Source organism: Chenopodium album, chromosome 8, assembly GCF_948465745.1.
Source record: "Chenopodium album chromosome 8, dcCheAlbu1.1, whole genome shotgun sequence".
In the NCBI taxonomy this organism is placed as follows: Eukaryota; Viridiplantae; Streptophyta; class Magnoliopsida; order Caryophyllales; family Amaranthaceae; genus Chenopodium; species Chenopodium album.
The window spans coordinates 64,896,178-64,968,266 of record NC_137841.1 but is presented as its reverse complement, the minus strand read 5'-3'; the positions used below and the strand labels follow the sequence as shown (position 1 = coordinate 64,968,266).

The 72,089-nt window shown below is 36.5% G+C and overlaps 4 protein-coding genes and 2 long non-coding RNA genes across 8 annotated transcripts; 4 read left to right on the top strand and 2 right to left on the bottom strand.

Moving 5' to 3' along the window:
* The first annotated feature begins 12,551 nt into the window (after positions 1 to 12,551).
* Positions 12,552 to 17,235, top strand: LOC145556266 (uncharacterized). Its single transcript, XM_081617917.1, has 8 exons — positions 12,552 to 12,608; positions 14,540 to 15,432; positions 15,504 to 15,662; positions 15,737 to 16,069; positions 16,145 to 16,288; positions 16,369 to 16,485; positions 16,560 to 16,723; positions 16,799 to 17,235. Exons 2-8 carry the CDS (start codon positions 15,271 to 15,273, stop codon positions 16,860 to 16,862), a joined length of 1,143 nt encoding a protein of 380 aa, XP_081474043.1. The 5' UTR covers positions 12,552 to 12,608; positions 14,540 to 15,270; the 3' UTR covers positions 16,863 to 17,235.
* A 19,321-nt stretch (positions 17,236 to 36,556) lies between these two features.
* Positions 36,557 to 42,303, top strand: LOC145643202 (U-box domain-containing protein 52-like). Its single transcript, XM_081694358.1, has 11 exons — positions 36,557 to 36,755; positions 37,038 to 37,105; positions 37,497 to 37,618; positions 37,973 to 38,163; positions 38,325 to 38,385; positions 38,543 to 38,870; positions 39,437 to 39,538; positions 40,300 to 40,728; positions 40,971 to 41,373; positions 41,772 to 42,127; positions 42,241 to 42,303. The coding sequence occupies exons 1-11, from the start codon at positions 36,557 to 36,559 to the stop codon at positions 42,301 to 42,303; spliced, it is 2,322 nt and encodes a 773-aa protein (XP_081550484.1).
* A 472-nt stretch (positions 42,304 to 42,775) lies between these two features.
* On the bottom strand, positions 42,776 to 52,331 carry LOC145641998 (uncharacterized). The gene is made up of 9 exons (XM_081693043.1): positions 52,003 to 52,331; positions 49,816 to 50,631; positions 49,254 to 49,735; positions 47,224 to 48,948; positions 46,043 to 46,154; positions 45,810 to 45,899; positions 44,064 to 44,129; positions 43,854 to 43,949; positions 42,776 to 43,434 (listed from the first exon to the last, which is right to left on the bottom strand). The coding sequence occupies exons 1-9, from the start codon at positions 52,087 to 52,089 to the stop codon at positions 43,306 to 43,308; spliced, it is 3,603 nt and encodes a 1,200-aa protein (XP_081549169.1). The 5' UTR covers positions 52,090 to 52,331; the 3' UTR covers positions 42,776 to 43,305.
* A 990-nt stretch (positions 52,332 to 53,321) lies between these two features.
* LOC145643201 (uncharacterized) lies at positions 53,322 to 54,530 on the top strand. The gene has a single exon (XM_081694355.1). The coding sequence runs from the start codon at positions 53,322 to 53,324 to the stop codon at positions 54,528 to 54,530; it is 1,209 nt and encodes a 402-aa protein (XP_081550481.1).
* Positions 54,531 to 64,291: 9,761 nt separating this feature from the next.
* On the top strand, positions 64,292 to 68,105 carry LOC145556265 (uncharacterized). Of its 2 annotated transcripts, none has more exons than XR_014091820.1 (3): positions 64,292 to 64,355; positions 66,016 to 66,821; positions 66,951 to 68,105. It is a non-coding gene; the product is annotated as an uncharacterized LOC145556265 (long non-coding RNA). The 2 variants fall into 2 exon arrangements; XR_014091821.1 differs by having other exon boundaries at positions 64,294 to 64,355; positions 66,063 to 66,821.
* A 227-nt stretch (positions 68,106 to 68,332) lies between these two features.
* On the bottom strand, positions 68,333 to 71,088 carry LOC145641997 (uncharacterized). 2 transcript variants are annotated; one of them, XR_014115608.1, is made up of 3 exons: positions 70,951 to 71,088; positions 68,788 to 69,015; positions 68,333 to 68,644 (listed from the first exon to the last, which is right to left on the bottom strand). It is a non-coding gene; the product is annotated as an uncharacterized LOC145641997 (long non-coding RNA). The 2 variants fall into 2 exon arrangements; XR_014115607.1 differs by having other exon boundaries at positions 68,788 to 68,982.
* Positions 71,089 to 72,089: the final 1,001 nt, after the last annotated feature.

Genomic DNA, 72,089 nt, shown 5'->3' with positions numbered 1-72,089 from the left:
ATTTTAATTTTAATTTCGATTTTTGTGGGTTTGCTTTCGGATTTTTGGGTGACAAATTATAATTTTCATTTTGATTTCGATTTTGTGGGTTTAATTTCGGATTTTTGGGTGAAAAATTTTAATTTCGATTTTGTGGGTTTGATGGGTTTGATTTCGACTTTCATGGGTTTGATTTCGGATGTTTGGGTGAAAATTTTTAATTTAAATTCTGATTTCGATTTTAATTTCTATTTTTCGTGGATTTGATTTCGGATTTTTGGGTGACAAATTATAATTTTCATTTTGATTTCGATTTTGTGGGTTTGATTTCGGATTTTTGGGTGAAAAATTTTAATTTTAGTTTTGATTTTGTGGGTTTGATTTAGGATTTTTGGGTGAAAATTTTGGGATTTTAATTTTAATTTGGGATTTTAATTTTAATTTCGGATTTTAATTTCGTTTTGTGGGTTTAATTTCGGATTTGTGGGTGATTGTGTGTCTATTGTGCGTGTTTCGAATAGATTTAAAATTTCAGATTTTTTTTAAAAACATAATTTCAGATCTCATTTTAATTCTATGTGCAGGTGGTTTAATCGATGGTGCGCGTCGGTGGTGGCTGCTGGTGGAACGAGAGCAGCAACAAGTTACGAGATGGCTGTTTTTTTTTAATAGTGTTAACTTTTTTTTATTATAATTATTTTTTTACTACTGTACTTTTTTTTTGATTGAAATGTAATATTATAACAATTAATTAATAAAAATATCACCATTTTTACATATGTTTGGTTTGTGTATCAATTAATATGAAAAAATTCAAAAAAAAAATATTTTTATAACCATAATGGGCAGCGGTTTGGCACCAAAACCGCTGCCCTTTCTTTAGTAATGGCAAGCGGTTTTGAACCGCTTGCCATTTAAATGGCTAATGGCAAGCCCCCTAAACCTATGCGGTTCAAAACCGCTTGCCATTAGGAGGTTTGAGCCGGTTGTCATTACGTATTTTCTACTAGTGTTCAAAACTTTGCGTTAGTCCCATGAGTAATAATATCATATAATAATCAAAGCTTTAAACAAATCATAAACTAATAGAAACTAGCATGATTCACTCTTCACTCATGCCCCGTCATGAATATGCTCCAATCACCTGAAAAGCTTCTCTCTACTTGTTTCCATTACTCTCCATAAAAAATGGGTCATCATAGGGCCAAGGTAAAGACAAAGCTAAAAATACACAAACACACACGATCAGCAAAGCTGAGTACATAAGCGTATTTAAACACTAACATGCTTTCACCTATCAACACACACTTAGCTCAATGCATCTGTTTACAAGCACACAACAATCATCGAAAACTTTCTCAACTAGACAACTAAATAATTTATTTAGTATTGATTACGCATTGAATGGGTTTCCCAATCAACCTCCCCCAAATAAATTGAGGTTACTAACACGGGAGCTAACCGTGCCACCATCAATAATCACACATAGGTGGCGGAATTCCTGCGCATAATAATAATAAAAGGAATGTACATCGTCCTGTACTCCAGTAGCAGTTATGATCAAATATAAAGTCACATAACTCCCCCCATATGTTCATACTCAAGGTGTATACGCTACAAGAGTTTTGGTGCGTAATCTATTTCACTTTACGTTATTTACAGATTATTAAACTTGATGATGAATCTCAAACCATAATCATACAATCAACAATAATTATTCAAACAATCAAATATACCAATTTAATTCTTGAATAATTAGTGACCACAAAATATTTAATGTTAAACCCTTTTTAAATCTACCTCGGTGTCATAGACACCTTAAACGTATAATGCGCCACAAATCCTATCCCTCGGTGTTGAAAACACCTTAAGTGCACTAAGGCACCAACATACAATTTATTCCTCGTGTACATAGACACTTATATAGCTCTTTCCTCATGGGAATGACAGGGTTGCAAAAGGCGCCTTAAATCATTGGTGTACCTTATGTTTGGTTTGACATATATTTTTTTTTTGAATAAGAAAGTCATGATCGAGATATAAAGGAATAATGCTCATATTATTGATGGAAATAGTGAATAAGCTAATAAAATTATCAAATTACAGAAAAGAAAATCTATGCTAGACTTAAATTGGGGAAAGCGAAAACTAATAAAAAAAAGAAATCATGAAATTTTCGCGCGAAGGGCTTGCGTACACCGTTTCTTCATTGCTGCTTGTCACTTCTTACCACCTGGAGGGACGGGTAGTTTGTTGGCACCTACTAAGTCTTGAATGGCATCCTTCAAATTCCAGCATTGTTCGGTAGAGTGACCCCTTCCTTGATGGTACTTGCAATGGGAATTGAGATTCCATTTGCCGCTCCTTTCTTCAGGTTTTGGATCTGAAAATGGTCCATTAGGTGTGATCAAGCCTTAACCGTAAAGGCGGTCAAAGGCCGCATCATAAGTCATTCCTAAAGGAGTGTAAGTTCTCCTTTCCTTGGGTAATGGAGCATCAAGGGCTAACACTTCATTGAGATTGACCTGACATACTTTGTTGGTAGTACTTTCGGGCTTAGAAGACAAAGAAGAAGGAAGGTCGTTCTTCTTGTTTTTCCAAATGTTATTATTGTTACTACCAGCAGTCTTTATTAACTCATCCTCGACATTGATGCCAATGTCATATACAACTTCGAAAGTGTTCAAAGGCATAAACCTAAGGTGTTGCTTGTACTTGTAAGTTAGGTTCTGGATAAAGAGGCGAACCATCTCTCTTTCTTTGGGAGGATCTACTAAGAGTGCAACTGTTTCCCTCCACCTGTTCAAATAAGCGGTGAAGTCTTCATTCTCTTTCTGTTTGAGAATGGAGAGTTCACGTTCAGAAGTTCTGGTTAGAATGTTACACTTGTAACGATTCATGAAACTGTCGATGATGTCTTGCCAAGTTGCATTATGTTTGGCATCTAGAGAATAAAACCATTGTTGGCAAGCATGATCTAAGGAGAGGGGGAACACTATAGGGAAGAGTGTTACGTCCAATCCCATGAGAGTCATGGTTGCAGAGAACGCATTCGAATGGAACATTGGGTTGTCAATTGGCTTGAACTTGGGGATGTCTGCAGTGGAGAACTTCTCAGGCTGTTTGTCCTTCATAACCAAAGGAGTGGGAGGTTGCTCCACATAGGTTAAGTCTTCAGAAATTTTGCTAATTTGTTCTTTGATCTTGTCCATTGCAGCCATAGTGACATTGTTTTGCTCTACGGTGGTGACCTTGGTAGTGAGAGTTTGCATCATGGCAAACAGTGCCTCGATGGATTTATTGATATTCTCAATATCTTCCTTGGTGGGCATTGGAACAAACTGAAAGTAGTTTGAAGGTGATAAGTGATGTGGAGATGGCGAAGTTTTCTTTGAACGCTCTTAGACCTAACAGGTTGCTGTGGTACTGACTCGAACCGTACCAATCTACCCCTATTCCTTGACCAAGTACTGTGAAATGAAATAAATTCACTTAATTTTTTTACTCATTGCTCAAGATAGGAAAGGAATGGAAAAAAAATTCATTAGAAAACAGGTGAGAAAAACTCCACTCATCTTATATTATGACTGAAACGGGGTGCATGAACATAGTATACGATCATAAACAACATGGTGTACGACTTAAGTTTAAAAATAAAGAAAGTGTGTGGACTATACTTGATTCGTGAGTGATTAAGTGATGTTATAAGACTCGTGGTATGATTGTATGGCTAGACATGAGAACAACAACCAAAATGATTGACGCAAGGACCAAAATAACACGGAAGACTAAAAAAAAGCTGATTGGACTTATTCCCTGGGCACCGTGACACGACGAACTGTACCGTGTCACGGTACAAGATGCCGTGACACGACACTAATTGGCGTGACGCGACATTAATTGCCGTGGCGCGGTGACCAGTTCCAGGTACTTTTGTGTGTGTGTGTGTGTGTGTTTAGTTTTATTTTATTTTAGTGTTTGCGCTAATTACTAAGTGAGTACGGTCCCGGGTTAAGGTTATGATCAAAACGATCAAATATACACACATAGGACACATAGGCACAATAATGCAAAGAAGAGTTTGCAACCTAAGGTCAAGTTCTATGTTCCACTATGGTCAGGATTTTTGGTGTCAAAGGGTATCATGGTTAAGAGTTTAGACGCGTTAGCAAGGCAGCCCCCCTTGAGGGTGTATCCGTGTATGCCAACGAGCGGCTCCGCGAGTTCGTGATGAAATCAAATTCGACTCCATGGTTTGGGTGTATTTAATAACTCGGATGAACCCTTATTGCCATGAGTGTTTTTGGGTTGATAGAGTTTAATCCTCCGGGGCTAAGACGTATGTAGTACACACACGTTTTTTCAGAAAAATCGAAGAAAGCCGATTGTGAAAAAGTAAATAAAGCCACTGGAAAGATTTTAGGACTGTCGTGACACGGCAGAATGTTGCATGTCATGGTGCTGGACACCGTATCAGAAGATCTGACTGGTGCCTTTTTTCCTTCGTTCGTAATTAGGTTATTCAATTTTTTCTACGGGACAGACCTGAATACGACGTTAAAAAGTCTATATTATGCAAAAATGCCAAATTAATCACAGGAGTATTGTAGACACCCATTTGTGTCTCCCCAAAACCAAACCCAGTGATGAGTACCTTTCACGTCGAATCATAATCGAATGAAATGAAAGTGTGGAAAGGTCTAGTGTTGCGGAAAGTTTTTATTTCTTTTCTATTCTCCCTGTTTTGGAAAACTTTATTTTAAGAAAACAGCCAATCCAGTTTGGTTGGTCCATGATATGGGTCCAGTAGTGGTGTAGTTGGATGGGGTTTGCAAAGACCTTTCCAACGATATATTATAAGCCCAATTCCGATGATCATTGAGGAAATTATGGCCAATTTACTAAACTGGGTCCGGTTTGAGCTTTATGTACGGCCCAATGATCTAGGGGAGGGCCTAATATAATTTATCATTCCTAATGCAATTAGGAATGGTTTTAGTCTTCTAGAACATTCTAGGAGGTTCTTTTCATTCCTAATTCAATTAGGACTCTTCAGAGTTTTAATCAAGATCAAATAGCATTTTCGATGGAATTATATTATTTTATCTTCCAGTACAGGAAATTTATCAGATTTTCGAAAACGCGTTGAAAATCAGTTTGGCGTCCAACCCCAGGCCTTGGCGCCAGGCGCTAGCCATTGGCGCCTGGCGCTAGCCACTGGTGCTGGCGCCAACTAGCCAGGGCTGGCGCCAATGTGGTTTTACGATCTTCAGACTTTGTTTTGTTAAATTATCTTTCTTGGCTGATTTTCTCTATAAATATCGTATCAAAAACTCCGTTTTTATTCACCAACATTCACGAATTACCAATTATCAATTACCATTCACCAATTCTCCATAATCAAGTATTCTCAAGCATTCTTTCTTTCTTGTTTTTAAATACAAAATTCCGCATTCACAAGATCTAGATACACCTAGCCATATTCAAAGTTGCCTTCGCCCTAGACGTGAAAGGTTTTAATTTCTGAGGGTTTGGTCCCAAATCTCTATTTCAATTATTTAATTTAATTGTTTTGATTATTATTTTTCCTTGAAGTTACTAACGCGTGTATTTTGTTATTAGAAAGAGGTACGAGGCATCCAAGTAAGTACTTTAATTGATTTATTGATATTATGATGTAGACATCATGTTTATATTGTTATTATGATTCCTAGTGTCATGTCTAGGGTAACAAATATATTAAATATGATTGCTATGATGCCTTTTATTCTCTTCCTAATATTTATTCATGTTAGTATCATGTTAGGGTTAAAGATTTGATTTTTATTGCTTAGTGACATGCTAGGATTTGTTATTAATCTTGTTAGTATCATGCCTAGGATCTTGCTATTATTATTATGCTTTAACATGATTCATGATTATTTTTATAATTGTTTTGTTATGATTATATTTATGGTTATCACGATTATAATTATTATTTTTATGATGATTATTATTTATTGTTGCTTGATATGCATATTATATTATTTTATTATTTTATTGCTTGATCACCTTTTATTGCATGTTTAAAGGGAATTTGGTACTTGCAACCACGCTTAATAAGATAATTAATAATCTTGTTAGGTTAATTGTGATTATAATTCAAGTGATCGCCAATAATAGTTTATTTGTGCATTAATATTCAACCAACATAGATTAAACAGGTTTAGGGTTAATCCTATTGATTGTATGTTAGTCAAAAAGCGCACATGAATACGAGCAGAATAAAGTAGAGGCCTATTATTAGGGCAGGTTCAATCTCTTTTAGGTTGGATTTGTACCTTCATCCCCGAACCCTTATTTGGTTCATGACCTTTTGGAGTTGACGATCTCTTGGATCGTTAAGGGGTGTAACCTTCACCTTGTGAACGGTTTACAAGTTCCTTAAAAACTTGTTAGCGACTCTTTTGCTCTATCTTCTTCCCTTTTGGACGCCACCGTACTTTAGTGTATGATCACAGTGGGGTTCAAGCTAGTGGGATTTTTAAGGCTTGAAACTATTCCCTACAAGTATGATTCAAGAATCAAGTCTCATCCACTCATCTTAATTAAATATTGATCACTCAAATCGATATATAACCAAGAATCCTCCCCAGTGGAGTCACCAAACTGTAGGCGCACTTTAAACGACGCCTACAGGTGGGATTATTATCAGCGAACCAGTTAAAAGTGAGATTATTAGAATCAATTTTTCCAAATTGAAATTTACCTAGATTCCACCATTGTTGAATACAGTAAAAAAAGAGAGAGGAAATTTACCTAAATTCCACCATTGTTGAATAAAGTAAACAAATTCAAAGTAAAAAATCGAAAATCGAAAAGACAAGTACCGAAGCAAAACATCGAAAATGTATGGAAACTTCTGGAAATTGTAGATTGGAAGCTAAGAGAGAGAGAGAGAAAGAAGAAAGGAAGAGATAGAAGAATGGAAAGATTATGTAAGAATTCACCAAACCATGGAAGTGAGTTTTTTCTAAAACTCGCGGTGTCCCATCCATACGCGCTAACCCTTCACGGTTAGGCTTCTGCGCGGTGCATCCGGACAATTAACCATGGACCCTATTTGACTAAACCATATCCCGAACTTCAGAGAACTAGAGCCATGGTTAGGTTGTGAACTCATTGCATCATATTGTGCCTACTTGACTAATTGTGCATTATTTGTTGTGCATATATATTTTATGTTCCTCTTAACCGTTTGTTGATTTGTGTTGAGACTAAAATTAATGACTTAAAGAACTTTGCCTAATTAATTAATTAATTAATTTGAGTCAATAAAGTCTTTTTTTTTTAATCGGAATTGACCTAGTACGACTTTAGGCATACCCCAGTTGACTAATAATACCGAAAACAGTCCCAGACCGAAGCTCCAATATTGGCGCCAAAGTCTGATCTGTAGCGCCACATTATAGTGTGTAGCGCCAGACATTAACTAAATTGTCTGGCGCCAACCACCATAGTGTGACGCCAGTCCTGTCGCTTGGCCGACAGTTCGGATTATTTGTCGAGTCATCACCTAGGGTCTAATTAACCAGTTTGCTAATTAATTCGGTTAATTTTCGCTGTTAATAACACCTTGTCAAGTCATTAATCGAGTCTTGATCACATAGTCTAGCCACATGGTCATGACACGAGTCTTAACATGTCATCTACACTCACTAGTCTTAGCACACACTTTGAGTATACATCACCATGGCCATGTCTTAGGTTCATGCATAAGTCGGTCTTTTCCGTCATTTGAGTTGGGGGGTACATTCTATTCCTAATTCTTCATATCCCTCCACCTAAATCTTTTTTCACATTCTATTCCAATTTTTCTTAACTTCCTCCATCCATTGCATATCGAATAAAGCTCGAGTCAAATAATTAATAATAAGTATCCTCAAATTCCTTTCCCACAGTACTTGGTCGAGGAGAGAAGGGCGATTAATCAAGGACAACACCTTTGTTCAAGTCTTACTTTTTGATAAACCGATTCGTCAAAAGAGAAAGGCTAAGAAGATAATGGAAACTCAAGAAGAAGTCAATGAGCTTAGGAACCAATTGGTTACCATGAGTGAAACACTGAAGCTACTCACCCTCAAGGTTGATGATCCCGTGAAGCAACAACAGATGAACCTCATGCAAGAGAGTCTAAGCAAACTATCTAGTGACTATAAATTTCAGGGCATGAGTTCACAAGGGGTCTCGCTGGACAAGGAACTTCTTCCGCATAAGTTCAACGCCACTGACATCCCTAAATTCAAGGCAACAGATAACCCTTACTTCCATCTAAGAGCTTTTGAAACTATAATGAGCATTAAGGGTATCGATAAGAAGGCTTTCCCCTCTCTGTTCCCACTATCTCTTGAAACCGTTTGCCAACAATGGTTCTTCTCCCTTGACAAGGAGAAAACCTCTACCTGGGAATCAATAGTGAACGCTTTCGTTGATAGGTACAAGTGCAATATCCAAGTTGAAACCGACCATAGACAACTTGAGATGCTAAGACAAAAAGAGAATGAAGGCTTTACTTCTTTCTTTAATAAGTGGAGGGAAACTTCCGCCAAGATGATTGAGGTCCCCACTGAAAAAGAATCCGTGAGGATGTTTATCAAGAATCTCCAAGAAAAGTATTCAAAGCACTTAAAATATCAACACAACTTGAATACTTTCAAGGCCGTCTATGACATAGGTATCGAGATCGAAGATGACCTCGCAAAGCAAAAAGCTACTAACAATAGTAACCACGGTGGCTGGAAAGGAAAGAAGAGCGACAGTCCTTCTTCTTCCGAAAACGCCCACTCTAGTAATAATGTTAGTACCTTTGACCATGATGATGTCTTAGCCATGGACAATCAAGGATCTAAAAGGAAACCCAGGCGAGAGTTCACACCCATTGGAATGACTTACGATGCTGCTTTCGATCGTCTCTATGATCGAGGATTAATCAAACCTATTGGCCCTACCGAGGATCCAACACCAGAAAATCGATCTTCGAGATGGAATCCAAATTCCTATTGCAAGTACCATCGAGGAAATGGTCATACCACCGATGAATGCTACAGGTTTCAAAATCTCATTCAAGACCTCATAGAAGCAAACAAGGTCCCATTGCCTCTAGCTAGCGAGAAGACTGGGTGATGATGAAGCAAATGACACAAGACAAGAGGCGAGCTGCAACGACAAGATTTCATGGCCTCTTTTTCTATTTCTTTTTTCATTTTTTTTTTCTTTCCCCAATAAGTCTAGCATAGGCTCCTTTTCCTTTCCTTAGATTAATTTTGTAGATTCTTTATTTTCTTTTAATAAAATGAGCATTTATTTCCTTGCATATGATCATCACATTGCATTGCAAAAAAAAAAAAAAAAATCCATGTCGAATTAAGCACAAGGTATACCAATGATTTGAGGCACCCCTTGTAGCCACATCATATCTCCTTTCGCCTTTCTAATTTACATCCTTTCTTCATAAACCACTTTGAGCCTCGTCTAACGATAGACCTTTCTTTTTTCAACCTACATCTATCTAACCTTGGGATGGGATGGTGCGCAACTTATGTAATTTTCAAAGAACAAAACTTGAGTGATTTCAGAAAATCAAAATAGCAAAAATAAGCAAAAAAAAAAATAATAAATAAAAGTGTACAAAAGGGCAAGTGTTCCAATGTCTTCGATATGAAAATATCTTTGATATGAGCACGTCTCAGATTGCGTCTTTTATCGAGTGCTCGGTACCGTGCCTGAGAAACATGAATGCCAAGTGAGTGATAGACCGCATGATCGAGATTGCTCACACTTATAAAAATAAAATAAATGCTAAAGCAAAAAGAGCTAAAAAGAGTAGAAACTCAAGCATAAAATTATAAAGATTCAAAAGCGAGGTTGCACACCTTGGGGGCTTATCTAGGGTCTTGAGCCCTTATCCCCTTCTTCTTCAGCCTTTAGCCTAACCACGTTACAACCCTTAAAAGACCTTTTTGAGGTATACACACACTTGTGCGAGGTTCAGCTAGAGCTACGTTCGGCCTGATTCCTAACGGATACGTAGGCAACCTCACATCGAGGTGCGGCCGTAATAAATATGCATTCATATTCACATTCACACACTTGCACCATGATCATATCAAGGGATCTACTATGCTCATCCCTTTTCACTTAAAGCTAGACTTGGGGGCTTGATCCCTACATCATTAGCTTACCTAGCCTAAGAGTCACCACCATTTGACTCTTTTAACAAATAATATCTTTCCACACACTTAGCTCTTGTGGCCTAGCTTTAGAATCACTTTCACACACCGCACAGATAAATGACCAAATACTTCCCCTAGGAACCCTTTGTCATGAAATCACAACGTTGAAGCATGCTTTGTCATATCAACATCACTCATCAACCATAATTGTCATTACATAGAAGTATGAAGTGCTTAGCCTCCGTGCCTAAGTTACCCAAATACTTTCATCACGGAGTCAACAGTTGAGATAGCCTAGGATGAATTAATCCTTGCACCTTAAGAGATAGTATCAAACAACATTTGACTAAGCTCATTCAACATGAATCTTCAAACTTTTGATTTTCTTTTTCACGTCTTTCTTTTTCGGGAGAAAGTCGGTACCCTCCACAAAAATGACGGAAAATTTTTGAATTTTTGCTTTTTTGCATTTTTCGAGTCGCACGATCACATTACAATGCACACACGAGTCATGTACACATTGAGTCATGTCGTGCCATATCACTTTGATTTAAGTCTAACACATGTGTCATTACACTTCGAGTCGAGTCAACCTCGAGTCAGTCAATCAGCGAGTCAAGTTTATACCTTGAGTCGTGTCAAGTCGATGAGTCAAGCTACATTAAGCCTTAGGTCAACCCTAAGATAATTAAAGAAATTGGCAAAGTTCTATAGTAAAAAATAAATACAGGTGCAGCAGAACAGGGAAGACCCTATCACAGCGTTCGGCGACAGAATCAATTCTTGGCGCCAGAAATATCTCAACAACAACAGAGCTCGAAGCCTCTCAGAAAGGTGATTTCGACTTCATACAGCAATTTTGGGTTCCTTGGTGCGCCAGTTAGCCCCTATAAGCAATTTGACATGATTAAGTAGTCAGTTTGATTACAATCACAATAAGGGGTCGACCTGATGAAAGATCGTCTCGCTTAGCTTAAAGCGCCTAAGATATGGCTCATTACGGAAACACCGACATACTGGTTTTAGCGAAAGCAAAGTTCAGGCGAGCTTTAGAGATCGAAAAACGTTGGTCTTCGGAAATTTTTCTTCAGAACATTATCGCAACAAACATTCAAGCATCAAAGCTCTTTTGTTCAGAGACGCGTGGACATTTCATTCAAGCTCTTTTGCTCCAGAGACGCGTGGACATTTCATTCAAGCTCTTTTGCTCTAGAGACGCGTGGACATTTCATTCAAGCTCTTTTGATCCAGAGACGCGTGGACATTTCCTATTTTCAAGCTCTTTTGCTCAGAGATGCGTGGGCATCCTATTATCAAGCTCTTCGTTCAGAGACGCGTGGACACATCATTCAGAAGATCATATCAAAAAGAAGCTCTTTGTTAAGAGACGAGTGAACATCGAAACAGCAAGGTGGCGTTCCCTGGATAAAGGAGAGTTGTCACAAATAGCTGAAGATTGTTTCAAGAGAAGTAATCTTCGATAGTATTCCCTTGGACGCGGAATATTATCAATGCGGATGAGGATTGTTTCAAGAGAAATAATCTTCGATAATGTTCCCTAGGATGTGGAATATTATCATTACGGAGAGGATAGTTTCAGGCGAAGCAATCTTCTAATTTGGAAGCAGTTACAGGCGTAGCAGTTTTCAAGCGGGATGGCATTCTCTAGCTTGCACGAGGTCATCAAAACAAATCGATTACTTTCAGAGACGTGTGCTCGACGGTGCAAGATACGCGTTTCTTAACTCTTTTATCTGTTTAACTAACGCTAGTTTTGCAGGTATCGGCGTTATAAGATTGATTTAGGATCGCAGAACGTTCTGAATCATTCTCCGTCCCTATCGATACTTTCACTTTCGTTTTCGAAACTTGCGTTTCTCCAAACTCAGTCAAAGTGGGGGCTTCTGTAGACACCCATTTGTGTCTCCCCAAAACCAAACCCAGTGATGAGTACCTTTCACGTCGAATCATAATCGAATGAAACGAAAGTGTGGAAAGGTCTAGTGTTGCGGAAAGTTTTTATTTCTTTTCTATTCCCCTGTTTTGGAAAACTTTATTTTAAGAAAGCAGCCAATCCAGTTTGGTTGGTCCATGATATGGGTCCAATAGTGGTGTAGTTGGATGGGGTTTGCAAAGACCTTTCCAACGATATATTATAAGCCCAATTCCGATGAACATTGAGAAAATTATGGCCAATTTACTAAACTGGGTCCGGTTTGAGCTTTATGTACGGCCCAATATATATATATATATATATATATATATATATATATATATATATATATATATATATATATATATATATATATATATATATATATATATATATATATATATATATATATATATATATATATGTACAGGTGACATAAATGACCTTGCAGTCACAGTGGGCAATGAAACCATAGAAGCAATCAGGTGCAATTCTACTTATTCTTTTGATTTTATGACATTCAAACTTGAAGTTAAATATAGGCGACTACTATGTTCCTTAGACTTGGTTACCCATGTTTGATAGTGACAGGGTATATGTCTGCAGGTGTCATGGGAATTGGCATATCTTAACATATGTGAATATGCTTGACAAATAATAGGAAGTGGTGAATTTGACAAATAAACTATATGGATAAGGATAAAGTAGGGAGTTGTCAACAAATCTTTTACGGAACTTGTGAACAATTCATGGATCATTTAAAATAACCACAAAAGGGACAATACAGAAGACAACAATAATTTAATATATGAATGTTGCACCTTTTTCACAGTCCATGTTATTGTTAAATCTATATTCTATATGGTCACGAAACACGAAAGGAGGAGTCGGGGATGATGATACAAAATTGTATAAATAAGATAGTTTCGTTCGTATTAGCCTCTACTTGATGCTTATTGCGACATATGCTAAGTGCGACCAAAAAAATACAAACAAAGATTCATTTACTCCAAAGTAGATTATGTTAAGTCGGTTGAATACTTAATGCACATACAAATTACTAATTAGTGATCACTGTGATTGAGCAACAAGATCAACATGACCTAACTTTGGCGTCCAAATTATCTTATTAGTCATGATTTGCAATTGCATATCTTGATTAACATATAATCAATTAGTGGGTATAAATGGGGAGGTTAGAGAATATGAAAATATTAAAATATAATATGAGGGGATCACTAGTGGGGAGAAAAATAATAAAATATTGTTAAACCTTTTTGAAAAAAAGGAAACATAGTGATTATTTAAATACAACCACAAAAGGAAAGTGAAGGAATTAATTAAATATGGCCGCAAACGACAAGTAGAGCAATTAATTAAATACGGAGGGAGTATGGTACTAACAAAATCAATACAACACCTAACATGATAAGTAGAGTAATAATTAAAAATACTAAGCAAGGAATACCACATGTAGAATAATTAATAATCTAACAAAAGAATAACTAGACTACTTACTTTGACTGCGTGACCATACAACTAGGGGTGAGCATAACGAGCCATCCTATTTGTGGAATCGGTTCCTCAAAATGGAAATTAAAAGCGAAATCTATAGATCAGGGTCCTAGAAATTGAATACAATGGAAATCAGAATCGAAACCTATTAATCAGGATCATAGAAATTATTAACCGGTTCTTGTTTAGGATACTCTGTTTTTTAATATACTTAATAATTTTTTGCTCGTCTCAAATCCATAACTTTTACAACTTGCAAATACAACAAACTAAAAGTTGTTTTGCAAATTTGTTTCGTGGCTTAAATTCTCTCTAATCTTCTACCTTGCTTCAAATTTTTAAAATTACACTCCACAATCCATGTAAGTATTTCGTGCTTAAATTATTCTTGAAATGGTTTGGTTTTGGCGGATAATTTAAATTGATTTGGTGAATAAATGAGTAATTTGCCAATTTTGAAGAAGTATGTTGTGTGTGAAGAATACTTTGGTGTTTTTTTTTTAATTTTTTTAATTTTTTTTATTTTGCCTCCTTTGCACTCGAAGTGATGATGATATTGGTGTTGTAGATCTTGTAAAAATTATTTTATGTGTGTAGATCTTGAAGTTTCATATAAGTTGAACATTACTCTATCTTTTACATGTGCTATATTGCTGGGATTGGGAAGAACATAATAATATAGTATCATGCGGCTAGGAAAATTGTATTATTAAATTATCATGAGAAAACATAATACTACTTACTTATTCCATATATTTAGCTAACTTTTACTATGAGAAACATAATACTTTAAGAGCTCCATTAGTTACATTATAGTGCTTAGAAATATTTATTACACTTTTAAAATTAATCTTATAATTAGTTGTTTAGAAATTGATTCTAATAACTATTTGGAAAATAGCATGCCTAAACGTATAAATCATGATGCTCAAGAAGGAGCCTATCGAGAGGACATTCCTACTGGAGCGATCCTCAGGGAGGAGCAGGCGTCTTGCAATTCACATCGTTCTTGTAGGAGAGTGTGGATTCCCTCGTCTTGGGAGCCACACCAGTTGGTGTGTTGCCCCGAGCAGCACATTTCTCATCAGCAAGTCATGGGGCGGGTTGATAATTTTGTACGGTTCCACGAATTTGGATCTGAGAGGCTTTTAGCTGGTTTATACGAGCGTGTCATAGTTGACAACGAGACTCACACTTTGTGGTTGTCGTGTGGCTTGAGCGACTTCTGGCGATCTGTCACCGGTTTTGCGAGTCCTCATGAGAGTGGACCCACAATAGTCCGAACTCTATTGGAGTATTTTTGGGACACTACCAACACTTTCCACTTTCCTTGGGGTGAGATGACGGTAACCCCCCTTGACTTTATGATGATCAGCGGGCTTCATTTCCGCCCGAAACCTTTGCAGCAGGATGTGAATATTAGATTGTCGTCTGCTTTGGTTTTGGACCTATTGGGTCCTATTGTTGAGATGTTGCGGGGCCGACAGGGTAACAATCGCAAGGGTACGAAGATGATTTCAGCGGCATCACTTGCAGAGGGTTTTGACCATCCTCAGGCCACTGCAGAGCAGAGGGTTCGGATCTTTGTGTTAGTTTTCTAGCATTCTTTCTCCTAATAGGGGGAGTCGTGTCATGCTCCAGTACTTACCATCTCTTGCTGTTCTTGCTGACGTGGGCTCTTACGACTGGGCTAGTCTTAGCTATGCGGACCTGTTCATGTCCCTAAGACAAGCCTGCCGCCAGGTCGATGACACGCCAAAGGTCACCGTGAGTGGCCTTTGGAGAATTGTAGAGGTATGATTTCTTCTTTTGTTTTTTCGTTTATATAAGTTATAATCAAAATCTTATGTTTTGCTTTGTTGCAGCTATGGTTCTATGAGTATTTTCCCTCGTTGGCCCCAATCCGGGCTACTGGGGTCACTAGTTCGTTTCCGATAGGGGCGAGTTGGCGACAACGAGGTGCATCTGCGATCACCTCCATGGCTGCTTTGAGAGGGATTTTACAGCGTGTTGGCTGTGCCGATGTGAGTATTCAACATTGTCTTTGTTTCTTAGTAATTTGTATCTGTTTGTGCTTACGACATATCTTTTCTTTCAGTCAAGGTTCAATGTATGGTATCGTCCCTGGGATAGTATGGGCGGTATTGAGGGCTATAAGTACACTTTTTATCTCTCAACCCATCGCACAATTTTTCTCGGGACTCGGTTCCCAACTTGGTACCTGGGTGAGAGGGTCACCAAGCAGCACAGCACTAACTATTTTGTTGTCCCTCTGGACCCACCAGCTTCTATGATGTGTCCCCATAGGATCTTCGCCGTTATTGATGGTGGAGGTCCTTCTCGAACCTCCTGGCATAAGCTGGTCTACATCAAACGTGACTACGTCACAGAGCTACTTCCGAGGTTGGCCTTAGCTCCCGGCTTCCAAAAGGTTTGTATTTTTTTCACGTGGGTTTGTTTGTAGCCCCATTATCATCAGATAACATGATTTTCCAATGATTTGTAGGCTCCTCGCCATGGTAAGACGTTCCATATTCCGAGTCAATCGATCCGGTATCAGGGACTATTCGGGGAGGCAGAAGAGCACCTCCCAGACGCCCCGGAGGGCTATCGGCAAGCCCAAGCTTCGCTGCCAGATGACCTGGAGTGGGTGAGTCTTATCTTTGTTGCATTGATGGTGTATTTGAAAGTTCAACTTTCTTTTCTGAATTAATTTCTTTTGATTCACAGGTATCCCGTGATGAGTTGATGAAGATACTGAAAGTCATTGACGCTCTCAAGTATAGCTTGATCAAGTTGCGGGGTCATCAAATGAAGTGTCACTGTGATTTAGAGGACAAGCAACGGGTATGATCTCTTAATTATTTTGTGTACTTTCGTTTGCTTTCATTTTTTGCTTACTAATGTCTTGTTCATTTCAGCCACGACATCGGTCTCGTTCTCGTCTGAGGCATGGTGAATCAGATGGAGCGGGAGTGAGTCATCGCCGGTCCTCTCCAGAGTTCCCGAGGCAGCCTCAGCTTCAGCCGTATCACAAGATTCTACCTCCTCAGCCGTTTCAGGCCGTTCTTTTGCCACCTCCAAGGTACAGTTAACAAATTGTACCCTAACAGTTGTTGCAGTCGTTGCAACCTCCTCATGAGCTCATGTCAATCTCCAGTGGGCCATTATCGTGGATGGCTACTCCTTGCAATAGGCCTCAGATCAGGCTTCAGACTTCGTAGGGGATGCCGATGGAGATACAACTTTGTCCATCGTAGTTCTAGGAGTGTAGAGGCTCTGGCTCACAGTACACTATGTGGAGCGGGCCGATGATTAGGACTTCAGGCCATACTGGTGCAGATGTCGGTTGAGATCTCACTCCGCGTGCACAATGATGGTGATCATCTTCGGCCCTGCCTTTAGGTGTCAACTTGAGCGTCTACGAATAGTTTGAGAGTTACTCCAAGACTGCATGCTGAGGGATTTTTGACTTTGTACAAACTTGATTTTACTTATGTCATTGTACTTGACTCATGTGCATTACTACATTTTATACATTTGTATTACTTAGCTATTTTTATTGACTTGACAAATTAGTTTTGCTAGTCAGTGAGTGGATGCAAAAACGAATTCCTTTATTTTTATCACAAATGAAGGGTATTCGACTTTATCTTGAAAAATTAAATATCTTAAAGACAGCAAAATATCTATGTTAATCTTTGAAGGGAACAACTTTTTTGGTTGGGAATTTTCTCTTTCCAAAAATACCCTTTACAAAAATCCTTATTCACTACAAAAATATAATCATTAAAAAAAATAAAAAACAGAAGAAAAAAACTGCCAAGAATTGTAAACGTGGGATTAGGATTAGGGGGGAAAAAACAGTAAAAAAAGAATGGAAAAAAAATGTAAACGTGGGATTAAAAAAAAACAACCTACCAAAAACAAATTATACTACATAAGCTAAGCGACACATGAAAATTCATTTTTTTTCCCTCAGATGGAAGGTTTTTTTTTTCTTTTCACATGGTAGTTTTTTTTTATAGGTGGTAGTTTTTTTTTAGATGGTAGTTTTTTTTTTTTTTTTTTTTTTTTTTTTTTTTTTGAGGGGATTTTTAGATGGTAGTTTGTTTTTTGGTGTTCTACCCGGTTCACCCTTTGGGCTAATCCGGATTCGGGGATCAGTTTTGGGTGGTTAGATTCCAGTCCCCTCCCAATTGTTGTTACGGGGGATCGAACACAGGTTCTCCCTACCAAGTGTAGTCCCAATCACCACTACACCAACACCCAATTGGTTAGATGGTAGTTTGTTTGTTTGTTTGTTTGTTTGTTTGTTTTTTTTTAAAGAATTGTACCTTTTTAATTTTTTTTAAATTAAAAAAAAAAACAAAATTGAGAGGGGTATTTTGGGAAAGTGAAATTTATCACCCAAAACCCCATTTCACTTTTTAGGAAAATTTGCAAATTGCTGCCATTTAAAGTTCGTATTTTGCAAATTGCAGCCATTTAAAAAAAAATTGCAAATTGCAGCCCAAAAGTTCATATAAATTGTAAATTGCAGCACAATTCAACTTTTTCATCGGTTTACAAGTTGAAAAATCTTCGATTAAGGTTTTAGGGGCCATTTTAGTTCTTAGGGGTCCGAATTGAGCTCGGAATTAGCGAAAAAATAACGCAAGTATCTCGTTTTGCGTAACAAAAGTGTATCGATTTGTGGGAAACTGTAAATATGAGACACGTTATTTTTTTGCTAATTCCGAAGATTTGCAATTTACAATTTATACGAATTTTTGGGCTGCAATTTGCAAAAAAAAAAAAATTTAAATGGCTGCAATTTGCAAAATACGAACTTTAAATGGCTGCAATTTGCAAATTTTCCCACTTTTTATATAGGATAGGATAAGCATAACTACCAAAAAGTTTGATAAAATTTTATCTTAATCGTTTTTCTCATACACAATCAAAACTGTTTAGGGTAATTTTACCCCGTCACGTGGTCCAATCAGAAGATGACACGTGTCAGCCCCAGGATGGGCCAAGGTGGACCTATCCCTGCTTGACACGTGTCACTCCAGAAACTTGGGGGAAATGACGGCCTTCAAGCCCAAATCCCGAGAAAGCCGCAAAGCGGCGCAGCCCACCAATGATTAGGGTTCAGTGACCTAATTAGGGGCACAAATCCCAAAGACCCTATAAATAGGGAGATGTCCCTCTTTTTGAGGGTACGTTTTACCATTTATTACACTTGCATTCTCTCACATCAGAGAAAGACCTGAGCTTGGAATCCGAGCAGATACCCACCTAAATTTCCGTCCTCTTTATTCCTTTTCAAGTTACTAACTTGACCGTCGGAGGCGGAGCTCCAAACACCCGGAGTCTCCGTTATTTTGCAGGTACAGCTCAGCCGGATCAGACTTCGTGTTGTAACTCTCCCAAGGGACAAAAACACCAAAAACATTTGGCACCGTCTGTGGGGAGAGTACCTCGAAGATGGTTCAAGAGTCTGTACCACCCCCTAACCGTCTGGGTGAAGACCCAGAAGTCTTTACAGACCATGAGGATGAAGATCCTCAAGTCGAAACCTTTACAGCCGAAGACGGCTCTCTTAGAATCAAGCGCATCCGGCCTAGAGACACTCTGGAGCGGGGTGCCTCCCAGGCGGGTACAAGCCGACCCTCTGGGCAGCCGAAAGGGGAAACCCAAACGGCCGCAGGATCAGCCCCTGTCACCCGAGACGAACTCATGAGATTCATGACAAGTTTTAAGGGGGAAATTAAAGAGCTTATCACCCAAAGCCGAGCTGGCCCAAGTAAAGGTCAATCGGCGAAGAAGACTCCTCCAGAGAAGGGGAAGTCAGTCAGAGACCGGCAGCCCACTCCTCATCCAAAGGAGAAGGCAGCCGGGACCATTGATTGGTAAAAAATTCTCCTTCCTAAGAGGAACAACAACAACACCCGCCGGACTCAGCAGCCGGTGGGAAGCAAAAAATCAATTCTCGATGCCCGGGAGATCATCAACCGGAAGAGAAACCAATCGCTGTCTGAGTCGGCTTCAACGTCGAACTTTCCAGACAGTTTCAACAACATTTCTGCAGGGAGTGCACCCTCCTTGCATGAGAGCCAGACATGAGGTAATACCGTCCCTTTCGGCCCTCACATGATTGGAGCTGTACCGTATGTGCCTACTCAGGCTTACGGACAGTATCCCCCTCACTTCATGCAGCCGACCCTCTTTGGAGGTCAGGTGGCATATCCAAATGTCCAGCCATTGGACTGGCAGCTTCGTCTGCTGCGCCTGGGTGAACAGCCTTCTGCGTTCACCCGGGAGATAACCGAGGCGGCCCAGCCGGCCAAGGTTACGAATGTATTGGTTGGTACCTATGATGGTACCACCAATCCGGAAGACCACCTCATGGCTTACACCAACCTCATGTATCTGCAGGGGTTGGATGATGCCACTTGGTGTCGGTGCTTCCCGGCTACATTGAAGGGCATTGCCCAACAATGGTTTGGTAATCTGCTAGCCGGGTCCATCGATAGTTTCAGGAAGCTCGCCTTCCTGTTTGCTTCCAACTTCTCAATGAACATCCCTGCTAAGAAAACAAGCCTTGATTTGAGCATTGTTAAGCAGGGAGAGAGAGAAGGGTTGCGCTCATATGTCAGGCGGTTCAATCTGATCAGAATTCAGATTCAGGGACTGTCTGATGAGGTAGTTTTTACAGACTTTTTCAAGGGTTTGAGAGACGGGTCGACCTTTAAGTTCGACCTAGTCAGAAAAGGGGCTTTCACTTTACAGGTGGCCCTGAGGGAGGCGGAAAGCTACATTCAAGCTACCGACCTCTGCTCGCCTGGTAACCAGTCGGACTCCAAGAAGTCCGACAAACAGAAAGACAGCCGGTCTGCTCAGCCGACCAAAAATAAAGAAGAGAGAAAGAAAAGAAAAGAAACCTGGGCGGTTAATGATTCTGAACAGCCGTCCCAGAAGAAAAAGAAAGAGTTTAAACCGTACGTTCTCAAGTACGAGTTTAATAAAGACTGCAACTCCATCCTCATGGAGGTAAAGGACCGGCTGTCCATTGAGAAGCCGAATCCTATGAAGAGTTCTGTCCAGTCACGGAACAAAAATAAATTCTGTCAGTTCCATGAGGAGGTCGGCCATGATACCAACGACTGCTTCAGTCTTCAGCGGGCGTTGGACCGTCTGGCTGACAAAGGGCTGTTGAATTCCTACATTTCTAAGTCCCCAGCCGGGGCAAAAAAGAAAAACAAGGGTCAGTCCTCCAAGACTAACCCCCAGCCTGCTAGTAGCTCGGATACCGACAAGGAGCCGGTCTACACAATAGCAGGCGGGTTCTCCTGTGGTGGTCCTACCATCCGGGGCACCAAGAGCCATCTTCGAAAGATGGACAAGGATGATGATGAGCAGGCGTCTGCAAGCACCTCCTTCCCAGACGTCTTGATCACTGAGAAGGATAGGGGCAGCGTCCGTCGTCCGCATGATGACTCGGTTGTCATTTAATGTAAGGTTGCCAACCAAATGGTTGGAAGAATCCTTATTGACACCGGCAGCTCATCAAACATCATCAGCCTCCGGTGCTTGCAAAAGCTGAAATACAACGTCAGCAGCATGCATCCGGTCACCCACCCCTTGGTTGGTTTTGGGGGTGGGATGGTCTACCCAGCCGGAAGAATTGACTTACCCATCCAGATAGGAGAGAAGGGCCAAGGACGACATATTGTCGTCAGATTCTTGGTCGTTGAGGAGTTGACCGCCTACAACATTATCCTTGGTCGGCCGACCCTCAACGTAGCCAAGGCAGTAATCATCCCGTCTCTCATGCTCATCAAGTATGAGAGGGATGACGGCACTGTTGGTTCCCTGAATGGGGATCAGAAGACGGCCCGAGAGTGTTATCTCTCAGCCGTCAGAGACACTGTGGCCCCAGACGGCCACGAACCAATAGACCTTGACAATGTCAAGGATGCCGACCCAGCGCCCGTCCCACCAGCAGCCGGGAAGTAAAGAAAGGCACCTCTGCTGGTGGAGGTGAAGAAAGAGAAAAAATATCAATCACTGACCGGTGAACGGTCAGATGAGCTCCGCCCCCAACTGGCTGGTGAAAACATTGATCTCGTTCTGGATGACAGCTGTCCAGAACGTACTGTAAAGGTGGGGACGGTTGCTCATGCTACCTTGGGTGCAAGCTTACACCTTTTGCTGAAGGAATTCAAAGACATTTTTGCCTTTGAAGTGGAAGAGATGCCGGGCGTTAGCCCGGATATCGCTGTCCACAAACTCGCCGTGGACCCCAAAAAGAAGCCCATCCGGCAAAAGAAAAGAAGCCACGGTGAGGAAAGAAGTCAGGCGGTAGCTGCCGAAGTCAAAAAGCTGCTAGACGCCAGGTTCATTCGGCCCTGCAACTTTCCCGACTGGGTGGCCAATGTGGTCCTGGTTAAGAAACCGAATGGGACCTGGCGCATGTGTGTTGATTACACAGACCTCAACAAGGCGTGTCCAAAGGACAGTTACCCGCTTCCAAAGATCGACAGTCTGGTCGATTCTACAGCCGGTAACGCCTTGATGAGCTTTATGGATGCCTACTCCGGCTTCCATCAGAAACCCCTGTGGAAAAAGGATCAAGAGAAGACGGCCTTAGTCACTAATCAGGGGTTATTTTGTTATACTGTGATGCCGTTTGGTTTGAAAAATGCGCCTGCCACTTTCCAACGGATGATTAATACGGTCTTCATTAATCAAATTGGGAGGAATGTGGAGGCGTACATTGATGACATGATAGTCAAATCCAAGCTATAGACGGATCACCTTTCTGTCTCCGAGAAACATTCACCACCCTCAGGTGGCATAAGGTCATGTTAAATCCAAAGAAATGCGTCTTTGGTGTTGAGTCTGGGAAGTTTCTCGTATTCCTGATTGATCAAAGGGGGATAGAGGCTAACCCTAAAAAGATACAGGCGGTGATAGACATGAAGTCACCCGTTCTGTCAAGGAAGTTCAGAGACTCACCGGCTGTCTGGCCGCCTTGGGAAGGTTCCTCAGCCGGTCAGGCGACAAGTGCCTCTACTTCTTCCAAGCAATCAGGAAGAAGACCATATTTGAATGGGGGGAGGATGCTGAGGCGGCATTCCAGAGGTTGAAAGAGCATTTACATTCTCTACCTAGGTTGGTTAGTCCTTTGCCTAGGGAGACGTTGTACATGTATTTAGCCGTCTCAGATCATGCCCTCAGTTCCGTTCTCCTTGCTAAGCGAGACGGCGTGCAGCTCCCGGTTTACTTCATTAGCCATGTTCTTAAAAATGCTGAACTCATCTCATTAGCCATGCCTTCAACAAACTCATCTCAGACGCCATTAAGAAGAAAATAGAAAGAGCCGATGGCTTATGGGGAGAAGAGTTAATCCATGTCCTATGGGCCATCCGGACAACAGCAAAAGGGGCAACCAGTGAAACCCCATTTCTCATGGTTTACGGTGCTGAAGCCGTCTTGTCCATCGAACATTACGAGCCGACTCTCAGAGTCATGCTATATGATGAAGAGGCAAACTGGGAAGCAATGCGCTTGGCATTGGATTCACTCCCAGAACGCAGGGGCAATGCCGCCTTGCGTCATGAGATTTACCGTCTGAGAATGACTAGAGCCTACAACAAGAAAGTACACAAGCGTCCTTTGAAATTTGACGACTTAGTGTTACGAAAAATGGAGGCAACCGGTAGGGCAAATGAGCTGGGAAAGCTAACTCTAAATTGGGAAGGCCCCTACCGGATCTATGAGGAAGTGAGAGATGGCACCTACCGCCTGGAAACTCCAGACGGCAGGCGCCTGCCTAGAACTTGGAATGTAGACAATTTGAAAAAGTACTACTTCTGAGAATGTAAGTTTTTTGTAAACAGTCAGTCAATTAATAAAGATTCAGACTTTGTTTGCAAAATTGTTTTGTTGCTTTTTGATTATCCGCCTGGGTAATACTCAAGCGGATTCTTCACTTACCTAACTAAGTTTGATACTTAGTAAAGGTTACATTTACTTGACCGCCTGGGTAATACTCAGATGGATCCTTTGTTTATTTACTTAAGTTTGATACTTGGTATGATTTAATAATTGCCCGTCCGACTGGGTAATACCCAGACAAGCTTTTTGGTTTAACCAACTAAGTTCGACACTTAGTGTAAATTCACCGATTAAAAACTAAGTACAAAAACGCTTAGTGGCTATACAACCGGTCCTAAACAAGACCAAAGGCTAAAATGGCCGGACGGTTGCTCATTTTATAAAATCGCCTGTCCCAACATGGACAAAGGCGTCCGGCGACACCCCTCCGGGTGCAATCGTCGCAGAGAACAGACTATTTGTCGGTTCTACGTACCTATGCAGACGGCAAAAATTGAATGACCGAATCGGTCAACTCATAGCCCTCTGACCAGAATGATTTGTGAAGAACGATCAAGTTACCGGATACCGGATGCCCTGGGGCATCAGTCGGTCACCGGCTGAAGTTCTCACTTAGGTTATTTATTCCAAAATTGCACTCTCTATCCCAATTGGGGCAAAAGAGTTGTTCAATGGCTATGAAATCTCTACCAAGACGGACAAACGCCGTCTGAGTAGTGACTGGAACGTCTGTTGATGTACGGCTGTGCACTTGGTTTGGGGCAATCACTAATGTGATTGATTGACTTACAAACGCATCATGCTCTTTGCAGCATCAGACGTTACCAAGTCAATCAACCAACTCCACTTGAAACCAATCACACAGCCGTCCAGGGGCAAGGACAGCCAGGCTTTTGATAAGTTAGACAACAAATCGCCGCATGCTTTTGATAAGTTAGGCAAAAATGAAAAATTAAAATATTCGCAAAAATTGAAATGCAAATTCAAAATGATCAAAACCGACTGAGTCGGTGCATTTCATTAAAGTCCACCCAACCAAACGGTTGTGATGGATCGAATGTTAACCGGACCCCGTCCGGGAGAAAGAGAAATTGTTAATTAACCCGGCTCCTTAGTCGGTAAATACAAATATACTCGGCACGTAGGCCGGAAAAACAAGTTTTGGCATACTGCCGCTGAATAAATAAAAGAAAAGATAAAAAACAGAGATTGACATACTGCCGCTGAAAGGTCACTTCTTTCCTGCAGAAGGTGCCTCCTGGTCCTCCTCCTCATCATCTGAGGGTATCTCTTGTGCTTCACCCGGACCAGGTAGCTGAGGCACGGGGGGCTCATTGTTGGCGTTAACCCAGGCGTCGAAGGACTCAGGCTCTGGCTCACCCTTCTCTCTCAAGTACACCACGTCCTCGGCGTACTTGTGAGCCAGTGCCCAGACGCCATAATCCGCGTCTGGGTACAAGGCAGCCCAGGCGATCTTCATTCGGGCATCATTGTCAGCGTCACTCTCAGCAACTAGACGGTTTTGCTCCGCCTCCAGGGTTGCTGCAAAGTTTATCTGAGCCTGAGCAGCCTCCTTCTCCAGCTTCTCAACCTTGGTCTTCAGGTTGGTGTTCTCTTCAGAAACACCCTGAAGTGTGCCAAGGTCCGCCTGAGCCTTCTTGAGCTCCTCATTAGCCTTCTTGGCGCTCTCATCCGCCTTTTTTTGGGCTTCCTCCGCCTTCTTCTGGGCCGTCTCAGCATCGCCCGCCCGCAGGTTGGCCGTCTTCAGATCCGCCTCCAGCTGCTGGATTCTAGACGCCTGTGTCATTATGATTGCTTTAGTTTCAAGTTTATTTACGATAGTGGAGTGTAAAGCAATATTATCAGCGTCTGTGGCGGACTTCTTGGCCCTTTTTACCTCTTCCCGTTTGCGGGAATAAGGACGTTTGAGCCCGTCCACCCGCAGCATAGCCTGCAAAAAAGCAAGCGGTGTGAGTATTGCAGGCGGGATAAAACACTTGGAAAAAATAAATTGAATTGACAAGTTTCTTACCTCAGCCAGAAGGGATAGAATGCGTTCCAAATTGAACGTCTCTATCCTAGGGATATTGTCTTTATCCCTCTTCCGGACGGCGTCAAGCATGGCCTTGGCATGCTTCTGGACGTTTGGCCAGCGGGGAGATTGATCTGCACCACAATCAATACGTGATGAGTGCGAAACTAAGGCCGCACCTATTTGTTGCCGACCGTCTGAAGATGACGTCTGTTGAGAGTGGGATTTCACCCGCAAAGGCCACCCCAGCTCAAGCGGGGATTCAAAAAGGTTCTTACCTTCAGATCCAGCCAAGCAGGAACCGCTCGCAGGCGTGGTGAACCCCCCGGTCGCTGTTATGGGGTTAACGAGGTCGAGGCCCAGGCTGCCGCCTACCCTCTCGATTCGCCCCGCTATCCGTAATTGTTGATTCCCAGCTGAGGCGCCAGGAGTTGAGGCGGAGGTGGATTTCTTCGATTTGTTGAGAACGGAGGGGGTCTCCTCCCTAGCCCGTTTGAGTTGCTTCTCAAATGTCTTTCCAACCTCTCCCCCCTGCAAAAATAACCAAGTTAAGAAAGGGTCAGGCGTTAATTACCCTGGCCTTGACCTCAGCCGCAGCTTTTTCCGCAAGCTGTTTGCGGATGAGTGCACAGGATCGCTGGGGAGTCTTCTCTGTTGGCAACATGTTTAAAGCTTCTTCTGTAAAAAAGAAAGAAACCGATTAGTATCATAAATCAAATCTGGTACAAAAGCACTACAGACGGATATAAACTCAGGCGCATACGTTTGGTAAACATGTGCCCTAGCCCGCAGGCGGCTAGGAAGCACTCATCCCTGAACCAGGCGCTTTTGGGGATCCAGTTCTTGGGAACTTTTATTGTTTCCCCGGTTGACAAGGTCGCGTCTGTGAGGCCGAAAAAGTCCGCCTCAGTTATCTTGTCAAAATCCTCCTCAGGGATCCGGGGAAGAGCGCACTTCCGGCCCATCAGGTTGGGTTTCTTATTATATTGGCGGAATTCATAATTCTCCCGCCTGCTGGGAGCCGACATCAGGTAGAACCTGTGCTTCCAGGCGTCAAATTTGGAGACCTTGTCCAAGGTCATCATGTATTGAGGATGCGTGGTTAGAGTGTACCACGCCCTCCAGCCGCCTGGGCTTCGGCTGAGATAGTGCATACTGGCAAAAGCCTCCCAGCCGGGGTTGAGCCCCTGAAATTCGCAGGCGGCAACGTACCCCAAAATATTTGTCCAAGAGTTGGGGGTAAGTTGCCAGACCCCGAGGCCGTATCCTCTCAATATTGCCTTCACCGCTTGGTGAAGGGGAAAGCGGACACCAGCCTTGAACGCCGCCTCATAACAGCCAAAGTAGTTGTTGGCGTTCTCTTGATCATCCTCCCAGGCGATGGTGCCACTCTCAGGCGGCACCCTTATTCTATACCCGTCTCCTAACGGGTGCATTTGTGTGAAGTTTTTTAAATTCTCCTCCATTTGGAGCCGGTCTTTAGCGGAGACGTGGATGTTGAAGGGGTCGTCCTTCTCTTTCCATTTCTTCCTCTCCTCCTCCTCGCTGTCCTCAAGCGGGGGCAGGTCATCGCTGCTTTCAGAGGTGGAGGCGGAGCTGCCGCTCTCCGTCTCCTCCTCATCCTGGGCCAAAGGAGCTGAGACGGCCTCATCGCCGCCTTGGTCGCATTCTTCTAAGAAGGAATCTGCGGGAGTCGAAGGGGCGCGCGGAGGGGATCTCTCCAGAGCCGTCTGGTCTCCCTGACCAGACGTTTCTCCCTCAGGCGTTTGGCCACCTGAGCCTTCGCTTCTGTAATTTAGATCAGTTGTCGTCTGCATTGTCCGAGCCATTGTGTCCTGCACAGACACATAACTGGTCAGAATCCAAGGCAAAGGGTGGTCCCAACACCCCGAGACGACACTCCCAGTCCTAGACTCAGCCGTCCCTGGTGACCGGCTGGACTCTAACCTAGGCTGTGCCGTGTGTGTTGGTGATGCATCCATTTATTGCAAAAAATATGTACAAGCGGTGAAAAAAGAAAAAGAGCTGAGAGAGGCAGAGACGGTACCTTTTGATGTAATATCTGGAACTAGGCGGGTCCGGCTGGGTCGATGGAAAATGAGCTTTCTTGCTTGCGCCTGACTCAAACGGATGACTTCTGCTCTCAAAGTTTTCTCTCTAGAAAATTTTTGTAAACGTACAAAATTATGAGGGTAAAACGGCTATATATAGAGGGTAAATACGGGGGCATTTCCGTAATTTACTCGGAAGGTGAACGGTTACTTCTTTATGGTAAAATTACCACCAACCGGAGCGTGACACATGTCACAGATGCCACGTGGCGTGCCACGTCACATCTGTGAGGGGCAAATGTTTAGGGTAATTTTACCCCGCCACGTGGTCCAATCATAAGATGACATGTGTCAGCCCCAGGATGGGCCAAGGTGGACCTATCCTTGCTTGACACGTGTCACTCCAGAAACTTGGGAGAAATGACGGCCTTCAGGCCCAAATCCCGAGAAAGCAGCAAAGCGGCGCAGCCCACCAATGATTAGGGTTCAGTGACCTAATCAGGGGCACAAATCCCAAAGACCCTATAAATAGGGAGATGTCCCTCTTTTTTAGGGTACGTTTTACCATTTATTACACTTGCATTCTCTCACATCAGAGAAAGACCTGAGCTTGGAATCCGAGCAGATACCCACCTAAATTTCTGTCCTCTTTATTCCTTTTCAAGTTACTAACTTGACCGTCGGAGGCGGAGCTCCAAACACCCGGAGACTCCGTTATTTTGCAGGTACAGCTCAGCCGGATCAGACTTCGTGTTGTAACTCTCCCAAGGGACAAAAACACCCAAAACAAAAACCGTCATACTAAACAAAAAAAAATGTTCACAATTGCATCAAATTTGGGTGACTCAATTTTTCCTGTATCAAGTATCAATTACTTTTTTGACGAGAGAAAAAATATTTCATCAATGAAAGATAGCGAAATGACACTTACAAACAATTCCTAGAAAATCTAAAATTCCAACACAAGTACAAATCACTATAGAACTAGTTACATCGCAGAGTCGATCAACGATCGCCTTAATAAAAAACTTTATCTGAAGCAATACAATCTGTGAGTTAGCACTAATTTGGCTTGACATCCACGGATGAGTAGTTGTTTGGGTGAAAAAACACATATGATCTTCTAGATACTTTCGGAGACTATGAAACCTTAAATTTTCAAACTTTAGCACACGAACAAACAAAGAAAATATTCCTAATTGAATAAACACCATCATAAAGATGGGATCCATTTATTGAAAGCAATTAAAAAGTTTTTTGTAGGGCTCACCACCGGTAAAAACACCGGTGGAAGCTCCTACAAAAATTTACAATTGAGATCAGAAGAAAAGAGATGAAAGAGAATGAGAGAAAAGGAAAAGAGTGAAGGAAAATCATCAAAAAAAAAAAAAAAGAAGGAATAATCTAGCAATGGAGGCTAGGAAAACCCTCCCTAGAGGGAACAAAAAAACCCTCCCAAAGAGAAAACCTAAGTATCAATTTACATATAAGGTAAATTTATATCTGTATATATCCGGAAAATAACAATGCAAGTCTAAAATCATTTCAATTTCTTTTTTTAATGAAACGCTTAATGATGATGATTCTTCCAAAAAAAAAAATGGTTAATGATGATTATTTTTATTCAAGTTTCCATCTACATGGAATTTATGTTCTTTGTTTATTTTATTTTTTTTCCACTCCCTTTTGGTGTGTTTGGTTATGATTTTTTTCCCTCTTATTTTATTGAATATTTTTTTTTTTGAAACATATTGAATATTTACAAACAATGAGCTTTTACTAAAGTTTTAACTTCGACAATTGTTGCATCTGATTGTGGGTAGTGTATGTTATCAATCATTCTTAAATACGGGTGCTTAATTAATTTTTAGTTTTTGGTGTATGATTAGTGTTATTTCTTAACTTTATTATGAGCACTTAATTTCAATAATATATACTTTGTTCCTTTCAAAAAAAAAAAATCCTTATTCACTACAAAAATATAATCATTTAAAAAAAATGAAAAATAGAAGAAAAAATTGCCAAGAATTGTAAATGTGGGATTAGAAGAAAAAAAAAACTGTAAGAGTGGGATTAAAAAAAAAAAAAAACCTATGAAAAACAAATTATACTACACAAGCTAAGCGACACACGAAAATTCATGTGTGTGATTATATCAGGCTCGATTCTCCGGGTTTTTTTTTCCAAATGGAAGGTTTTTTTTTCTTTAAAAAAAAGACAAAATTGAGAGGGGTATTTTGGGAAAGTGAAATTTATCACCCCAAAACCTCCTTTAACTTTTTATATAGGATAGGATAAGCATAGCTAACAAAAAGTTTGATAAAAATATCCTTTAATTTTATCTTAATCGTTTTTCTCGTACACAATCAAAACAGTCGTACTAAACCAAAAAAAAAAAAAAAAAAAAAAAAAAAAATTCACAATTTTATCAAATTTGGGTGATGCAATTTCTTCTGTATCAAGTATCAATTACTTATAAGGTAAATTTACATCTCTATATATCCGGAAAATAACAATGCAAATCTAAAATCAATTCAATTTCTTTTTTAATGAAATGCTTAATGATGATGGTTCTTCCCAAAAAAAAAGAAATAAAAAAAAAAAAAAAAAAAAAAAAACTTAATGATGATTATTTTTATTCAAGTTTCCATCTACATGGAATTGATGTTCTTTGTTTATTTTTTTTCACTCCCTTTTGGTGTGTTTGGTTATGATTTTTTTCCTCTTATTTTATTGAATATTTACAAACAATGAGCTTTTACTAAAGTTTTGACTTCGACAATTGTTGCATTTGATTGTGGGTAGTGTATGTTTTCAACATTCTTAAATATGGTGCTTAATTAATTTTTAGTTTTTGGTGTATAAATAATTCTTAGTGTTTTTTCTTAACTTGATTATGAGCACTGACATAATTTCAATAATATATACTTTGTTCCTTTCAAAAAAAAAAAAAAAAAAGTTGCATTGTTTAATCTATATAATTATTTAATATTGACTATTGTTTTTCTATATATCTATTACTATATGTGTTCTTATCTCTTAATTTATGAGATACAGGTTTAAATTATATGATCACTAATGACATCTATTCGCTCATTGGTATTTGTTGGTGGATTTACATGCAATGTAAACAACAAACTTTTATTAATTAGATGAGTTTCCATTTTATTTTATTATGACTATAGATCTATTCCTTTGTAAATTTGCAATGAGATCATATTAATTGTTTAAGAATATTTTTAGTGATTCTACTAATCATGTCTAATATTGGTTGGTAGGTCAATGAATTGTTACCCGGTTAACTCATTGCTTATTTGAAGGAATTAGTGCCTTGGGATTATGTAGTGACTTTTCTGTTTTGCATAAATAATTACTAACTACAAAATATTTATATGGAGAGAATGGAGTATATATTGCCACAAACCTTAATGTTAATTGATAAGATTAAATTATTAGATTTGTTTTGTAATGTATGATACTTTTTAAAGCTGTACTATGATTAAACTTTTGTAGATAAAAATTACTACCCAAAATGGTGTTACAAGCTCAATAATTATACTTTAGCCCCTTTTTTAGGAGTAATTATACTTTTTATCTTGAATGACAACATTTCTTTTATTTCAATACCGAGTTTAAAATTTAATCCCTAATATTCTAATAATTATTGAGTATTACTCCATATATACTATGTCATTTCAAGTTTAAATTAGGGCCTGTTCACATTTACTTAATATCAGTTCAATTTAGTTCAGTTCAGCTCTAATCAGTTCAGATCTGCTCAACTCCTAATTTCCCTCTCTCATAAAATATTCATTTCAGCTTCAATTAGTTCAATTCAGTTCAGCTTCAACCAGTTCAATTCAGTTCAGTTCAGTAAATGTGAACAAGCCCTTAGTATCTTGGGATTATGTTGTGACTTTAATTAGGCAGGATGACCCATGGGGATCTTTGACTTAATCTCAACATTTCTACCTTTTTATGCATAATATACTTAGTATGTTGAAAATACTGAATTAGACTCCAACAAATTGTAAATTATACTCCATAGTATGAATTTGCCACCTTGAAAATTGTATGTGCACGCATTACGTGCGCTTCTGAGCTTGTTTTTTTTTTTTTTTTTAATCGCAACACTTTTTATAAGTGACAAATCGTTTATAATTGCAACACTTTCTTAAATGTTTTTGTAAGTTATAACAATTATAAACCCACTATTACCCCACTTACACTGTCTTGCAATTATAAATAATTAATTTAGGTCCCGTGCCGTGCACGGTAATTTTTTTTAAAAATTTAAAAAACTAAAAAAAAATCAATAAATATACACACTACTTTGATGTGAAATCTAATCAATAAATGAACAACTACTTTTATTAGGGAAAAAATATGAATACTTCTTTGAAGTACATTAAAATATGTCGTAAATTATGTTAATACTAGATGTAAGCCCGTGCGATGCACGGTTTTTAAATATTTCATTTTGTATATTTTTTTGTAATTTCTTAATATTTTTTTTTGTTTTTATTTGCTATTCTATTATTTTAACGTTAATTTAAGGTAAAATATTTTGTTAAGTTTTAAATTATTCTTATTCAAATTTAACGTATATAGAACTTGAATTTATAAATTGAAATAAATATTATCTCATTCATCGGATAGTTAGATAAAATCATTAAATCAAAATATATATTTTTTAATTTCTAATTATTTGTAAAAATAATATAAATCCTATTATCCTAATGTAAAAGATAATATAAAAGATAATTTTTGTTTTTTTTTCATAATTTAAATCTTAAATTACTATTTTTTGTTTTCAATTCTCAAATTTCATTTGTTAATTTTTTCTTAAATGGCAACTGAAAATTAAAATTCAAAATTAATATATAAATCTAATTTTTCATTGGTCGAAATATTACTTTTGCTTATGTGACGTGCGATGCACAAATTTTTATATACGTTTTGTATATAAATATTTTTTTTGTGATATCTTAATTTTTTTCTTGCATTATAAGTTTTAAAATTTTGTATGATAGTATCATATCATCAGATATTTACATAAAACCATTAACATCAAATGATAATTTATATTTTTTAAATATCAAAATATAATTTTAAGTTTTTTAAATAATATAAATCCTAATATCTAAAGATATTTTTTAGTTTTGTAACAAATAAAAATGATAAAATTTAGTGTTCTTAAATAATTAAAATCCTAATAAATTACTATTCGTCGTTTTAACCTACGTGGCAAAAATTTAAAATTTCATTCGTCACTTTTGTTTAGGTGGCAAGTGATTTTTTTAATTCTAAAATAAAATAGAATTCTAATTTTTAATTGGTCGAAAATATACCTTTTCTTATGTGGCGCTCTCAATGCTCTCCAAAAATTCCTACTTTATTTATATATATTAGATTGTCTATAATAGTCATAGATGTTTGTGTGGAAAGATATATCAAATCTTTTTTATTTAAAGTAATTATCTTTTTTAACTTGTATAAGTTATTAAATAATTATTAAAAAAAAAAAAAAAAAAAAAGCTAAGGACACACCAGGAGATGATACTTGTCATTGCTGGTGTGTCTTTTAGTATATAACTAGTTTAAATACACGGTTTTTACTTAATCAAATTATGAATTAGTGAATTATAATGTTAATACAACAATAATTTTATTTTTTTAAAAAAAAAATAATATTTTTAATTGAAACAAATACTTGAATTACTTTTCAAAAAAAAAAAAAAAACTTGAATTAATATTATATTGTTATCAAAAGTTATTGATTATTAAACATTAAAAAAAACAAAATTTTAATGATTATAGTGTTTTATATGAGAATGCAATTTATAATTATAACCCATGCAATGTAGTTATATACCCATATGTCCCTATTTTGTTGGCATGTTTTGACCGACACAATATTTTATAGTATACTATAACTGGCACAATGTTTTACAAATTTAATTGACTAATATTTATGAAAATTAATAATCATGATTTTTTAATTTTGTTTTATATTTATGTTTATAGTTATTGAATTGTAATGTTATTACTTCGTATAATAGCTAAAGTATCAAATCCTGGTTAGAGCAAAAAAACTTTCAAAGAAAAAATACGTTGTAGAATGATACAAAGTACGGGAGTAGTGGTTTCAAAAAAAAAAAAAAAAAAAAAGTACGGGAGTAGTACATTTTATTATTCTAATATATTACCTTATTATGTGTTTGTTTATTATAGAAAAATATCTATTATAAAAAATATAAAAGATATGCATATAGAATATATTTCGTATATAGTTGCCAAATTGAAAGTTAAATATAATAGGATATATAAAATAATATTAATGAAGATTTTGTACAAAAAAGAAAAAAAAAATAGAAAGAAAAAAGTGGCAGGAAAATTTTTAATCGAAACATGACAAGTGTCATGTCAGATTCGCTTTTAGTATTATGTAATTGATTGATTGATTATTGATAATTAACACTTTTTACAACTATTATTATCTAGTACTCCCTTTATTTTTTAAGTGACCCATAGTGGCATGTCAAAGTATTACTATAAAATACGAAAGAGTATGTCATTATTATCATGTACTCTATTTTTTTAGTGCCCTGAGTGACATGACATGCATGTCGATATAAAATTTTGACCAATAATATCTTAAATTATTAATTAATAACTATAAATTAGAATAATTGAATATTAATTCACAAACATTGGTTAAAATAAGGAGGAAGTATATGCCACTACATAGTATAGGTGCAGTAATGAGCAATTTCCCATAATAATGCTAGAATAAAAATAAATTTCCATTGTGCGTCGATTTGGAAACTTAGGGTCTGTTCTCATTGACTGAATTCGGCTGAACTGAACTAAACTGAACTGAGCTGAATTGAACTGAACTGAACTGAAATGAATATTTTATCAGAGAAGGAAATTAGGAGCTGAACTGAACTGAACTGAACTGGACTTAGCTGAACTGAACTGAGCTGAATAGAACTGAACTAAACTAAATTGAATTTCAACGTAAGAGAACATGCCCTAATTCCCTAGATAGATACCATCCATGTAGGATCAGTGTTGGGTGTGATTTTTTATTTTTATTTTTTTCACCTTAAAACCGCTTATGACAATAGAGGTTATAGCTTTAAAACCGCTACTGTTATTAGCGGTTTCAGAAAAGAGACCGCCTATTTCAATAACAGGTCTCTTTTCTTCCTTAACCTTTATTTTTAAAAAAAGTAAGGAGGCAAAGAGACTTGTCAATAAAAAATGAGGTCTCTTTTCTGAAAGCATGTCTTAGCCAATAACAGGAAAGAGAACGCCCACATTATTACTGTTAAGTTCAAAGAGACCTGATTTTATTAATAACAGATCTCTTTGCTTTTTTTTTTTAAAAAAAAAAAAACCGCTAATATTGCTAGCGGTTTTAATCCAAACCAAATACCAATCCTACATGGAATCACTATATATATCTGACCATTATTATCTAATTTCTAATAATTAGTTTATTTTTGTATGATTGGACTCACGTGAGTCCGTTCTACATAATATTTTTCCATACTCTAAATGGGGTTAAGTGTTGTTATGAGTATAATCAAGTGGGCCATGTGCTTTAAATAAAGGTAATAGTACAATTTCCACCATAAAAACCTTATAGTGTGTTGCAACTATTGTGATATTTACATTCTAGGAAAGTGTTGCAAGTATAAAAAAAAATGGAGAAAGTATTATTATTATACATTCGATTGCGGTGGTGTAGTAAGGACGGTATAGTAACCCAGGGACATTGTACTTGATGAAGACAAAGATGGTGATGGTGATTTTCTCTCTCCTCTCACTCAAAGGTTTTCAAATTGGTTTTCCGATGAAAATTCCGGTCAAAATACAAACTAAACTTTGAGATCTACAAATTACAAAGGGAAAGAGGAGAGAATGTCAAAAAAAAAAAAAAAAAAAAAAAGAAAAAGATTTTTGGCGAGAATTCCGGTGGAGATAGAGGGGAGAGAGGGGAAAGAGGAAATAGATTATTTTTTTACACCTTGATAACAAAATAAAATACTATCTAAATATTTGCATAAAAAATTAAAAATACATTTTTTCCCTTAGGTATGGACTCTAGAAGCTCATATCTGGTAGTGATCCATCACTCCTCCAAAGTAAGTTTTATGAGTAGTGCTAAAAGTCTCAATGGGGCACTTATAAAAAAAAAAAAAAAAAGGTGGGGGGGGTATTGTTATATGTAGCCCTAGGGCTATATATAAGCATTAAATACACTCTTGGAAATTGTATAAAATTAGAAATTTATGACAAAAACACGCATAAATCAGTGTAATTAGTATTTATATTTTTATGATTTCTTAACTTTTTACGATTTTTAAGTATAAATTTAATGCTTGTATGTAGCCTAAGGGTTATGCATAACATTAAAAAAAAAAAAAAAAAAAGTCTCAATGGGCACTTATAAAAGTCTCTCGTGTAATCATTTGCTTCAGTTAATGATGAGGTCATGGGTGCTTGTTGAATGTGAAATGATCTAGGTGTATTATCAAGGGACGTAAGTATATCAGATAAAAGGGAGATATAAAAGAAAGAAGATATAAATATTTATGAGAAGAAACATTTATATATATATGTGTGTGGAAAAAAAAAAAAATTTATGTGTCATACTTGTGGGTATGAACAAAACTAGGCTAGTTTTAAGGGGAGATTAGTGAATTAACAAAGAAAAGAGAGATTGTCCCACTAAAACAATAATTAGTGGGTGATCGTGAAAGTCAAAATATCAATTCCCATTAAAATGAATAAAATAAGGGAATATAATAAACTTTTTTTTTTTTTTGGTTTAACATAATTTATAGGACAACACCTTAAAAAAGGGGGGGATGATTACATATGGTGTAGAATACAAAATAATTAAGGATTTGAGTTTGTAAAGATTAATCAAAGAATGTGGCTTTCAAAAGAAAATTCAGACAAGAGAAATACATCAAATCAATTGGTTGCAGTTGCAATAGACAGGGATAAAGGAAGTCAACATGCTCTTAAATGGGCAATTGATAATCTTCTTCAAAGAGGCCAAACTGTTGTTCTTGTTCATGTTAAAGTTAGACCTTCTTATGGCTCTTCTCCCCATATTGTTATCCATGGTAAGTGTAACATTTTCGAAAATCAATGCATAATTTTGACCATGACTACTAGTAGTTTGCGAAGTTAATCACTACCTGATTCTAATAATTTAGTTCTTTATTATCGATTGATATGAAATGCCAACGTTCTGAATATATTTTTATTATGTACTATATTTGTCTATTGATAAAAATTGAATTGTACGGTCCACATTTTAAATATATATATTGATAATTTGAAAACATTTTGTATAAATCATCGTTTTGTATATATGGTCTTTATATATTTCTACACTTGTGTAGGTAGACAATGGGATCAACAAACAAAGGATTTGTTCCTCCCCTTCCGTTGTTTTTGCACGAGGAAAGATGTAGGTACTTGCGCTCCATTCTTGCAATTAAACAACTAATAAGTAAAAAATGAAAAATCAATTCAAGATTTAGATGAAATTTATTTTTTTAGCGCGCATATGTAGGATCATCATATAAAATTTACACACTCCTACTATATTCATTTCACCTTAAGTACTCGTGTCATACTCATTATCGAATGCGTATATGACACTCAATACATTTCATTTTTGAACTAAGAATATCATATATGCATAAGATGATTGTGTTTGACAATGCTGCTCAAACTTGATTCACAAACAAGCTTACAACTTAGGTGTTAATTTTATATATTTATTTTAATTTATTTGTAAAATAATTTTTATATTAGCTTTTTTTTCCCCTTAAATTTATTGAAAATTTTATGGATAGATACAATGTCGGGACATCGTGCTCGAAGATTCAGATGTTCAAAAGGCATTGATAGAGTTTGTCACTCAATCCGCAGTTGAAGTTTTGATCATGGGTGCTTCTTCTAGAAATTCGATCTTGAGGTTTGTATCGACCATTTTTAAAATAAAGAGTTTGAGATTAGTAAAGAACCTTTAAAACATTACCGATTAATCAAGAAAAATGATATACACAACCGTGATGGTTATAATAATTAAGGATCTAAAAAGAAAATGTTATGCACAGTCAAACATTAATAGTGATTGACATATAATTTTATCATACATTATTAAATTACTAGCATTAGAATATGAATGTTTTCATGCCGTATTAACAATTTTGTACAATATTAAAATGATAAATTGTTAAATTGTTTTGAAATTTCATCAGTATTTTTTTTCTTGGACTAACATTTATGTTTTCTAACATATATACATGAATTCTTAATGCTCATATAGCAAATTCACCAAGACAGATACTCCTACGGCAGTATCAAAAGGAGTACCAGAATTTTGTAGCGTTTATGTAATTTCAAAAGTAGGAAAAATCTCAAACACGCGATCCGCTTCCCGTCCTCCCCCAATTGTTTCCCCTCTTCGAAATCAAATTATGAATCAGCCAACAAGTGCCCCGGTTACTCCTCCTCGCGGTAAAATAAAAAGTTTCTTTTGACCTAAATTACGTAGTACTTTTACTTCCTCCGTTCTTTAAAAAATTTAGAAAACTTTTCTATATAATAATTTACAAAATGGAGAGAGTACTTTTATTGCAAATATACGTGCACTCACCAATATCGTTATCATTGACCAGGGTCTGAAAAAACAACACCATCCGGGTCGCCATTTAACGGATTTGAAGACATGGATTTTAAGTAAGTGCAACGTCTAGCTAAAATTTCATATGACAAATTAAATTTAGCACACATTGCCCTAGGTTTTTGTACACAATATGACCTTGTTTTATTATATTAAAAATCCGTTCAATTTGAGAGAAGACTTTCCTAACAGTTATAAGATATTTTTCTACAGATCGGCCTTCACTCGAGGGGGTAGACATCCACATGTTAGATCTTACGGTGACATCCTATCGGACAACGATATCTCATTCGTAAGCTCGGGAAGGGCTAGTGTTGATCGCACGCTTCCTTCGACCTATGATGTTTTTGAAGAAAGGAGGAGCACTAGTACTAATAGACTATCATCAAGTTCCGAAAATGATTATATAAATGAAACACCCCAACGAAGGTCCTTTGCGGACACTACTCCTTTGTCTAGCCCTCCTCCTAATTTTTCTAATTACTCTTTTCATGACAACTCTAACTCGAATTGGTCATCGAACACGCAATCCCAATCAATGGTAAGTAGTTTAAAACCTATCATTTTTTCTAATTAAGTTCGGTGAAAATTCTATCGTAGTCGTTTGAAATATGACTATCATAATAATTTAATAATTGTATAGTTCATAGTTATTAACGTTTTTTTTATCCCAGTAATTAATTATATTACTCTATTTTTGCTATAAAATATTATCAACATTTTTTAATTTATCAAATATTTAGTTTTATTTATGTAATTTTTACTCTTATTTTATAGCTTCTCAACAAATATTTATTTTCTCTTGGATTAAAATTTTCAAAAATTATATTTGCATTGTAGAATTAGAATACTAATTGTGTCCAATTTATAGTGTGAAAAAATAGATCGCTCATATTATTTATCATTAAAATAATAAGGTATTCATATTTCAAACGACCGCTGAGGAAGTATGTAATTTGTACACGGGATTTAAAATGCATGCTTTGATTTAATATTTGTAACAAGTTAGATGAGTAATTTTAGTGTTCAAATTTCACTAATGCATACATTCTAAAAAAATTATTAAGAAACAATCCATAATTAATGATTCTTCTTTTCAAATTATAGGATGATGTAGAAGCTCAAATGAGAAAGCTAAAGATGGAGTTAGCGCAAACAATGAATATGTACAGCAGTGTTTGCAAAGAAGCACTTACAGCAAAACAAAAGGTTTTCCTCTTTTCCTATATCTATATCCTAAATGAATATCTCAAAGATTAGCACTCAAAATCCCCAACATTTCACTTTTTTTTTAAACACTACGTGCTAACATTTCACTTTGTTTTACGCGTATTATTTTTTGGTGCGTAGTATAATATATGTCATGCATTAGTACGTGTAGAGAATAAATTCAAGCGTTAAACCCCTAGCTTGAACCCCACTGTGATCATACACTAAAGTACGGTGGCGTCCAAAGGGAAAGAAGATAGAGCAAAAGAGTCGCGCCAACAAGTTTACATCTTTGAGATATTACGCGTACTTTTTCCGTTTCATAATACTTACAACACAATTTCATCTAAAAAATGTACTTGTACATAGTAGTAGGTGATTAGAAAAGATGAATGAACAATTTTTATCAAAATAATTATTAACGTCGACAGCAGGGAAGGGCGGTTAATTAGTTATCAAACCTTTTCTTCATTGTATGTGTCATAAAGGTGTGTTACGAGTAAAAGAAAACTAAGGATATATATAGGAACTTGAACCCTGATTTGACCAAATATTTGTGTCATGCAACTTTTTGTCGCCTTTTCTTAACTTTTGGCTATTTTTAACACTTTTGATAAAAACAAGTTCTATAAGAATTTGGTTTATAGATTAGTGCCTTAGTTGAAGTATGTAAAAATAATATCAAAATCAAAATCTTTGATATATGATTGCTTGAAATTATTAAAAACATTTTAAATGAAGGAACTCTTCTTCACTTATAGGCCCTTGAGCTCCAACGATGGAAAGTAGAAGAAGAGCGTAGAATGGATGAAGCTCAAGATTCGGAAGAATCGACACAAACATCATTCATAGAGAAGAATAAAGCTAAATCAAAGGCATCCATTGAGGCATCGGAAGCACATAAAAGACTACTCGAACTCGAGGCACAAAAAAGGATCAGTGCCGAAATGAAAGCACTTAAGGAAGTAGATGAAAAGAACAAGGATGTGGATCGTATAACCACAGCTATAAGGTATAGGAAGTATACAATAGAAGAGATAGAAGTAGCTACCGAATACTTCGCCGAAGCACGAAAGATTGGTGAAGGGGGATATGGCCCGGTGTTTCGATGTCACTTAGATCACACAGTAGTTGCTGTTAAAGTGTTACGTCCTGATGCTGCTCAAGGAAGATCTCAATTTCAACAAGAGGTTTACTACTAAACCCTAATTTTTACAAATTATTTAGCGAACTTTTTCATTTTTTTGTCTCACAGGCTCTGATGCTATGTTAAATGACCAATACAACTAAAAAACAGAAAATTGGTTTATATACTTTATATCAAGTCGAGTGGAATAAAATTTATGATTTTTTTTTTGCTGACATACTTTTAATTTATTAATAGATTATTACTTCATCATATTAATTTTGTTTGTGACAATTTTTTTTGTAGGTTGAAGTTCTTAGCTGCATAAGACACCCTAACATGGTTCTTCTACTGGGGGCTTGCCCAGAGTATGGATGTTTAGTTTATGAATATATGCACAATGGGAGCCTCGAGGATCGTCTATTCCGTCGAGGTCAGACCATGGCACTCAGTTGGCAACATAGGTTTCGTATTGCAGCAGAAATTGCCACAGGCCTCTTATTCCTACACCAAACAAAGCCAGAGCCATTGGTGCATCGAGACTTGAAACCGGCCAATATCCTCCTAGATCGCAACTTAGTTGCCAAGATTAGTGATGTAGGCTTAGCTAGGCTAGTTCCCCCAAGTGTAGCCGACGAGGTTACACAATATAGGATGACCTCCACAGCTGGTACTTTTTGCTACATTGACCCTGAATATCAACAAACAGGTATGCTTGGTTTTAATCCTTAGAAACTGTCACTTTTTTTTTTATCCTATAGAGAATTTCTTATTAGGCGCTCTTTATTTCACTTATTTTTTGAAAAACGGGTTTAAATAAGTTCAGTTAAGATATTTAGACATGTTTAGGAAAAATAAGTTCTGATACAATTTATAAGAGTTACAGTTCAATTTAAAACTAAAATAAGCTCGCTAAGGTCTAATATGTATTGATAAATTTAGATTAGATAAGACAAGTTCATGTAAGTAAAAAGCAGGTGAATTAAGCACACCATTAGCAGGGGATTGCAACATGAAATCATATTAGATATCGATTGATAGACCTTCTCTAGGAATTACAATTTTGTTGGAATTGATTTTAGTGTGATTGTATTGTTATTGTTATAGGTATGCTTGGTGTGAAATCAGATGTGTACTCCCTAGGCATAATGCTATTACAACTGATAACGGCGAAATCACCAATGGGCTTAACACACCATGTTGAGAGAGCAATTGAGAAAGGAACATTCAAGGATATTTTGGACAAAGAAGTTACAGATTGGCCTATTGAAGAGGCTTTAAAATTTGCTAAACTATCACTTCAATGTGCTGAGCTAAGGAGGAGAGATAGGCCTGACCTTGGAACGATTGTGTTGCCTCAACTTTGCTTCTTAAGAAATATGGCAGAGGAGAGTTTGGATGCTATGACATTTCGCGACACATATGGATCTTACAATCCTAAATCATCTAATAGCCAAGTCTCTGTAAGTCCACGTTTTTAGACTCTTGCTTGTTTGAATTTTTAGAAGTTATGATGAAAGTCAAAGCGTGTCATCAGTGCCTTGAATCTTTTGACAATTGTGTTTTAAATGTGCAGGATTCATTGAGTAGTGCACCTTCTCATGAAAGTTGGAAGAGCTCGACTTTTAGTGGAGAGTAACAAATACATGTTTTATAGCATGATTATGAGGGGGGGAACGAAAATTTTAGGCTCTATTCCAAACTAGCTTTTGAAGTAGAGATTAGTGTTTTGACGAGATCAAATCTCTAGTTGGAAAAAAAAAAAAATTAATAGATTTATGTTTTGATAAAGAAAACCTAATCTTCATAGTTGGAAACAATAATAAGTGGGTAAATGGCAAAGATGATCCACATACAAATCCAAGTGGTGCATAATTTTGTACAACAAATTATGAAATTGTAATTATTAATTAGGAAAATTTTCAATCAATACATAATTATACAAGTTTGTAAGCACAATTAAACTTGTATTTTTGTACAAGAGGTAAACTCTTGTTGTATAGACAGTTTCTTTTTGATCAATTAAAAAAAAAAAAGAGTTTTTTAAAATTTAATTCTGTAAACTTTAACATGTGTTAACACATAGTAACACATAGTTTTATTAGAGGAAGTTGTTCGATTATTCTTTGCGATTATCTTCAAATTCAAAGCACTCTTAAAAACAAAAGGATTTTAATTTGATCTTATTACATAAATAAAACAATTTACTCGTAAAAGCCTATAATGTAGGAATAAAATTGACAACTATATTAATCAATTATCAAGGAATTGGAACTTCTTTTGATTATAACCCTAAAGATACACTCTACTTTATAGACTAAAACTATGGACAAACAAATAAAACATGCCCGTGATCGGAAGCCAAAAATAGGGACGGGCGACTAATGATGATTAAAAAGAATCGGAACCATCTAACACTAATTTGCTCAACATAGCACATGACTACAGCCCCTCGCAATGCTGCTTTGATTGTACATCTTACTGCGCAGCTTAACATACTATATCCGGGCTGTTATGTAAGTGTATCAGCTCTTTGAAGCCGATGATTGCTGCTGAATTGCCTGAAAGCTAAATACTAATCAAAAAGTATCAAGCTTTTAGAAGGTATGTCTGTATAGTAGCATGTTGCCCCGGCAACATCCTAAATGTCATCGACAGCTTCTTCTTCTTCCAAGCGCTTTTTACCCTTTGGTCGACCAGATCTTTTAACATCCGGTCCATTAAGTAACAACAAAGCTTTCTCCATATCAATATCATTAGCGATCACACTCTGCATTAATGAAGGAAAGCAGACTGATCCATCAGCCACTAAAGCAATGAGCCAACAAGGAGACTAATTTTTTCTGTATTATTATTCTGTATTGTTTCTTAGATAATCAAAGTCTGAGATTTGCTTCAGCCAATGAAATTCATTATTATTAATCTTAGGTACCAAGTAAAAAGACCCTCAACACCACCAACAGCACCAACAATAACAATAAACACATTATGGTGAACAGAAAAGGCTCGTATCTATATGCTTCATACCCAAGAGGAAGATCTTCTAAAATGTCAAATGGTATCACATGAACTAGTTGACTAATGTCTTATAATAATCCATGATAGCAAGAAACATTTCAGAACATGCATCTAAAGCAGGATAACCAGTTACTGTAGTATTTGGTAAAAAAATTAGGATCAAAGACAAACCTTTGGCACAGGAGCTATGTTACGTCGATGCCTTATGGTAAATCCTGTTTTTGAGATCTTTATTTGTATTGGCAGGCCATCTACAGGATGATTTCCCTGGAAGCAATATTCACAAAATACACAGTTTAAGGGGCTAAAAAAGGTAAAGGTCAAAGTGCATGTATAAAAAATTAAAAGTATTAAAATATAAGTAAATGAATAGAGATATACCAGTGTAATAGGGTAACGAAGCAAATCGATAGCATGTTCCAGCGTTATCGAGCCCAAATCCTTGATCTGAAAGGATCCCAAATTAAAAGCAGTCTAGGAACTTTTTAAAAAAAAAAAATATTTCTGAATAATATCAAATACACAAACTATAGCATGCTGAATACTCAATCACCATCGTAGTAAATCAAGAAATTGCATAGCTAATAAACAAGAAAAGGAATTCTATTGATTGGGAAAAAAGAGCTTTACAGCAAACGGGAAGGAATTTGATTGTCCTCCGTCTAAGAAGCAAAATACAGAGCACACAAGTCACGGCAAGTGATTATTGCACTAAAAATAGCACATGATTAACAGTTATTCGGGACAGTCCTCACAAAGTCACAAGTATCCAACTCAGCTATTTTATGAACTAGAGCATATCCATGCTAAAGGACAGGGTATATTAATTGTATACACTGTCCTCCCACGACTTCTGTTGAAATCATTATTATCCCAACACTCCCCCTTCATTACCGATGCATCCTCTGATAGAAGCCTCACATGCCCTAACTAAGTAGCCAATTCTCCTTCTCTTATTACCCTTAACATCCAGAACTCCAAATTTCCTCCAAATTTCTACATTCAGAGATTATCCATCTCTACATTCATCTTCTCTATGCTCCAACCTAAATGCCCAACATTCTGATCTGTATTGTAATGCCAGTCTAATGGAAGCACTGCTATAAAGTCAATGGAGAATAAAGTCGCCTCAGGCTGTTTTAATGTATCCACTCATCATACAAAGTTAGAAAGCAAGAGGAAAAATAGGAGGTGATTGCAAAAATTATGCAGGTCATAATCTCTTCTTGAACAGCATATTTCTCCTTCTCACAATTACACAAATAGAGGAGGGAAAAGGGCTCAATTCTAGTTCAGCCTTCATGTATTTCTTCTCGTTAATTCTTATTACTTCAGATACTTTAATTATGGCCCTTTGCAGCAAATGCAAGTTTCAGTGGAAATTCTTTTGGGGGCAGACATGATCAAAAAAAATTGTAAGCCAAATTCAAGATGAAATAAAACCATTCAACCTGACTACCAGATGATTGTCAGAGGCGCTCGCCAAAGTCACTGTACTAGATTAGATCAATGAGTTTGGAATGAAAAATATAAAATAAATCATATTTAAACAGGAACAGTAACATTCAACTGATTCTGATAAAAATTCAAACAATCACACTGATTGGATCTTGTCAATTTCATTTTGTTTCAAAAGAAGAGGAAAAAAAAAAAAGAAAAGAAGAAGAAGAGGCTTATCTTGTTTATACCATAATAAACATCTACTCTTGATACTCATTAAAGCTTAATGTTATTGCCAGAAATTATTAGATCCCAATACTATCCAGCGGTTAGCCAATCTTTTTCTTTTTTCACCCCTATTTTCATACTTCTCAATTTCTCCTCTGCCTTCCCCTAACATTGACCTCATTGTCATGAGATTATTTTGAATAACAAGCATAGTAAGGAAAGTAACTCAGCCACATAGATTAACCTGAGGCCTACAGCCTATGCGGGATTAAATTCTATGGTCAATAGTAAAGTCTCCTTTGGTATAATATCAATGCTGACTTAGAGCCTAATTTTCTTAACTAACTGAAATAATGTGTTGTATACATGTGCCCATTCCATTCCAAAGTCATTATTACACATGGAATAATAACATAGCATTGGACATATCTCATAAGAAAAGGCATTAAATGAACTAACCAGAGATACAGATGCTCGTTTGGGCAGATATCCTTTTCTATCTTCACCAAGCTGCACATAAGACCCATAAGGGCCTCCCTTCAAAAGGACCTGCAAAAACAAATACCATATTTGAATAAATTAATAAATAATGACAATTCACGTGGTGGCAGCTGGGGGGGGGGGGGGGGAGGGAGAAAGAAGCTAGCCCAACTACAGTATTATTGAATAGACCACATTTTCCTGATTAATACCTTCTCACCAGAAACAGGATGAAGACCCAGCAACTTTGGCTCTTCAACTGCCAAGTTGTTCTGAGGAGCTTCATCATCTTCTTCTTCCCCGTACAAAGTCTTCGCTATAAACCTACACCAAGATAAATGACGATCTTCTTCAGGAAATCAAAATATGCATCGGTTTCAGCAAAGTTTTCCTTCAATGTAGCTCCAAAAGACATTATCAAAGACTATAAGAGAAAATAATTCATGACACTTAAAAAGTTCAAAGTTAACAAAAAAAAAAAAAGAGGGAAGGGGTATGATCACTATCCCTAAACAGTGTATTTAACAGTGAATACTGTGCTCTTTATGTTAGCAAATATACCAATGTTCACCTTTCATTCTTTCAACATAAAAGGTTGACCACTAATGCTGTCATTATTCTACAAAGTTCAAGTCCATTTATGAAACACAAGATTGTGTATCTTCTTATGTAGTTAAAATTCAAAAGACAAAGGGATTTTGTTGCAAGGGTGGACATTTGTGACAGAGCTGCATAACAGTTACTTAAGCTACACCATAGCCAATTTTTGAAATTGATATCCACATAACTTTATTATTATAGTTTTTTTATATTCATGAATACAAGTTAATGCCTATAACAATTCACCAAAAAAAAAAAGTCACTAAGGGACAACATAAAGTATTTGCACTTTATCTTTCAGTGAAATTCTGCTTGACAAAATTTACTATTAACTCATGCAATATTTTCTTTGAGTTCTTAAAAAGGCCAGAAGAAGATAAAATCCACTGCCAATAGAACTGGAGCTAGCTAATATATTTCAGATTTCAGAGACAATTCAGATGAGACAAAAGAGAATGTTTAGCAGACTGAGTATTATTTAAGCCCTTAAAAAGTGTAATTGTATGAGCATAATTATAAGCTTTGGTTCCAAAGGCAGATGCATAAGTCTGTCACAACTATTTGACTAAGAATTCAGTGGCTCTCAAGCTATTAAAATTTACAATTTACAATATTATATTATGATTATTATCAACCTTCCTTTGAGCCTTTGATGAAAACTTATACGAAAGACAACAGAGACCAATTTTAGTTAGAAATATAGCATAGTGAAGACTAAATTGATTTAATGAAGTTGCAATTACACTGAATTCTCTATAGACAAAAAGATGTGATTGGATTTGTAATTACTTACTTGCACTTAGGGTGTTGATCACAGCCTATAAAATAGCCTGCACCATATCTGCTAACTTTGAAGATCAGAGTACCTTCCATACAACTGGGGCACGATCGACTTTCTTCGGGAAGTGAGGAGAAAAGGAAGTTATCATAAGTTCTCTCCAGCATCTTCTCCACCTGATGGATGTGAACTTTGCCAGCACGTTCACAGTAAGTACTGAACCTGCCCCAATAATCCTTAAGGAGACCTTTCCATTCAGTGGATCCAGCAGAAACATTGTCAAGCTCAGTTTCCATGTCAGCGGTAAAGCTATAATCTGTCACCTCATTAAAATAATGAGAGAGAAAGGCTGAGACCATACGACCACGGAATTCAGGGGTTAGCACTCGGCTTTTTGCTGTTACATATTTCCTATCTTGTAAAACTCTAAGTATGCTTGCATATGTTGAAGGTCTTCCAATTCCAAGCTCCTCCATCTTCTTCACCAATGATGCCTCAGAGTAGCGAGGTGGAGGCTGAGTATGGTGTTGTCTTGTTTCCAAATTTCCAAGACACAAAGGATCCCCTTGTTTAAGATTACTGAGGATCTTGTAAATTTCAACACGATCAGAGGGTTCATTGTCAATGTCTCTTATAGCCCGAGTCTCTACATCTTCATAAACTGACCTGAACCCAGGAAACTCAACTGCAGTACAAGCAGCTCGAAAGGAAATGGACCCATCACTATTACCAATATCAAGCTGTATCTGATCAACTCTTGCAGCTTCCATTTGGCAGGCCATTGTACGAGCCCAGATCAAAGTGTACAACTTTAAGGAATCTTCATCAAGAGCTCCAACAAGCATTGATGGTAATCTTCGAATATCTGTGGGTCTTATGGCTTCATGTGCTTCTTGGGCATTCTTCACCTTTTTGAAAAATTTGCGTGGACTACTTGCAGCAAACTTCGAACCATAACGTTCTCCAATTAAGGAACATATTTCCTTTACAGCTTCATCAGATATATGTAAACCATCAGTCCTCATGTATGATATCAATCCAGCCGCCTTGCCATCTGCAAACTGAACTCCCTCATACAACTTCTGTGCCAGCTTCATTGTATAAGAAGCAGAAAAACTTAACTTATTGGCAGCATCTTGCTGAAGGGTCGATGTTATATATGGAGTGGGAGGGTTTTTGTTTACTTTGGTTTTCTTAGCAGCAGTGACCTTAAAATTCGACGAGCTCACAACCTGCTCAATAACCTTTGCCTCGGTCTCTGAACCAATTGAAAACTGATTCAACCTTTTAGAATCAAAATGAGTCAAATATGACCGAAGAGAAGACTTATTTGATGCCACATTTGAAGCATTGAAGGTGGCTTCTACACTCCAATATTCCTGTGGTTTAAATTCCTCAATTTCTATTTCTCTGTCGCATATAAGAGAAAGAGCAGCTGATTGTACTCGTCCAGCAGACTGACAACCAGGTAGCTTTCTCCATAAAAGAGGGGAAATGTTGAATCCAATCAAATAATCGAGTGCACGGCGAGCAAGATAAGCATGGACCAAGTTAACATCAATATCCCTTGGACTCTGCAAAGCACTTTTTATTGCAGATTCTGTTACTTCTTGAAAGACAACCCTGGCAATAGTCATATTATCACGTAATGCATTCTGTTGCTGCAACATCTCAATAATATGCCAAGCAATAGCCTCTCCTTCTCGATCAGGATCTGATGCAAGAATAAGATTATCTGCTCTGAAAGAGAGTAAAACAACACGAGTATAAGTGTAGAACCTCTTGCAATTAAGATAAAAGAATTGCTCAGATAAGAAACTCGCTACACCTGTCAAAAGAAATTGAAAAAGAAAAGCAATATCTCAAATACAACAACAAATGACTGAACCAGAAGAGAGAAAGTCTGTAGAAATGTTTGGGTTTTGCAATAAGAGGAAAAACTTCCATAAGGTAAAAAGATACTCTGTGTAATTAGTTGGTCAAAGAAAAATACAAATAGTACTAACTCCTATAAGGCACAAATGTCAAAGAGAAAAACAACATACCCACTGATTGCCACCTTCATACTCTTCAGATGAGTCCAAGCAGAGGATGGAACCTCCCACACCATACTGAAGTCGTCGTCAGGACGTACAGACCCTGACCTAGCAGCCAAGTCCCTTACATGGCCATAACTTGGTATAACTTCATACATGTCACCAAGGTAATGCTGAATAACCTTAGCCTTAGTGAGGGACTCCACGACCAAAACAGATTTTCCAGTAGGAGGGTACAATGGCTTTAACTTAATTGACTTGATGCCATTAACAGTCGGTGGTTTTGGTTTCTGAGGTGCCTTGCGGGCAGAAGGTTCCTCCTCCACCACCTTCACAGGTTCATGCAAAGCACCATTGATTTTTTCCTCTAAGTTCACTTGTTTCAGAGATTTTCCCTTCTTCCTAGGCTTTGAGGCTTTTTTCTTAGGCACAGCTTGAGGTGATTCAGAAAGGTCAACCTCTTCCTTAGGTATACTAACAGATGAACTATTCTGCGAAACTACAGTGTTAGTCAAAAAGATTGGCCTGGCTAACAATATTTTTCTCAGCCAAAAGAACAAAGAAATCATACCTCAGCAGTTGACAGACCATTTGGCCTTTTAGTTCTTCTAGCCCCTTTTGAGGGAACAGCATCAGAAGAAGACAGTGTATCAACAGATGGCTCATCTTTTTTCTTCTTGTTTCGTGATCTTTGCTTTGGTTTTGTTTCACTCTTTGGCTCTGCTTTACTGTCAACGGAACTTGGAGCAGAGAGAGGCTGTACAGACTCTGCTTTCTCAAGCCCATCTATTGCCAGCACTTCAGTTGAATTTACAGAGTTGACATTTTTACTGGCAGACACTCGACGATCAGGGAAATTCTTCCTAACCATCTGGCTAGGAAAAGTTTTCAGTGAATTACCTTCAGTACTCCCATGAGAGGCAAATGTTTTTACCCGCCTTTGTTGTTTATCGGAAACAATGGGTTTTGGTATACTCCTACCACTTTTTCCATCCTTTACAAACGTGGACTCACATGTACTTGTATCACCAAGACCTGATTTTGGCATTGCCTTTGTGGAGAGCATCTTCTTAGCAAAAGCAACATATGTAGGTCTTATGCTCTTACTTGAAATCCTAAATCTTGAAGTAGAAGGCAAAGGATGACTTGCAAAACCAAGTAATGACAGAGAACAAATTATACTTCCCTTCTTTGATTCATCAACAAGTTCTCTGGTACTATTAGACCCCAAACACCTGATAGATCGTGATTGCTGAGCCATCATCTTACAGGCTCCTCTAACCTTTTTAAACTGTATCAATGATCCTTTCGTATGTACAAGACAACCACTCACAGATGTGCATGGGAAATAGGTGGCTGCATAACTCTGTAATGTGCTATATCGTGTCTGAAACAAATGATTCCACAGAAATATATCAACAAACATATATATGAAAGAGAAGGGAATGTTATAATAGCGTGACATATGCCAATTTATAGGTAGCAGCACTATATGCTTATACATTCTAGTCCAACCGTCAGCCACATGTCCAACTACAGTAATTTATCTTGGTCAAATTTCACAGTATAACCCAAATGAGAAGTGAGGAAGGGAGGAACAGAACTATTACAAGGTATAACTTCATAAAATTATATTACCTCCTTTTTTTTTTTTAGTTGACGCGTATTCCTTTTTGGGAATTTTTTTAAGTTGACCCCACTACAAACTTCATTAAATAAGCTAAGCACATTAACATTCTCTCTCCGCTCCTTAAAGTGTGAGCCTCAATAGAACGCGTCATCTAAAAAGAAACGGAGGAAGTACTAATTCTCAATATGATGGGTTTGGAAAATTTAATAAAATGAGTATTGAGTAAAGGGCACTAGGGCAGATACATAGTTTCTACATTTTCATTAATATGATTTATATGATTGCCTCCCCAAATGATAAAATTGTTCATAAGCACTTACCATGTCTTCTGGGCATTATATTATGATCCCTCAAATATATATAATTAGGGAAAACTTACACCTAGAAATAAGCATCCGAAGAGAAGGTCCAAGGACACAAAGAAATGTATGGACTCTATACAAGTTCCCGATATCTCAAGGATCAATTTCCATTTTTCCCCAAACTCCCCTAGTTGCACAATCAAAATCAAAATCAAATAGCAGCTCGGACCAAGAAGCCAGTGTCAAGAGGATGGAAATGACATTAATCCATCTATACTAAACCAAGAATAATTACAATATATACTATAATGGTAAAAACAACAATTTGATATGTTCTTCACATCAATCATCTCACATATATGACAACAGTCCCTCTTCCAACATAAGGGTATCAAGCAAAACAAACAAACAAAAGATGTTTACAATCTCATTTCAATAACATTTGAACAGCAAATTAAATTAAAAACAATCCTCAACCTCAGTAATAAAATCCCATATCATCCAAATTGAAGTAGAATTATTGAATTATCACTAAAAGATGTTCTACACAGAGCTAGAAACGGCAATGATATAAACTAAATCGATCCCATGTTAGAAATTTACATATCTTAAGTTAAACCCAACAATTCATTATATCAATTACAAATTTTATAAATCCCAATGCTCCTACCAATTAACCAATACCCTACAATCTAATGCCACTGAATTTAAAATAAACAAATTGAATGAATTTAACAACAATCACTTAAAACAAAAAGAACCCATATATTCTATAATTAATAAGTACAATTAAAAAGATGAAATAAGCAAGAAATGGGAGATTTACCTTAGTCAAGAAAGAGGGTCCAAAAATGGAGGAAGCAGGATTGGAAGAAGAAGCCATTAAACTCAGATGAAGTCGGTTTAACACCATTACACTTAATTAATTGAGAATAAAGATTGGAACTTTAATTAGAGAGTGAAGAGTATAGCATCGGAAAAGTTAGAATGTTACTTAAAAGGAAGACATGGGTGTTTGAGAGAGAAGGGAGAACCGCCTACTTGTTGCAGGCGTTGGAGTGGAGAGAAAGAGAAGAAGAGAGATTAGGTGTTTTGAAGGGTTCAGGGTTTTAGACTTTGGATTAAGGAAAATCTACATATTACAACTTACAAGTGTTTGCCAAATAAAAATAAAAATAAAAAATAATAATAATAATAATAATAATAATATATATATATATATATATATATATATATATATATATATATATATATATATATATATATATATATACTCCCTCCGTTTCTTATTTCTTACAACAAAAGGGGGTTGCACATTTCTCAAGTCAAAAGTTTTAAGGGAATAAAGCATGAGTTAATAGTATGTGATTAAGTTTAAAAAAAGAGGGAAGTAAAAGAGACCACCCTTTTTTTTTTACTTTCACATGGGCTGATTTTGGGAAGGTGTACTTTCACCTCCCAAATTTTCACCAAATTTTAAAAATTCAGTTTTCCACCATCAAATATTTTCCTCCACTTACTTTTTCCCCAAGCAAGAAGGGTATAAATAGTTCTCAGCAAAAACAACAATACACATAAATTCATTACACCACCATTTTCATTTACCACCTAATGAATACATGTCATCATTAAAATCAACAAAAGTTAGCACTAAACAAGTTCAAAAACTACCATAAATACACCCAGCCTACATCCTAACATCTAATTAGTGCTAAATTAGGGCAGCGGCTTCATTTTGAAATCTTCAAAAACCAGGTTCCGTTTGAGTTGTCCAAAAAGTTGCATCCTCCACTTCATCACCATCGCCAGACCTGGTTCAGAACAAGGTAGTATCTGTTAATGGATATGGATATGGAAGAATTTTTTTTCAATAGAACAGTTTCTAGGAGAAGAATAAGAAGCTTTATCGAGTGACTCATCACTGTCCAGTACATATTCAGAGGATGAGTATGCTACAGAATGGGCATACTCTCAGATTTTATAGAAACAGCAGACAACCCAACAAGGAGAGAAGAGGAGAGACCTTACCATTGAACAGAAAAGGCAAATAGTGAATGTCATTCTGTTAAAAATGCAAGGAGGTGATCTGCCAAGGAGTTTTTTTTATCACAACAAGCAAGATAGCATAACATTCATAGATCAACAATGTCAAGATTGTATGCAGACATTAAGAAGCAAATGGCTCAGGGGAATGTCATTGATGTCAGATCCAAAAAATTGGGAAGGACTGGTCCAAAACCCAAAGAGTACTCTGATGAATGGTTGCAATCTGTCCCATTATACAAAAGAACAACAGAGAGAAGCTATGCAGGTGCACTGAATGTTTCACATTCAACAATTCACAGATTAAGGAAGAAAGGAAGACTGAGGACACACACAAGCAGCTACCATCCTGCATTGACATCCAATCATAAGGTGGCAAGGTTGAAGTGGGTATTAAGTCACATAAACCCTATTCCAACTCAAGGGGACCCAAAGTTTGTTGACATGCAAGAAGTAATTCACATAGATGAAAAATGGTTCTACTTGAACCCTGAAACCAGAAAATTCTATCTCCTTCCAAAAGAGGAAGATCCTTACAGGTGTCAATTGTCAAAGAGGTTTAAGATCAAGGCCATGTTCATGGCAATGATAGGCAAACCTATTTATGCAAGAAATGGGACTCTACTGCATGATGGAAAGTATGGTATATTTCCATTTGTCAAAAAACAGATAGCAAAGAAAAAGAGCAAAAACAGAGAAGCTGGTACATTGGAAACTAAGGCTGTACAGAATGTCAACAAAGATGCTATAAGAGAAATGCTAATGGAACACATCATCCCAGCAATACACCAACAATGGCCAGAGAGTGTCCCAAAAAATGTCAAAATACAATGGAACAATGCAAGGCCTCATCAAATTCCAAAAGATGAAGAATTCATTGCTGCATGTCATGCTAATGGTTTTAATATAGAAATGGTGTATCAACCATCTCAATCTCCTGACTTGAATGTCTTAGACCTAGGGTTGTTCAAAGTCATTCAGTCCCTACAATATCAACCCTTCCCCACAACTTTGGATGACTTAATCAAAAAGATGATCAATGCATACAATGCTTTTGAGGCTAAGGCCAACAAGTATATATGGCTTACATTACAGTCAGTCATGATAAAGGTCCTGGAAAAACAGGGAGGAAACAATTTCTCACCACCTCATATGAAGAAGAAGAAGCTTGACAAGTTAGGTGTACTTTCTAAACATCTACATGTTCCTAGGCAGTTGATACATCAAGCTGTGAATTATCTAGACACCATGTTCATCCCAACAACAAATGCAGCAGATGAAGACCAACAAATGGAAGTTGATGCTGATTGAAGACAGAGAAATGCAAAGACCCTTACAAGTATGTATGACTGCCACACATAACCTTCATAGTATTTTGCTGACTAGGTAAGAATTAGTGTTTGTTATTAAAATGTTACAATGTTTTTTAGGTAATGCTTAGGTTATGTGTATTTTGATCAACTAAATGCAACACATGTAAGGCAATCATGTAAAGTTAGGGCATTTTTATTTTGAAAACATGGGTGTAATTGGTAAGCTGTTGGTTATTATGATATGAATGCATCTTTTGAACAAAAAAATGATTGATTTACCATCAGCAAGGGTATGTATATATCAAGCAGTTGAGCTAGGGTTGTTACCTCAACACCAGGGCCATATGGCCATTGATGGAGCAATGCTACCACTAGCAACTATTATTCAAATGAGTCCCTTCATCACATGGCTCAATCTACTAAGGCTTAGTCACACAAAACCTAGGATGGGACTAACCCAAACATACATAGGATGGGACTCTTCACAACAAAACATCATAAGGCAACAGAATAGCATGGCAATTAAAATCAGTGGGTAGTCAAAACACCATCAGTCATAAAGGGGGGTTGCTGAAACACAGAGAAACATAGATTGATATCCCATAAGGCAGTCATTGTGCATAAGAGTGGGACTCTTAATAGCATATAGTCACAAAGAACACACTTTCACCAACAATATAACATAAGACTTCATTATTCATCAACATAACAATCCCTTGGCCATTATCAAACCAACATTCAAGCCATCACAGAACAACCAAGACAGAGACTACTAACAAACCAAATACCATAACAGAGAATAAAAACATCATCAAAATGATAAACCAACCAACACAGAGATTACCACAAGCCATATTAAGACAACAATGATATAGGGACTCAAAAGGCAAGTAAAGCAGCGACAATAAAACAAATGGAGAACAAAATAAACATGAATTGAGGAGAAGAAAGGTTATACGCTGCAGGGTTAATTGTTAGAGAACCACTCAGGGTGCATATCCCTCAGAAAATCCATGTAATCCTCATCACAAAGAAGCTCCTGATCAACAAGCAGCCCAGATCTCACCCTTTTCATCCCTGAGAGGGACCCTTTCTTCTACTGTTTGGCAGTGACGGACTCACCGCCTTCGATCACCGCCTTAGAACGGGACTCTTTCAGCACCCCTTTAGAAGACCCAGCAGCTTCCCCATTCACAGATCCCTCGCCTTCAGTCTCCCCTTCCAGATCTGTCACCTCAATAGGGTTCTTTAGGGTTTTTCCGGCCAATTCAGACTGGACCTCACTCTCATCATCAGAAGGTACATCAAGTTTCGCACCACGGCGAACCCTACAGGAGAGCGACCTCATCCTAGCGCGCCACAAGGGTTTGATCTTCCCATATCCCCTCTCACAGAAGTATCGAGTCGCACCTGGAGGGAGGTCATCCTTGGGTGTTTCAGGGGGAAGATTCTCAAAGAAAAACAACGAAGCATCGTTTTTTTTTCCAGAGGAACTCATATTGTGACTCAGGAAAAACGATAGATCTAGAAGGGGAGTAAGGTGGAAAGTTAGAAAGAGGGAGAAAGCGGCGATTCACAGCAAATGAACTAGGGTTCCAAAAAAACAGGAGAGAGAAACTTTCGATTTTAAAGGGAGAGGAGAGAGACGAGGAAGCCATGGAGTAAATGCAGTTTGGTGAAAAAACTGGAGATGAATTGAATGAAGTGGTTGGGAAGATGAACAATTTTGTTCAAGAATCAGTTGGATAAAAATAGAGGGGAGATAAAATAAAGGGTGATGATTTTTTTGGTGGGAATGATTATCAGTTGATGATAATTTAACAATGTAATTACAAATAGGTTAGGGTCATTTATCAAATTAATGATACATAAGCAAGGGTAATATGGTAAATTTACCTTTAAAAATTTACTACATAAGGAAAAAAAATATTTGTTGCAAGAAATGTGAACCATCCAAAAATGGCAAATGTTGCAAGAAATAAGAATGAAACAGAGGGAGTATATATATTACAAGCCTATCATCATTTTTCATAATATTTGTTAAATAAAGTTCGGATTTTTTAATAAATTGAAATTATTTTAACTAAATTAGAATTTAGCTTATTAAACCAAAATTATTTTTACTAAGTTTAAATTATTTTTATTGATTAAAACTTAGATTGAAATTATATTTTCGTAATCATCGCTTTTATAAAATTTGTTAAATAAAGTTCATAACTTTTTAAATGAATTGAAATTATTTTTACTATATTAAAATTTAGTTCAGTGATTGATCTTAAATTATTTTTACTAAATTTAAATTATTTTTACTGAATCAAAATTTAAGTCAACGCATGATCTTAAATTATTTTTTACTGAATATTATTACTCGGAGGTGACGAGAACAAAGTCAAACACAATAGGTAGAGGAAAATGATATACTTCCTCCGTTTTTCTTTTATTGCACCATAAGGACTTTTACACTATTCATTTAATCTTCTTTGACTATCATTTGTGATTTATCCATTAGGAAAAACATAGTTATATAGGATCTAGTTAGATTCGTCTAGAAATTTACTTTTCAAATATCAAATTTTTACAAAAGTAAAATAGAAGATATTAATAGCTAAAGTAATGTATTGGGAAGTGTGAAATCTCTCATGGTGCAATAAAAAAAGAACGGAGGAAGTATAAGACCATTATAATAAGAAGACTAAAAAAAAATTAAGATTTATTACTAAATGATTAACATTGATTTACGCTTGATTATGTTATAAATTCTCAAACTTATACCATTTTAGGAATTGTATTTAATATGCATCCCTAACAGTTGTATGGCTCAAAATCAGATTACTAATTTAGTCAACTAAAAGTATCGTTATTATTATTATTATTACAATACTTGAAAAACCCTAGCCTCTTCTCTCTCCTAAACTCTAGCCTCCATTGTAAATTTTGAAAGAGCTTCCATCGGATTTTACCGGTAAAAAGCCCCAATCTTTATTTTCTTTTAAGCTTTTTGTTTCTTAGGTTATAATAATAATGTCTCCCTCGAAGGAAAGGGTCTATCTCCTTCGAAAGACAAGGTTTTTCGATCTCCTTCGAAAGACAAGGTTTTTCGAACTCCATCGAAAGACAAGGTTTTTCGAACTCCACCGAAAGACAAGGTTTTATTTGTGTTTAATTTGGTCTCCAGTTGTGCGGGGCTACAATTGATTATGACTCGAATTCGAGTTACGGAATCAGCACGAATTAACTATCTGATAAAATTGTGAAGCGGCGACGGATCCACTCAAAAATTGTATGAGACAACGAATCAAGAATGTACCGAATTGTTAAATTTATGTATTTGGATTCTTAGCCCTTCCCCGATTTATTTTTGTTTGATTTTGTTAAATTTATTTTTATTATCGTTAATTGTCAATTGTAGATGCCTATGGCTTTATTTAATGAAATTTAATGTCCTTTAGGACTTCTTTTTTTAAAAAAAAAAATATCGTTTGTTTTCCTTTCATAACCGCGAAATTGAATTGGACACCGATGTCTTGATAGTGACATCGAAAAAAAAAATATGGGTTGCAAAGAGTGATAGAGAAAGATAGAGCACTATGTTCACGAGAGAATGAGTAAAAAGATATACAAATAACTTTTTACAATTTGTTACAAAGACTTGGGTAGTTGAAAGTACCTATTTACGCAAAATTCAAAATTGTATTTAAGGATTGTTTACGTACTGATTTGTTTTCAAAATAGAGGAGATCACGGGACAGGCTTTTCCCTAAAAAACTCGGTCCATTTTAGCCAAGGCTTCGGGTAGGGACAAATTTTTATTTAAAAATGAATTTTTAGGTTGCTCAAAATCCCAAAAAAAAAAAAAAAAAAAAAAGAGGTTGGGACTTGAAATTTGGTCCAAAAATTCTGCCTAAATTTGATTTCATGCGCTTAGCTAGCTTTGATAATGTATATTTCAAAAGTAGCAAAAACAAGAGAGATGTTATCATACATACTTAAATCACCTCAAGCCCACAATTTCCAATAATGACCCTAAATAACCCTTAGACTAACGACTTAATCCGAATCACTATCCCAAATTTGTTATATATTGGAGTATACTTTGAAAGGGTTACAATTTGTGATACAAAAGTATGATTAAGTCATCCAAAGGATAAGGTCATCCTAGAGGCAGATCCATCTTAGTGTAAGAAAAAAAAAGGTCTCGATTTTAATATTGATTGCATGTGGTTTAGTGGTTGGAGGAGGAGCTAATTAAATACCTAAGGTCACAAGTTCAAATAATGGGTCATTAATTTGATAAATATACAAGTAATCTCTACAACAACAACAACAACAAAAAATAATATAAAATAAAAATAAAAAAAATTAACAATCATCAAAATGAGCAAATGATATTTTTAGGGAGTTAAAGGTAAAGTAAAGTCCCTAAATTTTGTTATATGTAGCGTTTTAGTCCCTCAACTTTTAAATGAGTCAAAATGACCCCTCAAGGCCTCAACCACCCAAGCCTTGCCATTTCTGATGGAGGAAAAGTTTAGTCGACAAAGTTTAGGAATTTCAAAGCCAACTTAGCAAAGTTAACGGACCATTCAATAATCAATTTGATTCAATAATCAATTTGATGTGTCATTAATTTTTATATTTTTTCAAGATAAAGTTCAAAGACTTGTTACATATCACAAGCCAATTAATTATTTATATATATATATATATATATATATATATATATATATATATATATATAGCTTAGCAATCTATAATGTGAGGTTTTTTTTTTTACCAAATATTTATAAAGTGAGTTGGCAAGAATAAAAATTGCTAACAGAATTTCATAATCATGATATGTTTTATATCCTTTTGTGAATCGCTAAACTACGTCCGATATTTAATTTATAGGGTAACGCCCGTATTTTAACATGACTTTACAAACATGCCCCAAATAAAATGTACCCTATTCACTTTGTTTAACCACTCTCTAACTTGTTACCCCACTACCCACCAAACAACCATCACCTCCGAAGAGCCACTACGTCATAATTTTTAAAAAACTTATTGCTTTACTCTTCGCCAATTAGCGCAAAATCGTGTAGCGATTAAGACATAACCCAAACTTTTTAATATAAAACTAAATAGAAATACGAAAACTAGAATAAAAAATAATACTACCCCACTTTTCTTTCAAAATGACAATTTTTTTTCATGCGTTTATTTTTTAAAAGGGTTTCAATTTTTTTAGGTTTTGTGTGCCAATTTTCAAGGTTTTTTTTTTCCTCTGTGTTTATGTTCAAAATAAATTTCAATTTTTTGGGTATTTGTGTGGCAATTTTTAGGGTTTCTTATTTAGCATTTTAGGAGATAATAATAATTGCCCTAGAACTAAGAAGGAATTTTTCTTCCACAAACAAATTGCGTATTATAGCAAGATTTAGTGAGAGAAAGTAAGTGATGACCATGAATTTCACACTTAAAATATCTCTCACTTATATATTTTTATAAAGTTAATAATTGTTACTAAAATTAATTTGGTTTTGTTGAAGGCAAAAGCTAACGAACGCCCCGGCGGCGTTGGATAAGCTAGCTAATAGTAGAAGATTAAATTAAAATAAACATTAGTTACACCGATCGACACGTGATTTTGTCACGTTTTCCCAAATTAATACTATTTTAGGCAATATTTTAAACGCTTATCCAACGCCCTGGGGCGTTCGTTAGCAAGTTCCTTTGTTGAAATCAAATTAATTTAATTGAACTTAATTACACTTATGGATTAAAACTTGTAATCACTCCTATGTGTTCCTATAGGTCCCTAAACTTTCATTCTAAATGAACTAATGTTTACTCATCAGTTGAAGATCCCTAAACTTTTCTTTTAAAATCATTAAATTTATTGCCACATGTGCACTAACATCCCTAAACTATGCTTAGTCAACTAATTTGTGCTTGAAAAGTGTGTGCACTAATGTCCCTAAACTATGCTTAATGCAAGCACTAAGCAAGAGTTCTACCTTTCTGGCATGCCAAATCAAGGTAAGCGATCCAACTAATTTGTGCCTAAAAGTGAGTCATTTAAAAATTGAGGGACTAAAATACTATGAATATCAAAGTGAGAAATTATATATTGGAAAAATTAGAAAAAATAATCCCAACTTTCATCAATTTTGGTAGAATAATCCGAACTTTGGGGGGTCTTCTTTTTCTACAATCCCAAATACCGGTAATCGGTTGAATGGGTTAAATTTATTTATTTTTTCGTCAAAGTGACACGTGTCACAAATTAATTGGCTAAAAATATTTATAAAAAAACAAAAAAAAAAAAAACAACCAGCCAATCCGGCAACCCACCCAGGCCAGCCACCTTCCTCACCAGACCTCCAGCCTTCCCCCACCCCTAAAGTCGCCGCTCCGAGGCAAACCACCACCCCCCTCTCCGAAACTTCTAGGCCACCAGTCAAACCCGAAGAACCACCGGCCCTTATACTCGAAAACCCCAAAAGCCACCAACCCCACTCTCGAAAATCCCTCAAAGCCACCAGCCCACTCCCGAAAACTACCAAAACACTCCCCTCCCACCATCGAAAACCCTAGATGCTAGGGTTTCAAGGCGGGAGAGGAGTGTTTTGGGGTCTCGTGGTTGCAATTTGGGGTTACGGTGGTTTTTGGGGTTGGTGATTTCGGTGATTGCGTGGGTTTTCGGGGAGAGGGCAAAACGGCGACTCAATGTGCGGGGGAGATGCGGCGGCCTGGGCTGTGGTTGTGGAGGTTAGGGTGATCGGTGGGGCGACGGGCTAGGCTATGGTGGTGGTCAGGTGCATGCTTCGGTGGGGGAAGGGGATGCTGGGTGGTTTTCTTATTTTTTGTTTTTTTTTATTAATTTTTTAAATTTTTTTATACCAATTAGGACTTGACACGTGTCAAATGACCTGATATAATAGGTCATTGACTTTGGTTGACCGGTTTGGGATTGAAGAAAAAGAAGTTTCCCAAAGTTCGGATTATTCCAGAATAATTCAAAGTTAGAATTATTCTACCAAAATTGATAAAAGTTGGGATTATTTTTTTTCTAATTTTTCCAATTATATTTTATCTTAACTTTATTTTTAGGTGCACCGTGCAAAGGGCTATATATAAGAATCATTCCATTCTATTCCTTACTCCAATTCAAAGTAGCATGAAAACACTTTGCAACTAGGTTTGAAATTCCCGCCCTTTTTCACAATCACTCACCCAAAATCTCCTTCAATTCTCTCTCTCCCCCTAATCAAACTCAATCACAGTCGCGCTTACTTCAGAATTCCAAGCATAAGGTGAGATTTTCTCAAACCCTAGCTTCAAATTATAAAACATTATTCAATTTCATATGTTTTGAGTTACAACTCTATTTGTGAATTTTAAGTACAAACAATAATTCTATTGCACAGATATTATGTAATTACAAACACAATTGTATACAATTGATTGGCTCCCAATTGATACATGCTTGCGCATTTAGGAGCATCAATACATTGCATTTTTTGGTATTTGATACATATAGCTATATGTTACAAAAATGAAACCATTTACGAAGTAACAATTTTGCGAAAACAACTAGAACGAGAAATTCTAAATCATTAGCACCAATGTGTAATAGCCACAGTCGGTTTTTTTCACCCCCAATAACGATCTTTGATTGAATTTTTGTATTCTTCATCCTGCACATTCATTTAAGAAACATAATTAGAGACTAATTTAGTTATTGTTTTTATTAGTTTAGAAGTAATATTGTATGAAAATGTGTTATTATTGTTATTTAATGCTTGGTTAGGGAAATAATAGGGGTTGAAATGTTCATATTCAAGGTTTTTGATGTAGTATATGCTTCAAGCAATACATGGTATATAATGTAATTGACTAATAAGGCTTACTAGTTTACGCCTCCTTATAGATTACAATTGGCGTGTGTGTACGAGTGTGTGTGTGTGTATGGACAATGGTTTTTGAAACGGAAGGAATCACTTAGCATATAGGAATAGCATAGATTCCTATACCAAAAGTTTATAGTGCGAGTGTAGAATCATAGAAGATATTTGTGTGGTACAATGAGAAGTCAAATATAGTGAAAAACTTCTAGAGTTGGATTATGGTGCATACCTTTGGTTACATCTTCCAATTGTAAGGGAAGGGCACTCGGCCTGACTCAATGTGTTGGATGTCCTCAAGGAGTTCTTGATAACGTTTCTTTACATCGTCCACAGATTTTCCACCAACCTCTTTGGCAATATTGTTCCAACGATCAGGTGTATCCTTGTCGTACTTGTTAAGAGCGCTTTCAAAAGCCTTGTTTTGTTGTGGAGTCCAGCCATTAGAAGACATTATTGAGTTAAGCTTTAGTTGTTTGTTTAAAGAAGTTAAGAAAATGTGAACGAGAGAGGAGGATAGTTTGTAGTACGCCCAAGGTAGTTACTTCTTAGTAAAAAAGACAATAATGAGAACCAGTTTGGAAGTTATAGGTATTTGGAAATCGAAAGGGAAGTTTTTTTTTTAAGGAAAAGCTGTAGTCGAGAGAGGATTTGTTATGAGCTGAGAGTTTGCAATGCCTGCTATTTATAGTGTGGACTGGTGGCTGATGGCTGATTGCTGATGGCTGATGCCAACCAGGCAAAGTTTTTGCATGAGGCGAATCTAAAGATTGTGGAATTTTAGTGATTTTGGTTCCTAAGAACCACAAAAAATATGCAGGATGAAAAAAGTAGAGCAGGATAGAAAGCTGAAGGAAAATATCTCTAATAATTAATTCATTTTTGTACCTGCATGTTCCTTCGCAGTTTCACAGGTGACAATTTGTTCGATTAATGCCTTAAGATTCCATTTAAGCAAAATTACCTCATATAATCGTAATAAGATTCTAAAGCAATACCATATCAAGCACACAGGCATGCTTTACATGTTGTCTTATTTTAGATAATTTGGCTGCATTTGTTTTCTTTTTTATTCGATGAAATCCATGAAAGTATATGATCTTTGACTTAGAGTAATAAAATAGCTAGTAGCTATACAATTATTTAAAAATAAAAACGAAGAGAAAAGTTGTGGTCCTCATCATATGTTGTCACTAAAGTAACTAAAAGAGTTTGCATGTATTTGTATGAAGTTTCAAATAACTTAAAACTTATCAATGGCTGAAAAAATTACTGGATACATAAAAAAGGATGAAACTTGTGTAGATCAACCAGTTTGCTTTGCTATCCTTGACTCTGCAGAATGTGAATCTCTGCAGTCACAAACTCATTCCACAGGCCATACTAATTTCATGACTGAATTATAAGCCAATTATGCATATAGTGATATAGGTGATGAATTCTTTGTATATAATCTTCTGATGCTGCATCTTAGCAGTGAAATTTCACTAGACTTTGTCTTCAACTCCGCCCTAAAGTTCTCCAGCTGGCCAGCTTAATCTATACCATGATCTGATGAGATTTCTTAAAGTCCAAGTTTACAATACTATCTACTTCTTCAGTGGGGGATTGGGTCCTTTTGTTAATGATTTATGAGCTAGAAGAGCACTACATAACTCTGTAGCAAATTTGTAAGCGTATTTTATTGAATTTGGTTTCAATCGAATTGTAATAGCTCAGTTCGTGTAATTAGCTTGCCTATTTTCTTAGCTTTTACTGTCCTAAGGTCTCGTTAAGGGCTAGAAACAGTTGATGGCTGCTACTGTTGTATTTCTCAAAGTTCTGTGATTAACCAATCTTGAAAACTTAAGCTTATTTATGTTAACTCTGCAGGATTTGGACGGGAACAATGTTGAGTGGCTCTTGGAGGCATGGAGCTCTTTGCTCAGTTACTGGTATTATCAATGACACTTTTCTCTTGTATTTTCTTGATTTTGGAAACCTTCTCTTGTCATGCAAACACGTATTTCTTATACGAAGTTAGACATATTTTAGGTGTCATGATTCATGAATACAACAATCTCTTGCATGTATAAGCTTTCATGATACTCATGCAATGGACAATATGTCATATTTAGCTCATAACCTTAGATGCTCTAGATTCGACCTCATCTCTTCTTATTGATACACTCTAGCAAATAGAATATATGTAATACTATTTGCTACAAGTGGTTCTTTTAGTGTGATGATCAATTTGCTTATTTATATCATTTTTTTTTATCCAGAAAACAGTGTTGGAAACTAGTTGTTCTGGCCAATTTAACTGATTATGAGATTTGTCTTACATTTTTTGTCAGCAATTTTCTGTTGTATTTTTAAAATAAAGAAAAATTTAATAGATTATAAAGGACTTCTAGTTCAGCACAATGATTAGTACGATTTTGGACCTATAGACATAATACCTCTTAGGTTATGACGATCAAACTCTACCCCATGTAATTGATAATGTGATATCTGCATTAATTGGATGGTCACTGAACAGAATTTTTTTCATGATAGTTTTGACATTTTTTTGGTCCTCTTGTTTTGTTGGATGCATGGTTCTTTGCCAGTGGGCAGTGGTAGTCCCTGGTACATTCTAGGATGCTTTCATATTAGCAAAGCCAATTTCAAGAGAAGAATTGATTATTATTTTTTATTACTTGATCAACAACTCTTTTTCCCACCCCTGAAAGTGTTGCAAATGCTCCTCATAAGTGCATTTTGTGCATATTTATCTCACTAAGTTAATTAATACTCTGTAGTCTGTATTCACACTGTCCTTATTTACATGACAACATTATTGATGTTCCTTTTAGGATGATTTCTTAATTTTGATCATCACAGTATTTCATATTATTCTATTGTTGTTGTTAGAAACTTAGCGCTAATACTCCATGTCTTGTATGTTTTGTTCTACTCTAAGAGCATATGCTAGTGCAGGCCTATTGGAAGATCCATATTAGAGTGTAATAATAACATATAGTATAAGGAACAAAGGTAATGGAAATTGATTAGTAATTATTCTTTGGTAAAATTATGGTGCTGAGTGATATTTTGGTTTAAGTGTTTGCTCATCTCATCTTGTTTTATGTCAACACAGAAAGAGGATCTTTCGAAAGAACCTAAATATTCCCACAAAAAGTTATGGTAAAAATAAGACCATATTATCTGAAGATTGTCTATGAATATGATAAGAGTTTGATTCTCTCTACAAGTTGCTTAAATGAGCCCCAACATATTAAGCTTTTTTTTTTTTGGAATAATCTTACAAGTGGACAAGATATGTATACTGGAAATTACAAGTTGGAAGGTTGTGAGTTGTGACTGTGATTGGATTATTCCTTTGGGCTTGTACCTGTGGCATCTTCCTTTCAGTAAAAATAATACGACAAACAAGATCTTATTGTCCTCCCTAAATCTCTTGAGGGTAATAACTGATTTGCCAAAACTAATAATGGATGAGAACTGAAACATTTTGTTAAATAAGTTTTTTATGCTGTATTGCATGCATTTAGTTTTAGAAAGAAGAGAAATTATCCATTGGTTTTACTGAATTTTTTTTATTTGGTGCAGTATGACGATACTTACCCATTAACTCAAAGTATACTTCATCTTCCCAGGAATCTCTCTAGAAAATGAGCAAGAGCTGCATCAAGATACTCCTTTACCACAGAAGGTTGGAATGGATCTTTGTCAACTAGTCGTCTTCATATGTAAAGTAGCTGGTAGATTCTTCTCCACCTGCTTTTCCATTCTCCTAGCGGTGGTCCATAGTTTGGACTAGAGATAATATACCTTACAACTGTGCTTTGGAGCACTGAATTTTTTATACAGCCTCATTATTATACTTTTTAGGCAATGGAAGCAGGAACCTCAACTTTTAGCAGCAGGCCAACAAAATGGAATTTTTGGGTGGGCATGAGAAAAATCTTGGATTCTAAATGTGATTAATGAGAAGTTGAGAATTGTATCAAGTAAATGGTAAATACTATGAAAATGTTGCAATTGACACCTTAGTTGTAAAAATTGATAATTTTGGAGGGTGACTGTTGACAGATACACATACATACTACACTATTACATAAGAATATACAATTCTTAACATCCTGTGACAAGTTTAGAGGGTGACTGTTAATGGTGTATCTTATGTATCAATCATTGAACGACATTTGGCATGCTGTACCTAATTATTAGTCACATTATTCATATTGTTTGCATTACAATTTGGGGTGATGAATTTTTTGTTCATATGGTAAACTCCATCCAGTGAGATAAGGGCTTCTACTTGATCGGTTATCTTGTCGGTGGAATACAGGAAGTAGCATCACTGCTACATCCCCTAAGTCCTCACTTCAATGAATAAAATGCTAGTATTCTAAGTATGTTGTTAGACCTCTCTTTTTTTCTCTCTTTCTGTAATAATTTTTCCTTTTGTTTCTGTGCATCCCTTCTATTATGACAAAGATGTCAGAGTCTCAGGAATAATTAAGCTCACTATATTGTGGCAGGACTAGACATTAATTTTAAAGGCGCGAGGAAAAGGTATTCCGTTTCTTATATGGGATGAGCCTAGTTAGTACTTAGTAGTGATGAGGTCAGCTATCAGCAACTTAACCTCTGAAATTTTCTAAGTACCTGATGCTTTGTTTTGAGCTTATTGTTTCTGAAACTAAGGTGAGTATGTCAGGTATAAGGAACAATATACTTCCTTCAGTACTTGTGATTCTAGCTACGGTGGTACGAACAAACCGCTGCAAGTTCTTTTTTGAACTTTTTATCTGTGCATGAATGTTGCATTATTACCTTTTCCTTACAGTCACATTCATAAAGGTCCCATAATGGCATATTATTAAGCTTCTGCTCTATTCAGTTCTCAATAGCTTGGACAAAGGCTTCTACCTTTTATCTTTGATTTTACATTTCCTTTTCCCCTTTTTATCCCAATTGCTAGACAATATTCTCCTAGTGGAACATGATTTATGATGTTTTTTGGACCATTCTAGATGGCTTTAACCTTAAGCTTGTCTGCTATAAGTATGTTCACGATTATGTTAATCTTTCTTTGGATTAAATTTAGGCGTTAAGGTGCTGCATTTTCGTGAGGATCTATTACTGGTGCATTCTTTTTTATCATCATTTGTCCTTCATGATTCTTCTCTATTGATAATTTTGTTTGTTCTGATAGCAGGGAAGGGCTTACGGCCATTACAGGTTGCTGTTATTGACTTCATGAGCTAAAGATCAGATGGGCATATGATGTTAAGGACTTACGGTCATACGTGATACGAATACAATACGTTTGTGATTATAGAATACTTTGATATTGCATCAAGTTGATGAAGCAATTGTACTGATACGGCTTTGTACCAACACCTTTTCATGTTCCAACTATTAGATTCCTTCCTAGTGATCCAACACTATAGAATTACATACCTTATTCTAAAGAGTGACTGATATTTGCATCATATTTTAATCATTTTGGGAGAGTGGATGGAGCTGTGGAGTGAGAAGAAAAGAATGAGCATCTTCTTTATGCGCCTCAAGTTGCTTAGATACTTGGATGTTCTTTGTATAGGCTAATCTGATTTTCGAATATATGACATATGTTAGCAGTAAATGATTAACTTTGTCCATGGCTTAATATGCGAATTAAGAATTACAAGTTTCTATTAACTGTGTGAGATGCTTAAAAATTTAAATGCATATCACAAGGTATTTTGTGAAACAGGTCGACGACTAACAGCAGATACAATTTTGGATATATGGGGCGGTGATATGCTAATAAAGACACCCCCAATTATAATAACTTGGAAGTCCTCTATGAGGACTAAGGAAAGATTAGTCAAGCAGGGAATGAAAAGTTACTCATTAATAATTTACTATTAAACGCATTAGTAACACTCTTTATTAATCTGCCATCAACTCCGAGTAGAAACATCATTCACATTTAGGATTTAGACAATATATATAAACATTAAACCAGTGTAGTGATCATAGAGCAAGCAAAGAACACCATACACCTCCATTCTAAACTATGAGCCGTTCCATACTGTATCTGAAAGATAAGAAACCATAAACTACTCTGCAATTAATGATTATCAGTCTAGTTTGAAATTGTTGTCTGAAGAGGCAGAACACTTTCGACTTCCTGCTGTTCAGCATTCTTTTCTTTCTCTGCAACTTTCCTTGACAACCCAAACATCTGCAATAACAGGAAATTCTAACGTGTTAAGAACTCAGATGAAACATATCAGCTCAGAATGATAACAGAACATAAGTCTTTTTTTTTTTTTTTTTTGAAGAAACACAAGTCTAATTTATGATGAAAGGGATATGTAATCAAACCTTATTGATGGTTTTTTTGAAGCATTCCTTGTGTTCATCCATTGAGGCATGAACAAACTCGTCAATGTGGTCCTTTATATCCTCAAGGAAAGCTGCTTCTTCGCTCTTCTTCTTCCGGCATGAAGTGGCTGCCGCAGCAGGTGCACTTGTAGAAGGTTTCGTTGCAGATTCACTCTTCTGGGCTTCCATGTCAACCTGTGTTCAAAGGTTTGACACTAGAGTGAATATCTGAATATGCTCAGATATGAGACAGTGAGCCAACATTAGGCCTAATCATGTTCACCTAAGAAGGAGATAAACCGTATGCTTGCTGTACATAGCCTTTAGCTAAAAGGATGCAGAAAAAAATTGATGTGCATTGGACTAAAATGACAACTTACACAAGCACAGAACTGGGTTTTTTTTCCCTGGCAAGAAGTGAATATCATGCAAGTACTTCATTCCAAATATATTAGGCAAGGATACTCTTAACCATGATTCAAGATGCACTAATACGAAGTATAAAAGAAGTTAATTAAACCTTCATCTGGTAGAACTATAGGAAGTTTTCCTATTTCCCCTAGCAACCCCCATTGGTTTTTTTGAGTGCAATAGTCTAGCAAGTTACTATTTCTCCTCAACAAATCCGCTAACTTCAATTCTCTCTTCATAACATTCAGGCACGTAGCCACCAGTCCCTAATCAAACTTAGTGATACATTTTAAGTGGACTAAGTTATAATGGTATTCTCTATGAATTTTCCCATGTAAGATACATATACACTTTCAACTGCACCTGCACCTCAAGTAACATGATACATTAACATGACCTACAACACTCAACAACTCAACACTAAGCTATAATGGTATTCTTTATGGATTTTCTTGTTTAAGATATATTAACAATTTAACCGCACCTCAAGTAACTGAATGTTCTTCAACTGTCAAACACTAAGGTGGCCAACGGCTAAATACACATTTTAATCCAACATATTATCAGACAACACCATGGAATCATATGCTTCCACTCTTACCATTTGACACTACAATTTTAGAATTTAGCATTATAACACCCTCCACCCCCCCCCCCCCCCACCCCCACCACCCCACCACCCCCTCACAAAAAAAAACACACACACACACACTTGTTTCACCCCAACATGAGAAAGATTTTCTAATTCGAAAGCAGGGTTAATATCAAGGATTCCCATTCACCCCAACAAACCAAAGTAAGCACAAAAATTCAACTATATTAAAGCATTTACCCAATATCTCACAACATCTTAATCAAGATGAAACAAATCCCATAAGCATATTCAAAAGTTATAACAAAAATTTCAACATCCCTAAATAACCCAAAAATGAGCTCTACAAGTTCACAAGATCCCCCCAAAAAACCCCATGATATGCTTATAGTTATAACCATAAAACCAACCAATACGCTTATTATGACTGTCTTAGGCTCTGTTTGTTTTGATATAAAAACATTACCTACGATAATGATTTTCCCATTTTTCATAGCTAGGTTTGTAATACTGTCTTGGGTGGAAAACAAATTTCTAACCAATTTTTTTAGAGGTGTAAAATAGTTTTCCCAAGAATGAAAAGATGGAATGTCACATTATCCTCTCTACAACTAACATCCTTTTCCTCTCCTCCAATCCATATGTTTCCCTTCCACTCCCATTATTTCTTCACTACACAGCTATTTTTACAATCGTGTTTTGTTTTTTTTTTCTCTTAAAATGTTTTCCATCAAAACAAATGGAGCCTTAATATGATCCTCAAACTGCAAGTTTTATTAAATTGCCAAATTAATCTCATGATCATGCTTGTCAAATCCCTGAAACCTAATTAATTAATTAATTAATCATATTCAAGACTCTGAAATTTAAATTACTAAAATCATTCTTATAACATCCAAGAATTCCAGGACCTAAATAAAGCAGTGGTACTTTATACATACAAATGGAGTAATCCTAATGCACACCAGATGCTCGACAAAATGTCACAATGAAAAATCAAACAAAACATATTCTTAGAATGAACATAATCAGTTACAGAAAGAAAGCAACAATTTAGAAAAATTACTAATTACTACGAAAAAAAAAGTAAACGAAATATGATAAAACATGATTAAAGTTGAAGTAGGAGAATTAATCACGGAAATAAAGCAGAAATTTACCTAAAGCAAACGAGATTAATGGGGAATAATGAATAATTTTGAGGGGCAAATTGGTTTGCTCGTTGTATAGAAAACGTGGAACGGTGTACTAATCTGCAATATATTGTGCTCTAGAAGCGTCTTGCTGAGCAAGAAAGACTAGTTGGTTGTTTGGTTACTAATTGGTAACTTATTGCCCGTTGCGCTCTAGAAGTCTTGTTGAGCAAGAGAGACCATTATTTTGTTACAAATATATGTATATATTTTTTGGATAAATTTGTTGAATTAAGACCATTCTTTATAAATTTTGTTGTAAAATTTAATTATGACCGTGCATGGCACAGGATTTAACCTAGTTCCTAATAGAGGTGATCAAAAATTTGGGCCGGGCAGGTCGTGCCTAAACCCGTACAAAGTAACAGGCTTGTTGCGTTTTTTAGGCCAAATCTCGCCCTAATTTTGGGCTGAATCCGATCGGCCTATTAGGCTGGATCGATATTTATTACTTTTAGAGTCCTGTTCAGTTCACCTTAAAAAAAATTAATATTATTAATTAAAATTAATTTCAGTTCGGTAAAACTAAGTTCAGTTTTGTAAAAATAATTTTCGTTTAGTAAAATTAGTACCATTATAAGAAGAAAATATAACATAAAAGTTCATTTTACGGTGTCGTTTATAGCCTAAACCAAAACCAAACCACATTAATTTGGTTTTTGGATTTTTCAAACCACATCCCATCATATTATAATAGAAATTGAACCAAACCACACCGTTTTAAGTTCGATTTTTCAAAAGAAACTAAACCATACCAAAATTTTTCATCCTCTTCTTCTTTGCTCCATCTAACTAGTCATTCACTCCAACATCTCCCACATTAATTGACATTCTTGGAAATAAATGAAACCCAATTTTGGCGTATATGTAGGACAGAAATTAGTATAAGGCTATGCTATAAATTTGTATATGGGCCATAATTCGGTTTGGATTTTGGCTTTTGGTTTTTCAATCTCAAAACCGAAAACAAGCATATTAATTCAATTTTGGAATTTCTCAAATCGCACCAAATGATATGAAAAAACACCCGCACCACATTTCTCATTTGGTTTGGCTCAGTTTTAAACCGCATTAGTTTTGCCCCTGAGTAAGTGATAAAATACAAA

Bases quoted from the DNA above. Each gene is read 5' to 3' on its own strand.
- LOC145643201 (XM_081694355.1), top strand. From the start codon at position 53,322: ATGTCAAGATTGTATGCAGACATTAAGAAGCAAATGGCTCAGGGGAAT.
- LOC145643202 (XM_081694358.1), top strand. From the start codon at position 36,557: ATGTGGCTTTCAAAAGAAAATTCAGACAAGAGAAATACATCAAATCAA. The intron at 40,729-40,970 runs GTTTACTACTAA...TTTTTTTTGTAG, and splicing joins GATCTCAATTTCAACAAGAG to GTTGAAGTTCTTAGCTGCAT. The intron at 41,374-41,771 runs GTATGCTTGGTT...TTATTGTTATAG, and splicing joins CCCTGAATATCAACAAACAG to GTATGCTTGGTGTGAAATCA.
- LOC145641998 (XM_081693043.1), bottom strand. From the start codon at position 52,089: ATGGTGTTAAACCGACTTCATCTGAGTTTAATGGCTTCTTCTTCCAAT. The intron at 44,130-45,809 runs GTTAGTTCATTT...GGATCCTTTCAG, and splicing joins AACGAGCATCTGTATCTCTG to ATCAAGGATTTGGGCTCGAT. The intron at 43,950-44,063 runs GTATATCTCTAT...TATTGCTTCCAG, and splicing joins TTCGTTACCCTATTACACTG to GGAAATCATCCTGTAGATGG.
- LOC145556266 (XM_081617917.1), top strand. From the start codon at position 15,271: ATGCTCCAGTACTTACCATCTCTTGCTGTTCTTGCTGACGTGGGCTCT. The intron at 15,433-15,503 runs GTATGATTTCTT...GCTTTGTTGCAG, and splicing joins GCCTTTGGAGAATTGTAGAG to CTATGGTTCTATGAGTATTT. The intron at 16,486-16,559 runs GTATGATCTCTT...TGTTCATTTCAG, and splicing joins ATTTAGAGGACAAGCAACGG to CCACGACATCGGTCTCGTTC.